Source organism: Zingiber officinale, chromosome 10B (genome assembly GCF_018446385.1).
Source record: "Zingiber officinale cultivar Zhangliang chromosome 10B, Zo_v1.1, whole genome shotgun sequence".
Lineage (NCBI taxonomy): Eukaryota > Viridiplantae > Streptophyta > Magnoliopsida > Zingiberales > Zingiberaceae > Zingiber > Zingiber officinale.
In genome coordinates this window covers 82,857,341-82,929,429 of record NC_056005.1, presented here as the reverse complement: position 1 = coordinate 82,929,429, position 72,089 = coordinate 82,857,341, and the positions used below count along the sequence as shown (strand labels likewise).

General features: G+C 35.2%; 3 protein-coding genes across 4 annotated transcripts; all 3 read right to left on the bottom strand.

Moving 5' to 3' along the window:
• Window positions 1-16,867: 16,867 nt before the first annotated feature.
• LOC122028902 (IMPACT family member in pol 5'region-like) lies at window positions 16,868-22,615 on the bottom strand. 2 transcript variants are annotated; one of them, XM_042587873.1, is made up of 6 exons: window positions 22,307-22,615; window positions 21,823-21,864; window positions 21,626-21,741; window positions 21,278-21,383; window positions 21,055-21,108; window positions 16,868-17,301 (listed from the first exon to the last, which is right to left on the bottom strand). In XM_042587873.1, exons 1-6 carry the CDS (start codon window positions 22,565-22,567, stop codon window positions 17,134-17,136), a joined length of 747 nt encoding a protein of 248 aa, XP_042443807.1. In that variant the 5' UTR covers window positions 22,568-22,615; the 3' UTR covers window positions 16,868-17,133. The 2 variants fall into 2 exon arrangements, with proteins under 2 accessions (XP_042443807.1, XP_042443808.1); XM_042587874.1 differs by lacking the exon at window positions 21,823-21,864.
• Window positions 22,616-23,800: 1,185 nt separating this feature from the next.
• LOC122029231 lies at window positions 23,801-38,769 on the bottom strand. Its single transcript, XM_042588170.1, has 8 exons — window positions 38,690-38,769; window positions 38,508-38,613; window positions 25,826-25,963; window positions 25,557-25,721; window positions 25,269-25,469; window positions 24,583-24,777; window positions 24,429-24,500; window positions 23,801-24,317 (listed from the first exon to the last, which is right to left on the bottom strand). Exons 1-8 carry the CDS (start codon window positions 38,767-38,769, stop codon window positions 24,165-24,167), a joined length of 1,110 nt encoding a protein of 369 aa, XP_042444104.1. The 3' UTR covers window positions 23,801-24,164.
• Window positions 38,770-42,605: 3,836 nt separating this feature from the next.
• On the bottom strand, window positions 42,606-68,770 carry LOC122029230. Its single transcript, XM_042588169.1, has 18 exons — window positions 68,605-68,770; window positions 68,336-68,404; window positions 67,472-68,251; window positions 65,702-65,883; window positions 65,534-65,617; window positions 65,253-65,387; window positions 57,057-57,175; window positions 56,644-56,949; window positions 56,477-56,564; window positions 56,240-56,345; window positions 56,048-56,161; window positions 47,423-47,586; window positions 47,088-47,208; window positions 46,143-46,367; window positions 45,876-46,066; window positions 43,654-43,821; window positions 43,472-43,577; window positions 42,606-42,695 (listed from the first exon to the last, which is right to left on the bottom strand). The coding sequence occupies exons 2-18, from the start codon at window positions 68,381-68,383 to the stop codon at window positions 42,606-42,608; spliced, it is 3,027 nt and encodes a 1,008-aa protein (XP_042444103.1). The 5' UTR covers window positions 68,384-68,404; window positions 68,605-68,770.
• Between the last annotated feature and the right edge of the window lie 3,319 nt (window positions 68,771-72,089).

The window sequence follows — 72,089 nt, the reverse complement described above, 5'->3', positions numbered from 1 at the left end:
TAAGAGGCTACTCCGCCTAGAGGAGAATCAGATAGTGCGTCATCTTTGTGTTGGATTAGTAATCCTCTGATTGCAAACCAAGTAAACCCTCTGTGTCTGAGTTTGTTTCTAATTAGTCTCTTTTATTTATTATTACAAGTTCTTTTAAATTAGTTGAATATCCGAGAAAGGTTTGTATTTTTTTTGTAAGTCAATTCACCCCTCCCCTCTTGTCGGTCTCCAAAGGGACCAACAAGTGGTATCAGAGCAAGGCACTTCAGAAGGATTAACCACCGATCGAAGCAACGAGATGGTCGGACCAAGCATCGTTCCACCAAAATTTGAGGGGCACTTCGCAGACTGGAAGCGTCGTATGGAGATATTTTTAAAAATTGATTTCGAAATTCGATTTATTATGAAGTATGGTTTTGTAGCTCCGATGAATCAAGATGGAGAAGAAAAAGAAGAGAGCCATTGGACAATGGAGCAGAATGAGTCTGTAGCGAACAGCCGTGCGGAATATCACTTACTGAGCATGTTGCCGCCTCAAGAGGTCAACCGTATCGGAAGCTATTCATCTTCTAAAGAACTCTGGGAGAAGTTCCTGGAACTCCACGAAGGCACATTCGAAGCAAAGCTCGCTACAAGAGACATCCTCCAGAACAAGCTGATGAACATCCGTCTGGAAAAAGGTGAGAAGGTAGCCAATCTACACGCAAAGATAAAAGAATTAATTACTGGTCTCGAGAACCTCGAAGAAACGGTAACAAATCGGGACACAATACGCTACGCACTCAACGCATTTCCAAGAACTTCAAAATGGACATCAATCGTCGACGCCTACTACATTTCGAAAGACCTGGAGGTAAGTACTTTAGAAGAACTATTCTCCACTCTTGAATTGGATGAAACTAGGTGTGTAGGAACAAAGGAATCAAGCCAGATGATCGCACTAAACGCAACCAAAAGGGATGAACCCAAGTCAGACTCAGAAGATGATCAGGAAGTATACATGGTAAGAAACTTTAAAAAGTTTTTTAGATCTAATAAATTTAAAGAAATGCAGAATAAAAAGAATCCAAGAAATAGAAGAAGGATGCGTTGCTACCAGTGTCAAAAGGAAGGACACCTAAAAGAAGATTGCCCAGAACTAAAGAAGGACAAAGGCAAGATTCCCAAGAAGCACAAGAACCTAAAAGCTACTTGGGATGACACTTCTTCATCTGAGTCCGAGATTCAAGAATATGTCGGGCTAGCGCTGATGGCAAGCTACGAAGGACAAAGCACATCAGAACCCAACATCAATGAAGGGGGAGCGACCTCAGATGAAAGCAGCGAAGCAGGGGGAGATTCAGGCTTCAAGTCTGATATGGTAAGTGAGGTATGCCTCTTACCCCCTGATCAACTTTACATTGGTATTAAGGCAATGGTTAAATCCATGTATAAATTAGAAAATAAAAATATCAAATTAGAAAATGAAATTTTAGAAACAAAAAGAATTTTGGCAAAATCATGTCTAATAGAGGATTTTGATAAATTGAAACTTGAAAATGAAAAGTTAAAAGAAGAAATAGCAAGGTTGAAAAAGTTTAACGGTTCAAATGTTTCTGCTTTTAAAAATTATAGAAGACTAAACTGGTATTATAGGTTTCACCAAAATCAAATTAGAAAAATATCAAAGGCCTATGTACCTAGAAAATATTTAATTAACCCGGTAAGAAAGAACCTCTATTGGGTTCCAAAAACTTGTTTAATTTAAAATTAAAATTAGAATTAGCATTTTTCAGCAAGGAAATTAAACAACTAATTTCTTTATGCGGCTTTGTCAAGAAAGTGATTATTGCTCCAATAACCAAGAAGGCCTAGTGCCTCGCCATTGCCTGGAAGCCAAGTATCGAAATGAAAAGTTTAATTGACTAACTGAAAAAGCATTAATTTACTTAATGCTTTAAACGAGTTATTCAATGTGTTTTAGAAATTTTTTTTTAAAAAAAAAAGGCCTTAGAAAATTTTAAAATTAACTTAGAAATTTTTTAAACTTGACTTAGAATTTTTTTTAAAAAAAAAACATTGCCTTAGAAAATTTTTCTTTATGAAAATTACCTTAAAATTTTTTCTTATGATTTTTTTTAGGAAATGTTGACTAAGTTTCAAACTTAAAGTTTAGAAATTTTCCATGTTTTTAACTTAGAAATTTTTTTTTTCTCTTAGGTTAGAAAATCAGGTTTTGTTAAAGAAATTTTTTTTTAAGGCATCTATTCTATTTTACTTAGAAAATTTTGCAAACACTTATATTTCTAACACTTAAGATTTGTTTTGAGAATTTACCTTAGACTTGTTTAGAAACCCCATTTTATTTATATGATCAAAGGGAGAGAAGTATGTTAAGTCTAGGGGGAGGTATATAATTTTTCAATTGAAAAATATTTGGACTTATTTGCATATTAACTATTTTTTACTGCATCTGTTTTACCCTAACTTAACTTGGGTTGCTCACATCAAAAAGGGGGAGATTGTTGGAACCCCAAGGTGTTTTGATGTGATCAAACAAGTTAAGTTAGGTCCTACTTTGTCTAACCCTTGTGTCTAAGTGTGCAGGAGCTTAGGAACATAGGAAGTCGAGCGGAAGACGTGGCTAGCGAGAAGGACGACATGGGAGAGAGCCGACGAGCTCGGTGCGTCTGAGGGACGAGGTGACCGGGGAAGAGTACACCGGTGGATGAGAAGAACATGCGCGACGTTCGAGGGACGAGAAATCGGGAAGGAAGACTGCTCGAGGAAAAGGGCGGAACTTGGGTTCGGGTGAGCCCTATTCCGGATAGTCGAGATCACCCAAGCTAGCGGAGCCGGAGTTGAAGACACGGACCGAGACGTGCTAAACTAGAGCAGAGGAACCGGATCACAAAAAGTCAACAGAGTTGACTTAAGTAGGTCCGGGCGCCCGGAATGATTCTGAGCGCCCTGGGCACCTTTTGAGGGTTCGGGCGCCCGAAACCCAAATCTCATCCACGATGATGTGGATATTGACTAAACGTTGGGGGATAAAATTTTATCCCCTCAGGGCGCCCGGAACCCTTCGGGGTGCCCCGACCAATGCTATAAATATAGAACTGGTTTGTACAGATCATTCAATCAACTTGTAATCCATTTTCTCTGTGCTTTCTATTCTTTTGTACTGTCAACGCTGTAAGAGGCTACTCCGCCCAAAGGAGAATTAGATAGTGAGTCATCTTTGTCTTGGATTAGTAATCCTCTGAAGTAAACCCTCTGTGTTTGAGTTTGTTTCTAATTAGTCTCTTTTATTTATTATTACAAGTTCTTTTAAATTAGTTGAATATCCGAGAAAGGTTTGTGTTTTTTTTGCAGGGCAATTCACCCCTCCCCTCTTGCTGACCTCCAAAGGGACCAACAATAGTGACTGCTCACTCTGCTATGGAATTAGCTGAGGTTGAAGGTTCTGAATTTGATGATCTCCCCAGTCATAGACATAAGTATCAGGAACTTACTCATATATATCTTGATATTGAGGTTGAACCAAATACTGAAGTTCTAGAGTATTAGCAGCTTTTTAGAAGAAGTGGCAATAGCAGCTGGATGAGATGTATTGCCACACACTAGACAATGGAACTCAAATTGATCATCATTTGAATCATAATTTTCATCAATGGGAGATCTTGCTTTTGCACTCATGGGTGTGAAAAAGTCTCTCAAAGGCTTACATGACATGTTAGTGCTCATGGTATATAAAAAAAATTATAAGGAAAATGAAAATTTTAAAATTTAAAACAGGAAGAAAAATGCATAATGAAAACAGGAAAAAAATACAAAAATATTAAAGAAAAAGAAAAATATCTAGAGTAACTCATATGTTAATCAACTAATGTTAATCGGAAACAGTCCCCGACGATGGTGCTAAAAACTTATTAGGAACCGCAAGTGCACGGTTACGTCATCAATAATACAAAAGATATCGAACCCACAAGAACTGTTGATCAAGACTAGTTAACTTCACACGATGAATTATCTAGACAATTGAAAGATGGTAGGAAAAGAGAGAGTAAGAGAAAGACTAAGGAGAAAGAGAGAGAGAGGAGTAAGAGATGATCTTGGAATGAGATGGATGATAGATTTTATGATTTCAATTTCGTTATGATGTTAGTTAATGTACCTATGTATTGTTCATCTGTCTAACTCTATGCTTATACTTGTGTAGGGATTCTAACTAAAGTCTAGTACAACCCTGCGAAAGTTACACCGGAGAGTCTACCCAAGTTCTAAGGCCATTAAGTAAAGAAGTAGCTCTAGAAAGTCTGGTTAAAGGGTTATCCTCTGTCATAGGGCCCTCTAGTTATACATTCCTAGAGTTGTCTAATGTACTTCCTAACGATAGCACTAGAGTATCAACTCTAATTAGAATGCTCTAACAAGGATTAGTCCCTATGTTAAGATCTCTTTGACTCTAGAAAGTGGGTACTTATCGATGTCCTCTGTCACTAAGGGCATATATGTCTAGTTAAATGGGTATCCTCTATCACTAAGGATTCCTCGGTTATCTAGTCTAGTAGCAACCTTAACATAGAGACAAATCCCTTACATCTACATGAATTGATCTCACACATATTTCGTCAAACACATACAAGACACAACACACATAGAACATGATATAAATACATCATTACATAAAAAAATATCCAAATACATAGTTCAAATATCACATCACATCACATCATAGTTACTTCCTACATCCTAGATCTAGAGAATCTACTCTATTACAAGAGAATTTACAACCAAATATGATAAGTAAAGCAAACTACAACTCAATACATGGAGATAGAGAGAAGAGATGCTTATCTTTGAAGCGTAGCATTCTTGGAAGCGCTCCCTTGCTCCAGAGATGGATGGATCAGTGAAGAAGATGGAAGATCTAGGGTTCCCCCAAGGGGGAGAACTCTTCTCCAAGCAATGGGGGCAAGCCCCAAGCCAAAGATTCCCCAAAAAGAGAGAAAAGGCCCATTGAATAGGGTTGGGCATAGGCTTCACACAACCCGTGCCATGGTCGTGTGGAATCCACACGACTAAGGTATGCCTCGATGACACGACCGTGTGGAGTCACACGACCATATCTGGGTTGACCTCTGGATAGGTTGCATGGCCGTGTGGAGTCACACAGTCGTGTTCTTCTTTTCCTCTGTTAGGCCACATGGACATGTGCTGTTCTGCTCTAGAAAGTCCACACGCCCGTATGAATTCACACGGCTATGGTCTTCTTCTCTTCTAGAGTTTCACGTGGTTGTATGGATTCACACGGCTGGAGCTTACTTTGTTATGGGAGAGGACACACGACTGTATGGTTTCACACGGCCTGAGTTGATCTTCTCTATGTTTGCTCCAATGTGCATATTTTACTCCATTTTCACTCAAAATCGCATCCTATCAATCAAAACAAGCAAAGAGCATATCTCCAAGCAAAATAAAATGGAAGTATGATATTATAATGAAATAGAATACAATGAATATAGATTATACTAATGAAATATAAGTATATGTACGTTAAAGTATGCATAAAAGTGTATATAATATACGTACATCACGCCTTCTCCGTTTCCTTGGGTGATCTCAGTCATCCATAATTGGGCTCACTCGAACCCATCTTCCGACTTTCTTCTCGAGCAATCTTCTGCTCTGGTTTCTCATCCCTTGAAAATACCACACACTCCCTTCTCATCCGCCAGCATACTCTTCCACAACATCTCGTCCCTCAGACGTACTGAGCACGTTGACTCTTTTCTGTGTCATCCTTCTCGCTAGCTGCGTCTCTCGCTCGACTTATTATGCTCCTAAGTTCTTGCACACTTAGACACAAGGATCAAAATACTACAGGATCTAACTTGACTTAATTGATCATATCAAAACTACCACAGGGTACTTATGATCTCTCCCTTTTTTATATGAGCAATCCAAGTTAAATTAGGGTAAAACAAAACAAAAAAAGGGAAACAACAAGTACATATTTTATAATTAATAACATGTAATGCAAAATCAAAAATGAATCCTCCCCTAGACTTAATCTCTAATTCTCTTCCTTTAATCACATTAAAAATAGGGGAAATAACTCCAAATTAAATCTAGAATGATTTCTAAGGAAAAAATGACTAACTTAAAAAAAAAACTATAAACTTTAGATTTTAAAAATCTAAATTTTTGTGATTTATAAAGTAGTTTTAGAAAAATAATTTTAAAACTATTTATAATTGTTGAAAAATTCTAAAAAATTTCATTCTGGTTAAACAGACATATCCAAAGTAGTGATAAAATTTTCATAAAAAAATAAAATTAATTTAAGTAGTAATAAATTATTTTCTACAGTAAGATGTAGTTTCTTTAAAAAAAATGCTTAAAATAGTTTTTAAAATGGAAAAATCTTTAAAAATTTCTAACAATGTAATAGAGCAAGTATTTTTTTTACAAAAAAAATAATAAATTTTTAAAGATTGAATGTTCAAGAAATTTTAATATTAAAAATTAGTATTTTTTATAAGAAATTCACATAAAATTCAATAACAGTTAAAAAATTTAGAAAATATTTTCTTTGATAGAGAAAATAGTATTTTATTACAAAAAATAAAATTTTCAAAAATAACTCTATGAATAATTTTAAATGGAAATAAATTCTTGAAAAAATTAATATCTAATTAATTTCGAACAAAAATTATACGAAACAATTTATTTGAAAATGTTAGACAATTTTAAAAATATATTAAAAATTAAACATTGCATAAAGATTTTTAATCAAAGCATGATTTTGTAACCTAATATTGGTTCCTTCCTACTTGATTAATCAGATACTATTTAGGAATCGAATTTCCTGATAATTTTCTAATTTGACCTTTATAATATCTAAAATATTAATTTAGTCCTTGATAATTTCTAAGATTTGAAGTAACAAAATTCGAACATGTAGAATTCTTCAAATTGTCTATTTGTTCTTTCAATTTTTCAATTTCAAATTTTATTTTGTCATAAACTTCTATCCGACAAGATTTTGCTAAAGTTCCTTTTAGCTCTTTGTTTTCCTTTAATAATTTATTATTATCATTTTTTAATTGACAAAAATTTTTAGATAACATTTTAACAAACTTATATAACTGGTCAGGAGGTAGAGACTATACCTGACTTATCTTGTCGATTTCATTATCTAATGTTCCTCCTATAGTGCTGCTTCCCTATGATGTTGCTTCCTCTTTATTGATACTTTTGATGCTCATTTCAGATGAGCTTGCTTCATCATTTTCTTGGTGACTTGACATCAGCACAAGTCTGGTCAGGGCTTCAATCTCTGACTCTAACGACGTTTCATCCCACGTCGTCTTTAGATTTTTGTATTATTTCTGGGTAGGTCTTTTATCCTTGTCTTTGTTCTTCAATTTTGGACAGTTTTCTTTGGCGTTCCCTTCTTCATTAAAGTGATAGCATCTCACTTTCCTTTTTCTTTCCTTGTCTTGCACTTGATTGAATTTATTAGATTTATTTTTAAAAAAAAAAATCTTACCATAAATGTTGTTTCGTCATCATTGAGATGTTTCTAAATCTGGTTCGTCCATTTTTGCCTTTAAAGTTATGCTCTGCTTTGGCTCCTTCTTTAGATCTGCACATCTAAATTCATGAATTTCAAAGATAGAAAATAATTCTTCTAAATTACTTATCTTTAAGTCCCTAGAGATGTAATATGCATCTACTAGAATTGACTATTCAGGTGTTCTTGAAAAAGTGTTAAGCGTATACCTTAGCGCGAATCTTGGTTAGTTACCTTTTCTCTAAGATTCATGAATTCGATGATTAGCTCCTTTAGCTTGGCGTACAGTTGAGGGATCGTTTCACCTTCCTTTAGTCTAAGATTTGTCAGTTGGTTTTGAAGTAGATCTCTTCTTGGAGCTTGGCTTCGAAGGACCCTTCGTGAAGCTCCAGAAATTTTTCCCAGAGGTCTTTTGCAGACTTATAGACTCCAATTCTGTTGACCTCTTGTGGTAGCAGCGCACTTAGCAAATAAAATTCTACTTTTCCATTGGCCACAAACTTGGCTTGTTCCTTCTTCATCTAGTTTTCTTCTTTCTTTAGCTCGCCGAGTTGGTAGGTACTGTAAAACAAATTTTCAAAATTAGAAATACATCAAAATTGATTTTGAAATATACCTCCATTTTCTTCTTCCAGTGGGCAAAGTCTCTCTCGAACATCGGCGGGTGGATGCTTGTTCCGGCCATCGTCTTTTGTGCTTTGGTCGACACTTAGTCCTTCTAAAGCAGTTGGGCTCTAATACCAATTGTAGGTCCCTTATGATCGACAAGAGGGGGTGAATTATCCTACACAATATAAAATAATAAATAACTTTCTCAAACTATCGGGCTTTAAACGATTACACACTTAATCAAGAGAGTAATAGAATTAAAAGAGTATGAGACAAACAATTTTTACTTGGTTTAAAATCAAAGGATTACTACTCTAAGGGAAGTAAGCTCACTATAAAGATCTCCTTCTCGAACAAAACATTGGAGGCAGAGAAGCCTTATACACGAAAATGAAGTTTGAAAATTAAGAACATAATGAATTTTGAAGTACAAAAGTGTGTTGCTTGAAATGAAGAAGACTAAGACTCTATTTATAGCCTACTGGTCGAAATTAACTGTTTGCTGACTTGGCATGGTATAGGTGCCCGGGCACCCCCAGCATGTACTTTTTCTATCCAATTTACAACCCGCATAATCTGAGTCAAAAATCCTATAAGTTCAAAGTTTGTTGTCCTAGGGTATCACATTCCTATATTAATTGTGTCTTTTAGATATCTAAAGATTCTTTTAACATTAGTTAAGCGGGATTCCTTAACACAGATTTAGTATCTTGCACACATACTAAATGCATATATAATATTGGATCGACTTGCAATTAAGTATAAGAACCTACTTATGACACTTCTATAGTATTTAAGGTCAACTGATTTTTCATTTGGATCCATATCTAATATTATATTAGTTACCATTGATATTTTTATATTAGTTACCATTGATATTTTTATTTTCTTAGTATTTTTCATTCCAAATCTTTTAAGTAATTCTTTTGTGTATTTTTGTTGATATGCATAATTACCTTCTTTATTTTGTTTGATTTATAAACTAAGAAAAATGTTAGTTCACCTACTAGACTCACTTCAAATGCTTGTTCCATTAAAGTTAAGAATTCTTGTAAAAAATTTAAGTTTGTTGATCCAAAAACTATGTCATCTACATATACTTTGGTTATAAAAATATCTAACTCAAGGTTTTTTACGAAAAGGGTTGAGTCGACTCATCCTTGATTGAATCCTTTGAATATAAGATACGTAGATAATCTTTTATACCAGGCTTTAGGTGTTTGTTTTAGATCGTATAATGTTTTCCTTAATTTGAATACATGGTCAAGATGATTTATACTTTCAAACCCAAGTGGTTGATCTACATAAACTTCTTCCTTAAATTAGTCTATTTAAGAAGGTGGATTTAACATCCATTTGGTAGAATTTGAATCTTTTATGGGTTGCATAACTCAATAACATTCTAATAAATTCAAGTCTAACTACTGGTATATAAGTTTCATCATAGCCAAGTTTCTCTACTTGACAAAACTCTTTAGCTATTAATCTTGCTTTATTTCTTACAATTTCAACTTTTTCATTTAGTTTATTTCTAAATATTTATTTTGTTTCTATGAATTTTTTTTGGGCAAAGGTACTAAGTCTCGGACCACAATTCGTTCAAATTGAGTTAATTTTCTTGCATGTCTATAATCCAATCTGGGTCAAGTAGAGATTCTTTTACTTTTTTGGGTTCAATTTGAAATATTAATACAATTTGACTTAGATTTTTAAATGTTAACCTAGTTTAAACCCTTAGGTCTGGGTCACCTAATATTTCTTCAATTGGATGGTCGTAACTAACCTTTATTGTTCTTGAATCAGTTTGTTCTTGTTGATTCTCTTGTGGTTGATAGGGATGGCAATGGGGTCGGGCAGGTGGAGGAAGTTCTGAATTCGAAAAAAAATTCGGACTCGCCCCCATTTTAGGTTTTCTCCACGGGACCCCGAATTCATAGGGAAAATTGTCATCCTTGGTGGTTGATATTGCTCATCTTCTTGATATTCTATTTGGTTTAGGTTTTCACTAGCTCTCCCTTAATCAATGCTAGACCTAACAAAGTCTATTGGTTGGTATTGAGTCTGATTTTGATTAGGTTCTTTTGAGTTAGAATTTTCATCAAATTTTCTATTTTTTGTTTCTTCAATCCTTAGTTTACTCTTATTATAAACTTGTAGGCTTTACTTTTAAATGGATATCCTATACAAATTTTATTTTCAATTTTTGGGATAAATTTTCCTAAGTGTTCTCTTGTATTTAATAAAAAAATTGAACATCCAAATACTTTAAAATATTTAATGTTAGGCATTTTATTATAATAAATTTTATAAGAGATTTTATTATATTTTTTATTTATTGTTGTTCTCTTTTGGATGTAGCAAGCTGTACTAACAACTTCAGCCCAAAAGTACTTAGGTAGTTGATATATATTAAGTATTGTCCTAGTGACTTCTTGTAGAGTTCTATTTTTCATTTCCACTATTCTATTTTGTTGAGATTTTTTAGGACATGAGAATTCATGATGGTAACTATTTTCTAAGCAGAATTTATTAAACCTATGGTTTTTAAATTCACCACCATTATCACTCCTAATTCTTTTAATTTTAAATCATTTTTATTTTATGTTTGTTTACAAAAATTACTAAAATTTCAAAAGTTTCATCTCTATTTCTTAATAATTTGACCCAAGTAAATCTCGAATAATCATCGATTATTACTAAGCAGTATATGTAAGTACCCTAGATTGATTTTGATGTGATCAAGCAAGTTAAGTTAGGTCCTATTTTATTTTTGATGTCTTGTGTCTAAGTGTGCAGGAGCTTAGGAATACAAGAAGTTGAGCAAAAGGCACAGTAGATGAGAAGCATGGCATGGGAAGCGAGTCAACGGACTCAGTGCATCCAAGGGACGAGAAGCTATGGAAGAGTACACCGGTAGACGAGAAGGAGGCGTGCGACGCACCCGAGGAATGAGAAGCAGGGGAGAAAGCCTGCTCGATGAGAAGATCAAAGTTGGATTTGGGTGAGCTCAACTCCAAAAGACCGGAGCATCACCCAAAGAAGAGCGAGGAAGAGTTAACCATTTTTGGAGGTTAACTGGTCAAGCTGGCTGGTAGAAGGCGCTCTCAAGGTACTTGAAGGTGCCCTCGCACCTCTTGGTGGAAGGTGCCTCCAGCATGGTTGGAGGTGCCCTTGCACCTCCCTTTGAGTCACCTCCAATAGCTGTTAAGCTACCATTAGGAGAAGATAAAACTCTATCTACAAGGATAAACAATATCCTCTTGGAGGCGCCCTGGACCTCTTTGGAGGCACCTTCAACCGACGAAAACTAATAATAACTTCCTTCCAAAAGACTATAAAAAGCTCCCTAGAGTTAGAACTTAATCAGCAATCATTGTATTCATCCTTTTAGTAATTCCTAAGCTTTCAAAGTGTGTAAGAGTCTTCTCCACCTTCAACGAATGAGTTTTCAGTAAGCTTTAAATTGTCTTGCATTAACAATCATCTAAGTTATAATTAAGTAAACTCTTGCCTTCTTACTTTCTAATTTTATGTTATTTTTTAATTAATATTTTATCCTTGATAAGATCGAAAGCGAGAGATGTGTATAACTTCTTTTTCAGGGATATTCCCCCCCCCCCCCCCCCCCCCCCCTTCTAGTTGGCCTAGCGTGGACCTATAGTATAGACTTCTGTTAATTGATTTAATTTCATGTGAGTCAAATAAGTGTAAGTGTAATAGTTAAAGTATTGAGTTGATTTGACTTTGATTAGTTGGTTTGACCTTGATTAGTTGGTTTGTAAGTTGATTTAGTTTGTTTTTCTTATTGGCAAGCATTACAAATAGTTGATTCTAGGTTACGTAATTTTGATAAACCTCTAACAAAGTCAATTAATTTAGTGATATTCCTAAAGTTGGTGGAGGACGGTCTTCTATATCATAGCCAAGTTTTCTCTTTTTATGTCAAGTGACACTTAAGTGAGGAGCTAGCAAGGTTAATTGCATAGATATTATTTTACCTAAATTCTTTGTCTTATATTAGAGTTGTCTGTGTGCTTGATCAAGCGTTCAAATGATATAAACTTAATCTTATAACTAGAGTCATACAATTGACAGATGCTAAGTAAATTAAATTTAAAATTTTTGATAAGGAATACTTTTTTAATAGTGAAATCAGATTCGAGTTCAATATTATCTATTTCAATTACCTTGAGTTTGACGTTTCTTCCAAAGGTAACCGTTCCTAAACTCCTGAGTCTTAGTTTGGTAAATTTGATGTGATCCCCAGTCATATGTGTAGAGCAACCACTATCTAGTATCTACTTAGATTTCTATAAAAAGTAGGAGTTATTATTATTAATTAAGTTTGAAACATTAATTTAGTTTAATTCATGCTCAATTTAAGTCTTAACTTAAGTTTAGATTTAAGTCTAATTTAGACTAGATTTAAATTTAAGTTTAGATTAGGTTTAAGTTAAGTTCAGATTTTGAATTTAAGTTAAGTTTAGATTAGGTCTAATTTTGAATTTAAGTTTAGTTTAGGTTTAATTTTTATTAAGTTTAGTTTAGTTTAATTTTGAATTTAAGTTAAGTTTGGATTAGGTTTAATTTTGAATTTAAGTTAAGTTTAGATTAGGTCTAATTTTGAATTTTTGTTAAGTTTAGTTTAGGTTTAATTTTGAATTAAGTTTAGTTTAGTTTAATTTTGAATTTAAGTTAAATTTGGATTAAGTTTAATTTTGAATTTAAGTTAAGTTTGGATTAGGTCTAATTTTGAATTTAAGTTTAGTTTAGTTTAATTTTGAATTTAAGTTAAGTTTGGATTAGGTCTAATTTTGAATTTAAGTTAAGTTTAGTTTATATTAAATTCTGAATTTAAGTTTAAATTGGGTTTAATTTTGAATTTGAGTTTAATTATTCATCTCACTCGGTCATCGAACATCCCCATCTCCACAGTGGTGCCCACGTAGCCTCTGGTAGCCACTAAAGTCGCCTGAAGCATGGTAAAGTTTTCATTTTCCTGGTCGAATGGAGGGAGCATCGTTGCTGCAAGGACGCAGTCATCGTAGCCCACTTTTGATGCCCCCACAATAAACCCTAATCAAGGATGCCCCACTCGTCCTCCATAACCTCTTCTTGAACCAAATCCCTGACTCCACCAGCACCTATAACACCATGCTCTGATATCAATTGTTAAGATAAAAGGAATTTAGATATTTCTACAATGGTATGATATTTTTCACTTTTGGCATAAACCCTCGTGGTTTTATTTTTTAGCTTTATTGAAAAACCTCATACTAATGGAGATATTTTTATCTTATAAGCACATGATCTTTCTCATGTGTTTTCAATATGGAACATTGTTTGTAATTTTACAACCCCAACAGAATCAAATCTACCGAGGGATCACATTTGAAAGGACGTTAGTTACAAGAGAGGTGTTGATTACATGAGTGATAGAATACACATCTGTTGTGCCATTAATGATAATGACGCCATAAGAGAAAAATGTGTCAGTTACAAGAGCAGGTAAGAACACTGCCACTAATAATAATGAGGCATGATAGTTAGGGGTGCAATCGAACCGAGCCGAGCTAAAAAGTAAGAGGCTCGAGCTCAAGCTTGATTCGTTTTACCTAAGCTCGAGATCATCTCAATGATTCAAGCTTTAATTCTTAAACTCGAGCTCGGCTCATAATAGAATTAAATAGTTCATGAATAGCTCTAGCTCGATTCGAAAATGTCTCGTTTAAAAGTTAAATGAGCTTAGTTCGAACTTAGCTCATTAATATATAAAAGTTATAATTCATGTTTTATTATAAATGAGTATTTTAATAATCATGTTCGCAAGCTTCTTAACAAACACGTTCATGAGCCTCTAAATGAACATGTTCATGAGCTTACTAATCAAATACTGTTAAACTCGAGCTCAACCTGATAATGTTTTTGAGCTCAAAATCAAACTTGAGCTCGTCTTGTTAATTTAATTGAATGAACTGGGACAATTTTTTTTTCAAATTAATACCTAAATAGCTCACGAACGACTTGACTCGTTTATACCCTTAGTGGCAGTTATAGGAAAAAGAAATGTGGTTGTTACAAAGTGGTGCCAGTTGAGATTTTTGTGCACTCCCTCTTTCCTACTCTATATAAGGCAATGACACAGCAAGGAAAGGGTGTCTTATGATTTTTTTCACTATTTATTTCATTTCCTTTAGTTTTCCTATTTCTCTATCACTAACTTGAGAATCAAACCAAAGCGTACTTAGGCCTCCCTTCTAGACTCCTATTAATCTCTCTTAGATAGGTTAACCTTACCAAAAGATAACCCACATAAAGCAAATTCAACAAAAAGCCACATAAAGCAAATTCAACAAAAAGCCAGTCAAAGTCCACACCAACACCTACTTTTTAGCCTTGATCAATCTATCCCTTGATCTCGATCAAAGATCTTATTATACTTTTTTCATTGTATTATTATTGATCCAATGGACCTCTGATAAAGATTGATCAGATTTGGTTGACTAGGTTCTAGTTGACTCGAGTTGAATTTTGATGTTTAATCAATATGTTATTTAGTTGGGTGATACATCAAGTAAATCAAGATTAATCAGATACTTGATGATGGTGAAGTTTAAATGGATCATGATTGACCGGATATTTGACAATCGAAAGTTCAATGGAAAATTGATAAAAGAAAAGTTTAAATGAATCATGGTTAATTGAACACTTGACAGTTTAAAGTCTAACAGGAAGTTGGTAAGGGTGAAGTCCAATTGGGTCAAGATTGATCGAATTTTTGGTAATGAGGTAAGTCCTAACAGATTATAAAAAAACCAAAATGTTAGGCACGAGGCGGGAAGTCTTGCTACATTAAGATTGGTCAGATGCTAAGCAATGATAAAGTTTTGATAAATCATGGTTGACCAAATGTAATGCAACGATGAAGTCCCAACAAGTCAAAGGTGATTGAATACTGACAAAGAAAGTCTCAACAAGTTAAGGTCGATCGAATGTTGAGCAATAAGAAGGCTCAAACTCTCGACACATCAAGGTTAATCAAATGATGGACAAAGAAAGTCCTAGTAAGTTAAAGTAAACATGATACTAGGCAAGTCGATAATTCATCTTTGGTAAGATTGAAACAAAAGTATTAGTCAAATTTATATGATGTATCAATCGACTAACCTAAATCCCAAAATTAGGGTTTGAGAGGTTTTCAGTATTGTAAATAGTATATCAATCGACTATCAATGGTGTTAATTGATTATGAACCCTAATAGTGTTATAGTAATTTTGCTATACTAACAATCAATTAGTGAATAGTAGACTATTACCATACCAAATAGAATGTTGTAGGAATTCAATTGATCAACTCAACTATTTATGCTACAATAACAATCGATTGTTACTTTAGCAAATAGAAAGTTAAGGAATCGATTGGTCAACTCCACTAATCCCGATCAATCGAATTGATTGGTCGATTGATGTCAATATTCAAGTGAACATAAAATTCAAAACTTGACTGAGGACTCAACTGGTTGCCCATCAATCAATTAATGAGTTTGAGCAATCAAGTGATAACACTAAGCAACGAACAAAAGGTTTCTAAGTCGCTTGTGGCGCTCGACTGATAAATACTAACAGTCGACTATTCTTGGTTAAACCAGAATCAATAAGAATCATTGTAAATACAATTGTCAAATTCCATAGAGCAATCGATCGATAGTGAAAAATAGTTGAGGAGATGTTGAGGAGATTTTACTGTTAATTTTTTAGGATTTTAGAAGAGAATATTGCCACATTTCTAAGTCATCAAAAAGCAATCTATAACAACAAAAAATGATTAAAATAAGATTCTGGTAAACTAATTTACTTTCGTATTTGTTTTTGTATATTTGTAAGTTTATTATATTATTTGTAAAAATATGGATGATAAGAGATTTCTTTACTTTTAGAATATATTAAAAAAAGGAGAAAATTTAATGATAGTAGAACGTTAGTTAGGACAAAGCCTGGGAGTAACAATCTCGAGATGTTGTAAATCAAATAAAATTTTGATGTCATATTTGTATGGTTGATTTCACTTCAAATTTCTTAATGGAAGAATCAAAATTATTTATCATTGGCATCGCATCGGTCCTAATATTTATCTCTTTAAATTTTATGTATTCATTAAAATATTAATTTGGTCACATAATGCATATTGTGTGTAGGACTAATAGAGTGACATAATTATTATATAAGCTATACATTTTAAAGATATATAGAAATAATGTATTTAAAATTTATTATATGAATTTTATAAATTTTTTAAAATATAAAAATTAATATATATATATATATATATATATATATATATAATAAAAAATAATATAATAAAATGTAAAAGTTTTTAATAAGTTACTAATAAGAAGGAAATGATATAAGTTTTATTTTAAATTTTTACAAGTTAATAGGTAATTCATAATTTTCTAAAGAAATTATAAACATTAAAAATTATAAATTTAAATATAGATTTTAAAAACAAATTTAAAATTATTAAAATTAAATTTTAATATTATATTTAAAAAATAATAATAGAGAACCAATGTGATGATAAAATAAAAAAATCTAAATAAATAACATTATAAAAGACTATTGTAGTTACTTTTGTAGTGACTAAACAATTCAAAATTATCAAAATATTAAATATCTATTTTCTTTTGAAAAGATAAATGTGCTTTATTTATACTTTCAAAATGATCAATTAGTAGACTATTGTAGTTATTTATACTTCATACATAAAGTTTCATATGATTTTATGTTCTTTCTGACCCTCTTTTGACATCAGATCCATCCATCAACAGAAGGAAGCAAAAAATTTTACTCTTGTAACAAAGACTACCCTCTTCCTTCTGCAAAATCTTTATTGCACTGCTTAGCCCAGCTTGATGAATTAACTGCTGAGTGTATGCCAAAAGAGAACCCACATTCGACGAATTAGTTGGGGTTCAAGCTAACGTTTGTTTGTAGAGGTGAATCTTCCTGCTGCAGGTGGAATTGATTGCATCCTCTAAGGCGTCGATATTGCCATACTCTACTTTGAAGGTAACCATGGTTGTGCCATCATTGCCAGTTTCGTAGTCTTGTTTGATGTCCTCTGCTTGAAAATGTTGCAGCTGTAACAGACAATTCGATCAACAAAGAGAAGGATTAGAGAGAGAAGAGAGGGGAAGAAAAATATGTCACAATGGCAGGGTGCAATGCCATGCTACACAATGGCATGATCATTGTAAACTCCATTTTCATGGAGGGAAAGGGACTATCTAGTATGAAATTGATTGACCAAATAACTACTCTAATAGTTCAAACTGTTCGAATTTAGGAAGTAAGCAAAGAAAAAGGCAAGCCCATGTCCATGGGTTTGTACAAATAGCCTAAGTGAATCTCCACACTACATGTGATGTGGCAAAACAAGAAGAAGAAAAAAATAAATCCAAGGATGCCCATGCTAATCCTCCATATGGTCAGTTTAAAGTCTTTAATATGGATTGATTTTCCCCTCTCTGCTGTTGATAGGTTTTTATGTTATTATTGTTTTATTTTCACATCATCCCGGGTTAATCAAATTGGAACAGGTTTAGGGATCCAGTTTCCCCTCTCTCCCTTATGGAAGTTGCAACCCTTCCGCTGGGTTGTGAACACCAATAAGCGGACCGTTGGGTGAGGCGTGAGGGTGTTTGTGTGCTGAAGGAGTTGTCACTGGCAGCTAGAAAGCCTATGGCAGTGCCAGGTTACAAGCGAGTGGATGGTGCTGCTCAAAGGAGGAAATTCATTGGGCTCGATACCTATTCTCAAACAGAGAACATTGGAGAGGAGACATTGTGGCCTACAGCGTCCAGAGGCCAGAGCACAGCAGGAGGTTGGGCTGGCGGTGTTTGTTACTGGTCAAGTGGTGATGATAGAGTGAATGAGAGAATCACCTACTTCTTGGCGAATTGCGGTGGTGAGGAGTTGCTAGAGGAAGATCTATTGGTTCTTACTGCAGTGGTGAAGATTGGTAACACTGAGCAGTTTTCTTGCCTCATGGGGTCGAGGGAGGTAAGTTCTACTTGGAGTCCTTGTGCAGACGACACAAGACCCTTATATGGGAACCAAAGGGAGTCAAGCATGCACAGACCAACAACACAATAAAACAATTATGAGGGGCGACGCGACACTGTTGTTTGGGTAAGCAAGATGTCCTTCCATGAGTCTCCGAGCGGAGGGTGAGGCAATCAGATCAGTGCGGCAAGGATGAAGTGGTTGATGGCATAGGCTTGACAATAGCTCTTGGAAGTAGAAGGTAATGGAGTGGTGCGGGCCCATGGCAGTGCTGCTTGGATATTGTGCAGTTAGGGAATATGAGCAGTAGCCAAGAAACTTGGGTTCTGCAGCCACAAGACATCGGAGGAGGAAGTGTGCGGCGAGGAGGAGGAGAACAAAAGATCTTTCTTGTTTTTTTATATAATGGTGTCAAAGAATTTGATAGAGTTAGTGGTAGCAAAGGATGCTAGATGGTTATGATGACCAAATGCCGAATCAAAAAATCTGCTTTGATACCAATTGATGCAACACCAAATCTAAACTCTCAAATCGGACAAAATTTGGGGCGAAATTAATGAAGCAAAAGGATAACTATCTCGCACACAAAAAAAAAAGCCCACTACAAAATCGAAATATAATGCAGAAAATTAAAAGAGAATTTTATCAATCAAAACTTTCATAATTACATAGAGATGACAACTCTGTAAACACCACTAATTAAGAATAATAATAAAATCAATAAACCTTTAGCAAATAAAAAGATACTCATTAAATATCATTAAATTAGAAAATACCAACATCTAAAATTGGACAATTACTAAATCAATTACAAATTCAAAATTTAAATTTTATGTTTCTTTCATTCCTTATTTGCATTACTTGGACAAAAGAATTTTGGGCTACGGTTGCCTGGACAAGAAAAGAAAAGCTTAAACCTTTTAGAATATGCTAAGTCTAAACAGTTCAATGATCACCTTTAGCTAAATTGTTGTTTATTTAGAGGGAATGTTGATAATAATTGTGATTTCTTGGTCTGAAAGTTGTATTTATGATATTTTGATGATTTAATTAGTATTTGGTAATAGCATTAGTTGTGTTTGTGTTTCATTATATTTGTTATTTGATGTTTCATTCCATAATTTAATTATAAAAAAAAGGACAACCCAGTACACAAAGCTCCCGCCAATGCAGGGTCCGAGGAAGGGTCTATTGTACACAGTCTTATCATATTTTGCAAGAGACTATTTCCGAGACTTGAACCATTGACCTCTAAGTCACACGGCAGCAACTTTACCATTGCACCAAGGCTCCCTTTCTCATTCCATAATTTAATTGTTGTGAGAAATTCAAGTACCTATCATTGTGTATCCATGAACTAACCAGCCTAATTATGGCAGGTTTGGCTACGCATTGAGATCCAGTTTAGTTAAACGGATGGGTACAAGTATTAATGATTAAACATATGTGAGTATTGAGTATGTTAGATACGTATTTAATTAAGTGGATGAGGTCTAAGGTAGTATGGTAAATTGCAAGTACTTATCATCCTTCAACAAAAAGATGGCTGCAAAAAATTTCCTATGTATGTCTAGCCCATTTCAAACAAGAAGTTCAACTAGTGTGATTTATTCAAACAATTTTAGGCATATATGAACTAAGTCATTTCAAATTGCTAACTGCCTCAACAATTAAATCAAGTTAGAAGACTTTAGTTTGTGATATCTACTTCTAAAACTTGTCAAAGTTCTAGTGCTCATTGAGAGTCTAACCATTAATCTAAAGGCCTCATACTAGTCTTTAATTGAAAGTCTTTAGGTCTCCTCACCTAGAAAAGGATGGTAACCTGAGTCTAAAATGGTGCACTTGGGAGTACATTCAGCAGTCTCTTGCAAACAGGATTCTTACAATTATCAGGCCATCAATATATAACTAGAATACAGAATTTTTTATTGGTATCACAAATTCGTAAGCAGGATTGCAGAAAATCAAACTTATGCAATTGCAAACTTTTGCATCCTATGACTTCATGGAGACTCCAAGAATAGTAAAGTTTAGTCCATGTTACTCAGATAATGTAAAAAAATATTAATTCTATGATTCCCTTTCTCTCAAAAGAGATAAGCAGCACCTGTCAGATTGCTATATGTGAGCAAATTCAGAATAAATCTGTCACAAGAACAAGTCTACAACACTTGGCAGAAAAGTGAGAAACCTTATCATTTAGACTAGGTAACTTTACTAGATTAGTGGGATCATGCTTAATACCATCAAGCATAAACAAACAACTAATTATGTGCCTAAATTATTTGAGGTCATGAACTTTATCCCACTAGTGAGCTCTATGTAAGATTATTAGTATCCTCAAATATCTGAGGCTATTAAACTAGTATGGAATTGAATCATTAACTATTTGAGGTCATTAATTGCATTCCACACCATTATGAGGCAAAGTAGGGTCAAAGTGAGACAACATAAATGTAAACATACGAAAAATTTAGATATAAACTAATAAAAAAAACTTATGTATTTTTTGTTGGATAATTGAGAAAAAACTAAGGCAAGGAAGGGTGCCGCTACTGGAGTCAATGGGACCGAATTAATGTGAATTTCCATCAAATAATTCGAAGTTGCATCCTAATGTATCCTGCAATCCTAGATTATGTTCTTGCAACCATGGAAAACTCAGGAAAACTGCAAGAGAGGAGCAAGATCAAGCCAAAGTATTATAACAATAGGATATAAGCCCTTTCAAAATCTGCATTGCTTTTCCTATAGTTAGAATATGCATATATTTACATTTAAGAAAAAAAAGCCACTGTTAAACAGAATAAAGAAACAGGTAGAACCTGATGGTACACTACTCCCAACAATTCAAATGGCACCTCCATACCAATTCGAGCCTGAACATGAGGCAACAACTTGTTCAACAATCGTGTTCAGAGTATAAGGTTATGTATATAAGATGTTAAAATATAATTTCTCCATTGATTGTAGGAAACATATGGTCAACAAAATATTCAAAAAAAGGAAAAAAAAAAATCAAAAGAATTATAAGGGTATAGAAACTACTTTTGGTTTCACAAGACATGTTGCAGCACCCTTGAGACACTCTGAAGCAACTCCTCCATAGGCCCTAACCAATCCTCCAGTTCCCAACTTTATACCACCAAAATGTCTAGAAGTAGTTCAATAAACATTGTTAAAGCCACACATACTCTGAGATAGACTGTATAAAATGTTTGGTTGAAAGTTAAATGCCCTTTTCGAAAAATTACAAGTATCCAATGAAAATGCTCCCATTTTCTGTTGACACTCCAAATGAATGCCAAGGTCTCAGTGCCATCAATCAATTCAGCCAAACTTTGTACTGGAAGGAGCAGTCACTAGAATATGAAGAGAGCCTCACAGAAAAATTACCTAATAACTACCACCATCACCCTATCAAGCCCAGAGGATTCTATGGCAGAATATATTGGTTTTCCAGCTGTTCCAGATGGCTCTCCATCATCATTGCTTCGATATTGGTCTCCAAGCTACGCTACATGTCCGCTCAATAAGAAAGTCACTAAGAATATAAAAGCTTTACTAGGGGGGAAAGGGTGTGGAGTAGTCACCTTGTACGCCCAGCAGTTGTGTGTAGCTCTTGGATCTCGGACCTATTTTGATACCAATAACTTATGAATAATAAAAAAAAAAAAGACCAAAAATAAAGACAGATAGTCTATAATGAAAATCCCAACACAATCATTTCGTGATTTACGTTGTTCATACCCTACCCAACAACACAATGGAATATAGGCACCGCTCCACAAAAGAAATTGTGTAGTATGATGTTCCCTACCAATCTTCTCACTCAATTCCCGATGAACATATTACAATTGAGAAGGGTTGCATCCAAACGATAGCACAGCAAAGGTCGAATTTTTCTCGACATATTAATGGAAAAAGGAAAAAACAGAAATAATAATTGCCTAGTTCGCCACAAAACATAGAGAAATAAACGAACCCTAATCGCCAGGCAAATATGAAACTAAGCCTTTATCAAAGAGATTCTACTAAGGAAATGCGCACGGAAGCAAGGAATCGAGTTAAGGGAACCTCGGAAAGAAAGGATTGGGCAGAGCGGTCGTCGGAGATGCGGGTAGCAATGGCGATGAACTTGCTCTTCTTGATCTCCCGCTCGCAGCTCACGCGCGCGCTCAAAGTGGTATACGGAGATGGCGCCGAAGACATGAATCGGGCGGTGGACACTCCTCCGCCTACTCCGCCGTGGATAGGCGTCGCAACTCCCTGCGATTTCGACGAGTTTACGAGCGACGAGGCGAAGCGAAGGCAAGGCGGATGGACTCTCACTGCCATATTACGATCCAGCCACACCAAAAAGGAGACACTATACAAATTCGGAAAATTATCAAAATAACCCGCCCAAATGTTCATTTTTATACAAAACTCCAGCCATGTTATTCAAATTGCTCCTCAATAATTTTTATTTTTATAATTAAAATATTTTTTTTCAATTACCACCTGAATCAATCAAATTAATTATGAATAAAAAATATTTTAACAAGAATATATATATATATATATATATATATATATATATATATATATATATATATATATATATATAATTTTAAAAAATCTTAAAACTTGAATAGTACTATGGAGAGGTTTGGTGTAACTATTAAATTATTGCGGTGTAACTTAATAATCAAAGGACTTTCTTATCGACTTGTCGGATTGGTACGCCCTGTCAAATAATTTAAACGGATTATGTTAAAATTTTATCAACTCAAGTCCGCTGCAGGTCAATCCGCTCGTGATCCACACAGGTCAACTTGCGATAGGCTTGGCCATTTTGTGTAAGTTAAATTTTATACTAATTTATTATCTTTTTTATAATTTTAAAATAAAAATAATATTTTTCATCAAATACGTGTACCTGGTCATTTATATTTAAAATATATATTTCTAAATATATAATTGATAAAATCTTTTCGAAATAAAACATTAAAAATATAAAAAAAATAATTTTTATGGATCCGTGGGCCTGTCTAATCCGCAGTCCGCTTTCGATTGGGTTAGAAATTCCTCAACCCATCAAGATGACAAGTTAGCCCATCCCGCCCTACCAAATAGTTTATTCGCCATGAGCGACCCACCCCCACCACGGGTCAACCATCTAACACTTCTACTTGAACTGTGAAAACCTCATACAATGCGGTACAACATAATCCAATTCTTCTTCAAAATCTTATATTGACTAAAACTTCATAAACCAAATTACGCTTTATTCCACCATGGCATAATGACTCTCTAAACGAAATACTAATTTGATACCCTTTATCAATTGAATTCATATAGATTTAACTGGTTGTATTATGAATTCTCTGTGCTTGTAAGAGTGATAATTAGATAACAGCCTTTTCATATGCAAAATAATACAACATCAAATAAGCACATGAACATTTAGAATGATGTTTTTTCTTTCATTTTAAACTTTTAATGCATATATAAATTGTTCATTGAATGAACCAGGCTTCCATTGCTGCCTGTAGTTTGAACTTGATGGTGAAAGCTTGAACAAATGAGTTTGCTAGACGAATAAAAGGATGATCCACGATATGCACTATAATTACGAATGAATAAGATGGAATACTCGAGCGGATTGTAGGACCGTTAGAGAACTAGAAAACAATCATGGCGACTTAGCCGCCTATTGATACAATCTACTAGAATCTCTTCGTTTCTTTTCTCCCTACGAAACCTGATACAGAATTCGAAGTAGATCATAGCCTCCTTGGAGCTTTCTTGATGTGTTTGTGCTATGTATGTATAAACATTCTAACTGTAAGGCTTTAAGTTATTCAAAACTCGGTGCTTTTCTGCTGACATTTGCTTGAGAATACTCGGAAAAGTTACAACTTGCTCGCTATAGTTGCCGGATATATACAGCCTAATAGTAAAAGCTTGAATCCTTCTGAACTGGTGCATCCTTGCAGAGCACGGAACGCACCTCCATAATGGATCTGGGAGGCTCCAATTCCTTCTCTTGGAGAACATTGCCCAGTAATTGTTGCATCTGTGATGCAAACGTATCATCCAGAACCTGCACAAGTGGAATCATCAAAATCATAAGCTAAAGAATTAGAGAAAGATTTTAATGCTCAGTGATGCAAACTATGAAGGTGCTGAAAATTTTTAGAGCCAAGTTACTTACTGCAATTGTTACTCGTGCACCTTTATATAATGCCCTATTTTCCCTTCGGTTCTCCAGGAATTTGAGAACGTCCTGTCCCCCCAAAGACCATATTTACAGTTACCAATCAGTAAGCAAATGTCAAAAAAAAAAAATGGGATGCGTAATGTTGTACCTGGCCCATCCTATTCCAAAAGCCTCGGCACACTGCTACAAAAACGTGCACCTCAAATACTTTATGGAGCTCATTAATAGTCTGAATCAGAAGGTCCCTCAAGGGTTGCATTCTACTACGGATATCGGATTCCATTGCAGAATCTTTTGAATCTTGAATGATCTTCTTGAGTTTTGTGGTGCTTTGTGCCCGAGTCTGAACATTACCGAATAAGTAACATAAATGGAGACAAGGTATTCTCTATTATTTCAGAATCAGAGAACAAAAGACTAATGATGATGACCAACTTTTTAAAAAAGAAAAATGATTCCTAGATGTCACCTGGAGATGAAAAATTACCGATTCCATTTTACAAACTAAAATTACCTGGGCCATAAGAAATGGTTCTCTCTCTTGGGTACAAGTATTATTGGCATTTGGAAACACTTTCACCGATGTTCTGCCTTAAAGATTATTAATTATTAAATTTTCATTAAGCTTTTCCTGGTTGATACAATCTCCAGCCCTGTAATTTCTATCAAGTAGCTCCAACCATCAATTTTAACATAGGTCAAATTTTAGATAATGTAGTAACATGATTTTGTCCAAGTTCACAGCAAGGAAAAATTATAAGCACCAACATCTCGCAATGATTATGAAAAAAATGGGATATAAATAAAAAGGAGAGAGAGAGAGAGAGAGCTTACATTCTCCACAAGTTTTTCAACTACTGCCTGTTGATAATTTCTAAACTTGGCTCTCAACGTCACAGTTACTTCACTAAGCCGTTCACCAGGAGCTGCATTCCCACCATCAGGTATACAAGAACCCCAAGATTTCAACTGCAGTTCTATCTTGGGTCGCAAGACTTCAAGTAATCTTTTCATGGTATTTAACAGAATTCCTAACTGTAATGTAATGTATAAGAAAACAGAAAACATTCAATAAAGTAGACTCTTTTAAGGAGCTTTTTGATGCATCTCCAGAGAACTCACATCATCAGGGACAGAATATGGGAGGCCTGAATTTCTTTTAGCAAATTTCTGAACATATTTCAGGCCAAATTTCATTGGGGTCAAACTCTCCTTCAATGGAGCCAAAACATCTGCATACTGCTTTTCCAAAGCTTCAATTACTGCCTTCTCAATATCTGCAATAGCCTTTGTAATTGGAGAGACAAAAAAAAAATCAGATTGCAACAGAATTTTTAAAGTAGCAATTCAGAATAACACAAGTTAAAAATTGAAAATTTGTTGAGACCTACATTTTCAAGAACAAAAGTATACTCTGGCCAGCGACAAATAATAACATCATACTCAATCAGTGTGTCTTTCAATCGATCATACATGTCATCCACAAAAGGAGTGGTCATATGCTGCGTCCGAACACCGGACCATTTTACCTGGCAATCAATAAGATGAATAAACAAAAAAATTTAAACAGAAGAAGAACAATACAGATTGGAGATGTAGGAATCTGTTACATTATGATTCTTTGATTCATAGTAGAAAGTATCTGCTACATGCAATTAATTTGTTAGCCACAGCCAAGTGTTTCAATTTACACCAATAGCAAACCTTATTAAATTTCTAAACAGGTGAACTACTTTGTACAACATAGAAATTTCATCTTTAGTTTATATTGTTTTCCTTTGGTTTCCATGATTCAAACACTAATTTTCAGTTAGCTTTACTAGGGAACATGTTAGGCTACACACATAATTAGTCACCCAATCAAATCTTTGATGCATTCCAAAAATCAAAATGGAACATGCAGGATGAAAATGTCTTAATCTCTTCAAGATAGACAAGGTCATTATTCACTAACATGGCATGACATCCAACTCGCAGTGACCCCTACAAAGTTAGGCATTTGTATCAGCTTCCAACACAACAAATGGCCAACGACAATCACCTTTATCTTTCCTCTACTACAAGACATCAACATTTCCTTATAAAAGCTCAACCATTGACCCTTATGAGATTCTTCCCTGCTAATGCAGTAATGGCATATCCTGTTCAGTCACAAACTCCACGGATGATTTAAATCTCCTCACTTGCTTTAGCCATTTATCCTTTAAACCATCTGACTGTTAGGAGTTAATACTGGTGGATAGAATCACCCTTGATGGTCTAATTTCACTCAATTCCATTTATAAATTATCTGGTGCAGAGGGACTTGCAACACTTGACCAAATTCACTGGCAATGACCTTTATATTCCTAAGCGTAGCATCTACCAAAGTAGGATGCTTCAAAGTTCCCATTCTTTAGCTGTTCATCCTTTTAAATCCTTTATAACTTTCATGACTCTATTAACGAAACACTAGATGGTCTTATATTCTCACAAGGATTCAGTCTGTTGGCAAACTAACATCCGCATTTACCTTTCCCCTACAAAAAAATAAAATAAAATAAAAAATAAAAATAAAAAAATAAATCTGCTACCTTAACGATCCCCCTAATGTTAGGCTCCATGGATATGGAGGAAGGTAAATACAGGTACACAGGCGTTAGGCGTATGATGGATAAACCACAGGTCGTCAGTTCTTAAGAATTGACCCATGGCCATTACGCAAGAGATGTCATGCGCCCACCGTCTGCGCTACGCCCTAGGCGCTATCTTTCCCCTATAAACAATGACTAACGATATCTTTGAAAGAGTCCACTTATAACCATATGTCACAGATCTCCTTCACATGGCACATTCATCAAGATACATCTAATTCACCAACTCAACGGATGTGTCAAATCTCCCCGCTCTATTTTGATCTTCGTCCTTTTCAAAGTATTTATGGGTTGAAGTCAAATCAGTGTTTTATTCACCTTACTACTTAAATTTCAGATCTGATGCCCTCAATTCATCTGTTCTTCGTCTATTAAAACTTCTGAATTCAAACCTTAGATTGTTCTAATCTCTTTCCCACTATTCTAATCTAAAAGTGGTACACGCAGTAGTTCACTTCTAACGAAATTTACAACAACAATAAAGTCTTTATCCCACAAAGTGTGAGGTTGAATATATGGATCCTCCTACATCATTGGACTCAATCCACTACTATATCCTCATCTAAATCTTATCTTATTTTATCGTTGCTAATCAAGCCTTCTTTGATCTCCCTTTTCCTTGACAAATGTCCATATTTGTCATGCTCTCACATGATTGGGATATTTATTAATCGCCTAAGAACATGTTCATATCATATTAAACACGTCTTTTAGAATTTTTCCTCAATAAGTGTAATCTTCACTCTCTCTAATATTTTCATTTCTTATCATGTCAATCCTTGTATGCCCACAAATTCACCTTAACATCCTCATCTCTGCAACTCTCATCTTTTGCTTGTGTGCTCACTTCATAACTCAACATTTAGCTCTACATAATATAGCAATTCTAATTGTCATTTTATAAATGTTGAATGATTATAACATCTTATCTTTGACCATGTAATTAGCTTAATTGTAGGGATTGCATCTTATCTTGCAATTAGCTTAATTGTAGAGATTGATTTTGGACCGTGTAATTAGTTTAATTGTAGGGATTATAATTGATAGGCATAATTATAGGGTGATGTATATAAATACTTACACATAAGTGAATAAAGATGAAAATTTATTTCATCTCTTTCTCTTCTACATAGTAACCTCATTATTTATCTCTACCGAAAGTTGATCCTTGTCTGACCTAACCTTCTGTCATTTTTTTTATGCTTCTACTACTGATGATCCTCGTGCCGCCACTACCCGAAACCTGCCACCACCACCGCTCTAATCTACTACTCGAGTTTCTACCTCCGACCTTCTCCTACAATGATGTCTTCATATTCTAAACCTAATTTGACTATCACTATTAAATTGAATGGGACCAACTATCTCTTATGGTCACGTTCATTTGAACTATTCTCGAGGTCCCACCAGAAGGAACATATTGAGTTTCGAATGATTGTTTTGTCATGGCTTGGCTCCTCAACAGTATGGAGGAATCTATATGCACTAATGTTATGTTCATGGAAACTACCAAAGAGATGTGGGATGTCGAATGATAATAATGTTTCTCGTGTTTTCGAATTATATAAAAAACTCTTCTCTTCGCCAAAACGGTTAGTCTATTAGTAACTATTTTGCTACTCTAAAGGGGGTTGCCGATGAAATTCTACTATACAATCCTCTCTCGTGTGACGCTCAGACTTGAAAGAATCATTGGGAGGAATTCTTTGTCGCAAAGTTCGTATCTGATTTAGATTCCACTCTACGACCGATTCGGGATAATCTACAGGTGATAGCATTCCCACGTTATCGAATGCTCTATCTCAGGTTCTTCGTGTGACCACGGGCCGTCCTGATATTAGTTTTTCCTCATCTTCTGACACTTCGGCTATGGTTGCTCGTGGTCGGGGGGTTTTCACGGGGTCGTAATAACGGTCGTGGTCGTGGAACTGATACCACCAGAGGGTGGTCGTTCGTGTGTTCATTGTGCTTGGTCCAAACATGCCTCCGAGAACTGTTGGACGATGTTTGGTAAGCCTGATTAGATTAACAGTGCATCTATCGAACCATCGACACCATCACTTGACGATAATATGGTCTTTATTTCTCAAACTGATTATGAAAAATTGCTTCACTCTTCTGCTAGCATTCCTTCTGCCACTACTGCATCGTCCTCTACAAGTGTGTTTGTGGTATCTCATGATAAGTCTTGGATGCTAGATTCCGATGCTTATGCCCATATTAACAAGTTTGTTTTCTCTTCCTCTTTTGTTTCCTCATCTTTATCCCCTGTACGTCTAGCCAATGACACATACTCTCCAATTATGGGATTAGGTGTTGTCGGACCCACTACAAATATCACTCTTGATAATGTTTTCTTCGCACCAAAATTTCCTGTTAGTTTAGGGTCCATAAGCACTCACAAAAGCTCACAATTGTTCTCTATCGTTTTATCCATCCTATTGTATCTTTCAAGACCTACAAACGAAGAGTATGATTAGTGGAGGACACGAGCATGATAGCCTATACTCTCTCGATTATGTTACACCTACATGTTCTCGTGCACTCTCAGCAATAATGTCGCCTAATTAGTGGCATTGTCGTCTAGATCAGCCATCTCCTTTCTCTCTTAAAAATTTAGTTAATGTTCAGTATACAGATTTCCAATGTGAGTCCAGTAAACACGATCGCACATCTTATCCTTCTAGAGTTGATAAACGTAGTTCTTTTGCTTTTAAATTTGTTCATTGTGATGTTTGGGGACCTAGTTGAGTCTAGAGGGGGCTTTCAGTATTTTATAATTTTTGTCAATGATTATTCCCGCATGATGTGGTTATATTTATTCAAAAATAGAAGTGAGGTTCCAATGTTCTACAATCATTTTATAATGAAATAAAAAACCAATATTCTGTTCACTTGTGCACTCTTCATACTGATAATGCACTTGAATTCACTCTGTTTGGCATAATTCATCAAACATCTTGATCATACACTTCCCAACAAAATGAGGTTGTTGAACGCAAACACCGTCATATTTAAACGTTACACTTCTATGTCACATGCATGTCCCTAAGTATTTGTGGGGTATAGGATGTCATCTACTATGTTACATGGGGATATCCCATTCTCATATCTTCATCCTAACAAACCTATTTTCTCTCCTCACATATTTGGTTGTGTTAGTTGTGTACATAATTTTACTCCTGACTTAGATAAATTGTCTCCTCGCTCTATTACATGCATCCTGATTGGATATTCTTAAACAAAACAAGATATCGTTGCCTTGACCCGCTCACAAAATGCAGTTACACATGTGCTGATGTTATGTTTTTTTTACTCACAACCTTTTTCCCCATCTGGTTCAGTTAGCATCTTCTCCACCATTACCTATCCTACCATCCATGTCTCCCACTACAGATGCTTAGTCTCCTAAACCATTGCAGGTGTATGCAAGGTGTTCTCGACCAGAACCTATCTCAGCTCCTGATGCTCCTCGCCCCTCCAATATTCATCTGCCCATTGCTCTTCGTAAAATTATTCGTTCTTGCACTACTCATCCTGTCTAACCATATCTCATTTGATTACCATGGTCTTGCTTTCCGCACTTTTATTGTCTCTCTCTCTCATTTACTGAGGCTCCAACTTCCTACTCCGAGGCTTATCAACACTTTGCTTGGCGAACTGCAATGGATGAAGAAACGTCCACCCTTATCTCTCGTGGTACTTGGGAGTTTGTGTTTACACCACCTTCCGCTGATATTGTTGTACATCGTTGGGTGTTTACTTTGAAGTATAAAGCTAACAGTACTATTGATTGATACAAAACTCGCCTGGTAACCAAATGATTTACCCAAACTTATGATGTTGACTATTTTGAGACGTTCTCTCCTACTACCTGCCTGAATTCTATTAGCACTATGTTCTCCTTAGTTATCAATCAATCTTGGCCAATCAACTAGATGTGAAAAATACCTTCCTTTATAGCGATTTGCACGAGACTGTTTTTATAGAGCAACCTCCAGGATATGTTGCTTAGGGGGAGAATGCTACTATGGTTTACAGACTTAAAAAGACTATCTATGATCTTAAACAAAGCCTCGGAGCTTGGTTTGATAAATTCAGTAATATAATCGGAGTCGCTGGAAGCAATGTAAATTTAATCATTCTGTGTTTGTACAACATAGCACGAATGGGATTATCATTCTTATTGTTTAACATCCTAATATCCGACAGTGATACAAGTGGGATTGACACAACTAAGAAGTATTTCCGACAACTTACTAAGGATATGGGACGTCCTAAGTATTTCTTGAGAATTGAATTGCTCACCACAAATCTGGAGTTTTATTATGTCAACGGAAGTATACTACAAATTTACTCAAATAAACTAGATTGTTTGGAACGAAGCCGGTTTATACTCTTATAGATATCAATCCAAATGTTTGGATGATAATGGAGAATTCTTTGAGCATAAGACAAAATATAGGCAGCTTGTTCAGAAACTCATCTATTTTAACAGTAGCAACTCCTTTGTAGTTGGAATAGTCAGACGTTTATGGATAAATCGAAGCAAGTTCACTAGGATGATCGAACCGAAGCAAGTTCACTAGGATGTTGCGAACAGGATTATTAAGTACATCGAGAAATTTCTAGGGAAAGGGTTATCTTTTAAGAGAAATAGGTCACCTACCGATCGAAGACTATTCTAATACCGACTATGCTAGATCAAAGAAGGATAGACGGTCCACTTCTAGGTATTCCATTTATGTAGGAGAAAATCTAGTAACATGGCGAAGTAAGAAACAAACTGTGCAAGGTCAACTACCAAAATTGAGTACAGAGTCATGGTTCATACTGTGATTGAGATGTTATGGCTGAAGAATATGCCTGAAGAATTAGGATTTACCTACAATGAACCATTGAGCGGCTATTCACATGGCAAGTAACATGTTTTTTCATGAGAGGACTAAGCATATTGAAGTTGACTATCACTTTATTCGTGAGTGCGTAATGAGTCAGAAAATTGTCACTCCATTCACATCATCATCCAATCAAGTTGTTGATATCTTCACTAAAGCATTAGGAGGAAAACGATTCTTAGAACTTTATGACAAGCTGGATATGATTAACATATATGCTTTAACTTGAGGGGGGGGAGTGTTGAATGATTATAGCATCTTATCATTGACCATGTAATTAACTTAATTGTAGAGATTGTAATTGATAGGCATAATTATAGGGTGATGTATATAAATACCTACACATAAGTGAATAAAGATACTGAAAATTATTTCATCTCTCTCTTCTATAGTAAAATTTCTTTTTAAACTTTAGAGGTACCTTACAATTACAAAGAACACTCTTACACCTCATTTCAATAATCGTACTTGTATCTATGTTAAATATCTCTATCAACCCCTCTATCCTTTTCTAAAAAGATCCTCGTTACTTAGAACTCATCATCTCTGATCATAACAATTGTCTTATTATGTCTATTATTATAACTTAAATTTTATATATTTTACATTTATGATACTAACTCTAAAATCTTTGACTTCCAACATCTCCGGTCAAAATTAAAGTTTATCATTTACTCCACATGTCACATCAACCAATACAATGTCATCTATAGAAAAACATGCACCATAGTAATATGTTTGGGATGAATCTAGTGAGTTTATCCATAACCAGTGTAAAAAACATGGACTAAGAGTTGATCCTTGATATAATACTATTTTTATAGGAAACACTTTGGTTAATCTATTGGGAATCTTCACTCTTGTCATTATATTCTCGTACATATTCTTTATTTTTTTTAATATGTATTATATAATACTTTTCTTTTCTAGAATTCTCCATATAATTTTTCTTAAAACTTTGTGCTTTTTCTAGATTGATATGAATAATCTTGCCTAAGCACAAAATAAAATGTTTCTATTTGTTGGAGTTTATTTAGTTTCTTTTTTTCTTGTTTTGTTGTCCATCCTCTACTTTTATGTATCTCACTCATTATACAAGGGTGTTTGCCTTTCGAATCTCACCTATGGTAAAGCAATAGTTATGAATAAAGTCAAAGATAATTTTCACCCCGCTTAGTTAGTTGGATACCAGGAATAATCCATTGGTTTAATGAGAATTATTAACAAGATATACATAGAACTCTAGATATAATCCAGAAACCTCAAGTACCAATGTCAGACTAAATAGTACATAATAACCTATTAACCATAATACTTTTAACCTTACCCTTTTAAGTTAGAGCATAGATAGTATCTATGTCTAGCTTGTTACATGAACTAGAGAAACCCTCGAAAGTTAAACATATATTACACAATAATAATAATAATAATAACAACAACATTATATTCGCACACAAGCAAATAAAATTTAAGTAATTACATAATAACCTATTAACCATAGTACTTTTAACCCTACCCTTTAAGTTAGAGCATAGATAGTATCTATGTCTAGCTTGTTACATGAACTAGAGAAACCCTCATAAGTAAAACATATATTACACAACAATAATAATAATAACATTATATTCACACACAAGCAAACAAAACATATATTACACAATAATAATAATAATAATAACAACAACATTATATTCGCACACAAGCAAATAAAATTTAAGTAATTACATAATAACCTATTAACCATAGTACTTTTAACCCTACCCTTTAAGTTAGAGCATAGATAGTATCTATGTCTAGCTTGTTACATGAACTAGAGAAACCCTCATAAGTAAAACATATATTACACAACAATAATAATAATAACATTATATTCACACACAAGCAAACAAAACTTATGTAATTAATGGAGTACATAGCCAATGATCACTTTGATCTCAATCAATAAGGCTTTGGGGATAGTTGGAGCACGCATGCGTAAATCCTTCCTTGTCAGACCAGTAGACAATCAATAAATTACATTAACATGAAATACAATAACAACCACCAAGGTTTCTCCCACCAGGTGGGGTCGGCTATATGGATCCTTTTACGCTATTGAGTTTTATCTTCTAATATATCATCATTATACTTAAATAAATTTTATCTTATTTTATTATTGTTAACCAACTCTTTTTTGGTCTTCCTCTTTCTAATGTGATATGCGTGTTTGTCATAATTTAACGTCGCCTAACTAGAACATATTGGTCGGTACATGTCCATATCATCTTAAACGTCTCTCAGAGTTTTCCCTCAATAGATGCAACTCCAACTTTCTCTCTAATGCTCTCATTTCTTATTCTATCCATCCTCGTATGTCCACACATCCACCTTAACATCCTCATATATGCAACTCTCATCTTCTGCTCATGTGCTCGAGTCATAGCCCGACATTTAACTCCATATAACAAAATAAGTCTAAGGTTTTGTAGAACTTTCCTTTAAGTTTTACAAATATTTTACGCACATATAAAAAACCTGACGCTCTTCTTCATTTCAATCATCTTGCTTGTATTTTATGTGAGACATCTCTCGTAATCCCTTCATCGTTTTGCAAAAAAAATCTTAAATATTTAAACCTCTCAGTTCCGGACAACTCGTCATCTCATATCGTAACAATTGTCTCATTACGTCTAATATTGCTAAACTTAAATTCCATATATTAAGTCTTTATTCTACTAAACGTAAAATCTTTCCCTTCTAGTGTTTTCCGTCAAATTCTAGTTTAACATTTACTCCTTTACGTGTTCCATCTACCAAAACATCATCTGCAAATAACGTGCACCACGGTATTGTGTCTTGAATGTGTGCGGTGAATTCGTCCATAATTAGGGTAAAAAGATAGGGGCTTAGAGTTGATCCTTGATGTAACCCTATCTTTATTGGAAATGTTACTTCGACTGAAGTCGTTACTCTAGTCGTTACATCCTTGTATATATTCTTGATTAGTTCAATATATGTTATGCTAACACCTCTCTTTTCTAAAATTCTTTATGTAATTTCTCTTGGGACTCTATCATAAGTTTTTATTAAGTCAATGAATATCATATGTAGATCTTGTTTTAGCTCTAAGATATATGAACACAAATTGATTTTCAGTTACCGTGGTCTCCTTAATCTTTTTCTATTATTTTTTCCTAAAGTTTCATAGTATGACTCAGTTTAATACCCCTTTACACAATTTTGTACGTCTCCCTTATGCTTATATAAGGGAACTAAAGTACTTACCCTCTATTGATCAAGTATTTTTTTCATTTTCAATATCATGTTAAATAATTTTATAAGTCATTCAATACCTTATTTCCCTAGGCACTTTATACCTCTATCGGAATATCATCTGGTACAACGGTTTCTCCATTGCATCTCATTTAAAGCTTATTCTACTTCTGAAATTTGAATTCTATGATAAAAATTTAAATTTCTATACTCATTTAACCTACTTACATTACCTAAAAGTTAAGTTGGTCACTTAAACATTTATTAAAAAGTTGATAAAAATACCTCTTCCACCGTTCTTTTATTTCTTCATTGTTTACTAGTACCCAATTACATTCATCTTTAATACATTTTATCTAGATAAGATCTCTTGTCTTTCTTTCTCACACTTTAGCTATTCTATAAATGTCTTTTTTCCCCATCTTTTATATCCAATTTTTGATATAATCGTTCAAAAGTTTCATTCATTGCTTCATTCACTACTTTCTTAGCCTCTTTCTTGGTTATTGTATATTTTTTAAAGTTTTCCTTATTCTTACAAATATATAATTTCTAATAAGTTGTTCGTTTTTCCTTCACTTTCTCTTATACTTTCTCATTCCACCATCAAGATTCCTTACTTAGTGGTGCATGTCCCTTTGACAGTACACTCTTAGCTACTATTTTCAACTTTGATATCATCTTATCTCATGTCGTATTAGAGTCACCGTATATTTCACATAATGCTCCTTAAATATATTTTGCTTCTCATCCTTTAACTTTCACCACTTAATTTAAGAATCGTATATATTTTCTTTCTATTGATACTATGCTCGAGACGTTACAATTGGACCCTGCAACGCATTCCTTCCAGGGAAGGACCTAGCATTAGCATAATAGTTTAATAGATTCATTCATTGAACATTTGTCATAGTTTAAACACTGGCGGACAACCTAACGCAACCCCCCTCCTTTATCCGAGCTTAGGACTAATTATGACCGGTTCGTCATGGGCAGAGTTTACATCAACATGAAATAGCTAAAGGAAAATAAAAGCATTCAAGAGGAGCATAGATATTGAGCCTTGGAGCAAAGCATAGTTCATTGATTTAAGCAACATAAGGATAGGATATTTTTTGAGTTCCAATCTTCATTGGCTTTTAGGTGATGCAATGTGTGTACATGCAAATACGATGAAATAAAATGAGATCCCACATATAATTAGATTAAAGATAGAAGGAGAGGAAATGACTCAACGAGATCCCTAGAAAGTATATTTTGACTCTATTAAATGTTAGAAACATGAGAATAGGATAGTGCATATACAAGTAAATAGGATAGAATAAAATGAGATCCTATGTTACAAATCTCACAGTAGGCTTCTTCCATAGCACATCAGCACAACATGCAATAGATTGAAGAAAGGAGAAGAAATCACTGAATGGGAACCTAAGAATCTACACGAGCATCAGTAGCACACGATCATACAACAACAACAACCAAATCTTATCTCACTAGGATTTTTGCTGGAAAGAAGAAACAAAAGGAAATTATAATATGAATTGGATCAAGAATCAAAAAGGTTGTTCTGCTTTACTAGATTAGAACCAAAAGAGAGCATCGGCTAAAGAATGAGGCATTGTCATAAGATTTGTAAATAGAGGACGAAATTTTCATGTCACTAAAGTAGCGGTGCTGCTCTCACATGAGACAGTTGCTGCATTGACCACACTTGAGGCTGCCCGGCAGACACAAAAAAAGTAACTAAATGCAATGCCCGTAGTGCTTGTAGTGGCATGGTTGCAACACGACAGAGATGTAATGGACAACAATGTATGTTACTTGATTCGGTTGGAAGATCTAGCAGAGCCACATGATAGACACGATCACTGCTTGAGTAGGGTAGAGACTAGGAGAAGCCATTGGTGAAAATGATATACTATGTACCAGCAAGATTGACATGAATTGAGTAGTTGAGAGGGCTCAGAAGGTGGAATTGGCATGAGAGCAACAGTATAAACTGGTTCTTCCAGTGGCTAGATCTTGAATTGGGAGGAGTCACTAGCAAAGGGTCAAGGAAATAGTTGCAGTCGGGCCAAAGGAGGGGAGGAACTACTGTCAATGCATGTCTTCTTAAAGGAAGTAGCAATTTCTCACCAGAATCACAACTTGCCCAGCAATGCTAACAGGAGAATCAAAGATGCAAATGAATCAACAAGCCTCCAAAGACATCCTCAAAGTGGGCTGACTCCAACTGCAATGCATTCCATGACTGAAATTGCCGAGGAATTAGATCACTTAAGGGAGGGATGTCCTAGGAATTCAAATTGCTCTAGGAGGATCTCTCAGCGGCCAATCAGGAGGCAAAATTCACAAGAATGGAACATCCATAGGGAGTGAACTTGTCCTATTGACTGCAAACCGAAATCTGAAGCAAGGATGGACACTATCAGATCCATGGATCCATAGACAAAGCTGAAGGTTGATTCTTTTCTGTCTCGTCAGCTAGAGCTTGTAGCTTGATTGGTTTTGTCAAAATCTACAAGGGAAACACGAAATGCATATCTTTGTGGATAAAGCAAACTTCGGCTTCGGCTTCGGCTTCGGCCTCGGCCTCGGCTTCGGCAATGGCAGTGAAAGAGAAGCGATCATACGTCAGTTTCTAGAGCTTTCAAGGCTATGTGGCATGATGCAAAAATAGGGTTCGTGGTGAATTGGGAAATCCCAATCGCCACAAAGAGAGAGAATTGGATGAGGGGAGGCTGACGGCCTTAGAAGAATACTATTGAAACCATAATTCTAAAATGACAACTCAAATACCATGTACACTTTGGAGAAATGGAATAATCTATTTCCTTAATGAAATAACCAGGTATATAGAATTCCAGATATAACCGTAAACCTAAAATACTGATGTTTAATTGGAACCACTACATACTAACAAAATTAACCCCAATACTCTTACTAGTTTTTATCAATTGAAATATGAAATAAACCAAAAAAAAACAGTCAACAATTGCAAATATCAAATGCAGATGCAGCGCAATAGGTTTAGATATATAGGCATTAGACAATAAGTATCCACTAACTATGAAATATCCACTAACCAAGTAATTTTGGGCCTTTTTTTGTTGTTATGTGCTCCATAAATCATCAAAGGAACAGATAATGTAAATGAAATTTAAGGTGAACTTCTCACAATTACTTTAGCAAGGAAAAAATGCAATATGAACAGGGCATACTTTTAGGAGAAAAAGAAAGAAAAAAAAAAGGATAAAAAATGTGACAGAAGCTTCAAATATACTAGGCACCTTATCTAATTTGCAGGACTCAAGTAATGCAAGGCGCTTATCCTGAATCCATAAGATAATATACAAGTGGAATAACTCCTTTGCATCAACACCTCCTTTGACAGGACTAAGTAGCAAGAAATAATTAAAAGGTATCAAGAAGGGAAGAATATAAAGAATGAATAGCTCAGCACACTGTTTACCAGATATTCCAGCTTGTTAAGTCTTTCTCGAAGTCTGCAGTAGCAATTACAACGTCTGCCACGGGTTGTGAAGTTAACATCCTAATATCCGACAGTGATACAAGTGGGATTGACACAACTAAGAAGTATTTCCGACAACTTACTAAGGATATGGGACGTCCTAAGTATTTCTTGAGAATTGAATTGCTCACCACAAATCTGGAGTTTTATTATGTCAACGGAAGTATACTACAAATTTACTCAAATAAACTAGATTGTTTGGAACGAAGCCGGTTTAAACTCTTATAGATATCAATCCAAATGTTTGGATGATAATGGAGAATTCTTTGAGCATAAGATAAAATATAGGCAGCTTGTTCAGAAACTCATCTATTTTAATAGTAGCAACTTCTTTGTAGTTGGAATAGTTAGACGTTTATGGATAAACCGAAGCAAGTTCACTAGGATGATCGAACCGAAGCAAGTTCACTAGGATGTTGCGATCAGGATTCTTAAGTACATCGAGAAATTTCTAGGGAAAGGGTTATCTTTTAAGAGAAATAGGGCACCTACAGATCGAAGACTATTCTAATGCCAACTATGCTGGATCTAAGATCGACAGACGGTCCACTTCTAGGTATTGCACTTATGAGGGAGAAAATCTAGTAACATGGCGAAGTAAGAAACAAATTGTGCAAGGTCAACTACCAAAATTGAGCACAGAGTAATGGTTCCTCCTGTGATTGAGATGTTATGGCTGAAGAATATGCCCGAAGAATTAAGCTTTACCTACAATGAACCATTAAGCGGCTATTCACATGGCAAGTAACATGTTTTTTCATGAGAGGACTAAGCATATTGAAGTTGATTATCACTTTATTCGTGAGTGTGTAATGAGTCGGAAAATTGTCACTCCATTCACATCATCATCCAATCAAGTTGTTGATATATTCACTAAAGCATTAGAAGGAAAATGATTCTTAGAACTTTATGACAAGCTGGATATGATTAACATATATGCTTTAACTTGAGGGGGAGTGTTGAATGATTATAGCATCTTATCTTTGACCATGTAATTAACTTAATTGTAGAGATTGTAATTGATAGGCATAATTATAAGGTGATGTATATAAATACCTACACATAAGTGAATATTATGTTCTTGATTAGTTCAAGGATGTTCTTGTTAGCATTACTAAGGTGATGTTACTTCGATTGAAGTCTTTACTCTAGTCGTTACATCATTGTATATATTCTTGATTAGTTCAATATATGTTATGCTAACACATCTCTTTTCTAAAATTCTTTATGTAATTTCTCTTGGAACTCTATCATAAGCTTTTATTAAGTCAATGAATATATCTTGTTTTAGCTCTAAGATATATGAACACAAATTGATTTTCAGTTACCGTGGTCTTCTTAATCTTTTTCTATTATTTTTTCCCAAAGTTTCATAGTATGACTCAGTTTAATACCCCTTTGCACAATTTTGTATGTCTCCCTTATTCTTATATAAGGGAACTAAAGTACTTACCCTCTATTGATCAAGTATTTTTTTCATTTTCAATATCACGTTAAATAATTTTGTAAGTCATTCAATACCTTATTTCCCTAGGCACTTCATACCTCTATCGGAATATCATCTGGTACAACGGTTTCTCCATTGCATCTCATTTAAAGCTTATTCTACTTCTGAAGTTTGAATTCTATGATAAAAATTTAAATTTCTATACTCATTTAACCTACTTACATTACCTAAAAGTTAAGTTGATCACCTAAACATTTATTAAAAAGTTGATGAAAATACCTCTTCCACCGCTCTTTTATTTCTCCATTGTTTACTAGTATCCTATTACATTCATCTTTAATACATTGTATCTGGATAAAATCTCTTGCCTTTCTTTCTCACACTTTAGCTATTCTATAAATGTCTCTTTTCCCCATCTTTTATATCCAATTTTTGATATAATCATTCAAAAGTTTCATTCATTGCTTCATTCACTACTTTCTTAGTCTCTTTCTTGGTTATTGTATATTTTTAAAAAATTTCCTTATTCTTACAAATATATAATTTCTAATAAGCTATTCGTTTTCCTTTACTTTCTCTTGTACTTTCTCATTCCATCAAGATTCTTTACTTAGTGGTGCATGTCCCTTTGACAGTACACTTTTAGCTACTATTTTCAACTTTAATATCATCTTATCTCATGTCGTATTAGAGTCACCGTATATTTCACATAATGCTCCTTAAATATATTTTGCTTCTCATCCTTTAACTTTCACCACTTAATTTAAGAGTCGTATATATTTTCTTTCTATTGATACTATGCTCGAGGCGTTACAATTGGACCCTGCAACGCATTCCTTCCGGGGAAGGACCTAGCATTAGCATAATAGTTTAATAGATTCATTCATTGAACATTTGTCATAGTTTAAACACTAACTGACAACCTAACGCAACCCTCCTCCTTTATCCAGGCTTAGGACCAATTATGACTGGTTCGTCATGGGCAGAGTTTACATCAACATGAAATAGCTAAAGGAAAATAAAAGCATTCAAGAGGAGCATAGATATTGAGCCTTGGAGCAAAGCATAGTTCATTGATTTAAGCAACATAAGGATAGGATAGTTTTTGAGTTCCAATCTTCATTGGCTTTTAGGTGATGCAATGTGTGTATATGCAAATACGATGAAATAAAATGAGATCCCACATATAATTAGATTAAAGATAGAAGGAGAGGAAATGACTCAACGAGATCCCTAGAAAGTATATTTTGACTCTATTAAATGTTAGATACATGAGAATAGGATAGTGCATATACAAGTAAATAGGATAGAAAAAAATGAGATCCTATGTTACAAATCTCACAGTAGGCTTCTTCCATAGCACATCAGCACAACATGCAATAGATTGAAGAAAGGAGAAGAAATCACTGAATGGGAGCCTAAGAATCTACTCGAGCATCAGTAGCACACGATCATACAACAACAACCAAGTCTTATCTCACTAGGATTTTTGCTGAAAAGAAGAAACAAAAGGAAATTATAATATGAATTGGATCAAGAATCAAAAAGGTTGTTCTGCTTTACTAGATTAGAACCAAAAGAGAGCATCCGCTAAAGAATGAGGCATTGTCATAAGATTATTTAGAAGAAATTTTCATGTCACTAAAGTAGCGGTGCTGCTCTCACATGAGACAGTTGCTGCATTGACCACACTTGAGGCTGCCTGGCAGACACAAAAAAAGTAACTAGATGCAATGCCCGTAGTGCCCGTAGTGGCATGGTTGCAACACAACAGAGATGTACTGGACAACAATGTATGTTACATGATTCGGTTGGAAGATCTAGCAGAGCCACATGATAGACACGATCACTGCTTGAGTAGGGTAGAGACTAGGAGAAGCCATTGGTGAAAATGATATACTATGTACCAGCAAGATTGACATGAATTGAGTAGTTGAGAGGGCTCAGAAGGTGGAATTGGCATGAGAGCAACAGTATAAACTGGTTCTTCCAGTGGCTAGATCTTGAATTGGGAGGAGTCACTAGCAAAGGGTCAAGGAAATAGTTGCAGTCGGGCCAAAGGAGGGGAGGAACTACTGTCAATGCATGTCTTCTTAAAGGAAGTAGCAATTTCTCACCAGAATCACAACTTGCCCAGCAATGCTAACAGGAGAATCAAAGATGCAAATGAATCAACAAGCCTCCAAAGACATCCTCAAAGTGGGCTGACTCCAACTGCAATGCATTCCATGACTGAAATTGCCGAGGAATTAGATCACTTAAGGGAGGGATGTCCTAGGAATTCAAATTGCTCTAGGAGGATCTCTCAGCGGCCAATCAGGAGGCAAAATTCACAAGAATGGAACATCCATAGGGAGTGAACTTGTCCTATTGACTGCAAACCGAAATCTGAAGCAAGGATGGACACTATCAGATCCATGGATCCATAGACAAAGCTGAAGGTTGATTCTTTTCTGTCTCGTCAGCTAGAGCTTGTAGCTTGATTGGTTTTGTCAAAATCTACAAGGGAAACACGAAATGCATATCTTTGTGGATAAAGCAAACTTCGGCTTCGGCTTCGGCTTCGGCCTCGGCCTCGGCTTCGGCAATGGCAGTGAAAGAGAAGCGATCATACGTCAGTTTCTAGAGCTTTCAAGGCTATGTGGCATGATGCAAAAATAGGGTTCGTGGTGAATTGGGAAATCCCAATCGCCACAAAGAGAGAGAATTGGATGAGGGGAGGCTGACGGCCTTAGAAGAATACTATTGAAACCATAATTCTAAAATGACAACTCAAATACCATGTACACTTTGGAGAAATGGAATTATCTATTTCCTTAATGAGATAACCAGGTATATAGAATTCCAGATATAACCGTAAACCTAAAATACTGATGTTTAATTGGAACACTACATACTAACAAAATTAGCCCCAATACTCTTACTAGTTTTTATCAATTGAAATATGAAATAAACCAAAAAAAAAAAACAGTCAACAATTACAAATATAGGGATCTGCAGATGCAGCGCAATAGGTTTAGATATATAGGCATTAGACAATAAGTATCCACTAACTATGAAATATCCACTAACCAAGTAATTTTGGGCCTTTTTTGTTGCTATGTGCTCTATAAATCATCAAAGGAACAGATAATGTAAATGAAATTTAAGGTGAACTTCTCACAATTACTTTAGCAAGGAAAAAATGCAATATGAACAGGGCATACTTTTAGGAGAAAAAGAAAGAAAAAAAAAAGGATAAAAAATGTGACAGAAGCTTCAAATATACTAGGCACCTTATCTAATTTGCAGGACTCAAGTAATGCAAGGCGCTTATCCTGAATCCATAAGATAATATACAAGTGGAATAACTCCTTTGCATCAACACCTCCTTTGACAGGACTAAGTAGCAAGAAATAATTAAAAGGTATCAAGAAGGGAAGAATATAAAGAATGAATAGCTCAGCACACTGTTTACCAGATATTCCAGCTTGTTAAGTCTTTCTCGAAGTCTGCAGTAGCAATTACAACGTCTGCCACGGGTTGTGAAGGGCCACCGGGTGGACAAGTAACAAGCAACGACCGCAGTCTAGTAGAGAGCTCAACCGAATAAATGGATGCAGATAGATTTGGTAGATCTAAAAAGCTGCAATAAGGAGGTATACTATTAGCATCAATGTAAAGAAAAGCAAATGAGAAAGATCCCGCAAACTATATGCCAAGAGGCATTCATTTCAGGAATTGTCAGTTAAAATATCTTGTGGATGCCATTAGATATTAAAACTTCTGAACTGTTAAACTATCCTGATGTCCTGTGTGATCATAAATATACCAACTGGATAAGTTATTAAAAGTATAATCTATTAAAAGTAGAACAATTAAAGTCTTATCTCTTATTTTATTTTCTTATTATTTATTTACTTGATTCTTTCTCTTGAGTTTATACAAATAGAGTTTTTTTTCCCAACAGTTTGAGCTTTTGGTGCTACGATACCCCAGCCAATCAAAGCAAAAAAAAAAAAAAAAAAAGAATAGTACGAGTTAATAAAATTTTGACAATAGTGAAGTTTAAACTAATCTGATGCTCAGTTTCCATTTCTTGGTGACTTTTCTCAGAAAACCAAAAATGAACTTGTTACACTGTGACAGTTAATTTGTTGTGTTAAAAAAAATAAAAATAAAAAAGACGTCTTTTCTCCTTATTTCTCTGCACTAGTAGCATGGTTGAACTTGACAATTTTACAATATTTATATGGAAGAAGAAACCTTTAGACTTCACCAACCAATTCGAGTATGTAAATTGTAAAATAGCATTGGCAAGATGAACATGAGTGTGAAACTCCCAATAAGTTTGATGAATAAGATAAAAATCAAAATCTGGGGTAGCATAGAGGGAGGATATGCATGAAGCACAGAAACTGGAAAGAGACAGATTCTGGAAGGATGCTGGCTAAATAGTACACTGGAGAAGCTTAGTGAATGATGATGGAACATGTAAATGGGAAGTTTCTGCTGCAAGTTCAGTTTTGATGGAGATTGCTGTAAACAAAATTAGGAATGACTCTGAACAGGAATTTTCAAGATATGAATTCATCCATCAAAAGGGAGGTGCAGCACCATCGCAGCATAAAATTACTTGTTGAAGAAGGGACCATATCATCCAAGAGAAGCAGAGCAGATCTGGAAGTATGGAGATGAGAAGGACTGCAAAGAATATGAGCTTTTCCTATGGAAGGCAACAAACAAAGGCTTACTAACTCCAAAAGACGATAGGAAACACATTTGCATTCTGGCGAGCTGTAAAGGTGCCCTGAACTAGAGGAAACCATGATGCATGTACAAAGGGACTGTAAGGCTGCAAAGATGATAAGGATCGAACTACTTAAGAGATGGACAAAAGAATTACTTGAGTGTCAATGAGAGGACAAAGGAAAACTTGTCCAGGAAGGTAGCAAGAATACTGGAGGTGGATTTGAGTACTCTGTTAGGAACAACATGTTGGAACCTAGAGTACGAAATGTCATGGTTTTCGGACAAAAGCGGAAATGGCAAACACTTAACCCAATACTAAACATGAGCATACCTGGAAATTGCAAGTTGGTGTGGCACTTAACCCACCCTATGGAACTGCAGTGTTCTGCATAGGAATTTGCTTGAGAATCATCAAACCAACCATCGTGCACGATGCTAAGATGGGATGGACATTTGTATAGGACTGGAGAAGGCAAGGAAATGGTGGGGCAATCAGACTGAGAGGAGATAGTAAAGATGTGTATGAAATATACGAGGGAAAGAAAGCTTATCCAACAACATGCAGAAGAATTTTAGAAGAGTTCAAACAATTGAAGGACCAAAATGGGAAGTCAAGGTAAGATTCCATCCTAGAGGAGAAAGTAAGGATGCACATTGGTTGTCCAGGATAGCATGGAGGACAAATGCAAGGATAAAAAACTCCAAGAGCGGAAACACAGAGAGACATGTAATCATTTGATATTTAATAAGAAACAAATAGGCTTGAGGGCCTCTTTTGACATAAGAAAAGACATGAGAGTGAACTTTTGGCACAAGTATTTTACATGATTTATTGTAGGTATTGTATGTTAAACTACATTTAAAAAAAAAACCTTCACAACTAAGATAATCAAGTCACAGATGTTAAAGGGGCAAATATATGAGTACAAGAATGGGAAAGATACCCACCTTGGAAGCACATGCTCATTATGAATTTCAATGTCAGTAAAAATTTCATTCCGTATGTTGAAGCACAGTGTCCTCATTTTCTGATAAGCATTAGCAAAACCAACAGCATCCATCCTATTTGCTTCACTATTGTTTGCTACATACTCATCAGTCTCAAGCAAGTGTCTTCTTGAGCGCTTCTTAGCAGCAATCTAGAAATTATCATAAAAGATCATTACAATTAATATAGCTGAAGAAGTATCAACTGAAAAAATCTATATCACAGACCTGAAAATGACTGCATAGTTTCAGCTGAGCCTCTGGAGTTAGGATATCATGAAGAAGAGTGAATAGTTTCATTGCAGGTACCAATGCAAGTGCAGGAGATCCAGTGGTGTGCCTAAAAACTTCTGATATTCCAGAGGGTAAGGATTCATCAAGGGACTTGTAATTCTCAAATACAATGGCAAGAATTTGTTCAATCTGCTCCTCAATTTCACCTAGAATGCGATTCTGACACAATTCCAAAGATACTAAGTCAGGAAACATGCGTAGCATTGATGATCGTTGCTCTGAAAACTACTGATCAGAAAAAAGATGCCACCTATACAACACGGCAAACATTGTACCATGACAGTAAATTTAAGCAAACTAATATCACACTTGTAGTCTGAAGAAGAAAAAGAAGGAAGATACCAATACAACACAGAAAGCATTGCCATAAAACCCTTATTCTTAAAAACAAACCTAATATTTCACTTGTAATCTTGTCAAGAGAACGTTCTTATATCTAGCAACTACAACTTGTGCCTTTTCAGCTCACATAGGAAACAAAGTTGACAAAAATTAATTATGTTTCAGTTACTATAAGTGATGTGAAAACCATAGCAGACCATTTGATCTTACTATTTTGACGAAATATCATAAGATCCCATAGTGAAAATTACCAAAGCATTATTAGAACCCATATTTAATAGCACATCTTAAAATGTTTTTAAAAAAAAAACCCTAGTATATCCATATGAAGTTGGAGTCTTTAACAGTATAGAAAAGAAAATCATTTTGCATTTGGTAAATGCATCTATATGATCAATATATTTCTGAATGGCTCCTGCATCTATCCTTTTTTGAAGGAAAAGTCCTGCTATGGAATTAGAGATACTATAATAGGAAACAATGAAATCTCAAGGCAAAAATAAATAAATTGATTGATTACAAAACAAAATAAAGTACCTCTTGATGGCTTAGTGAGTTCTTATTGCGACTCTTCAAAATTACAGGTAGCAGAAGATCATGAACCAAAGTGAGACAGTCAGCTGTAGGAGTTGCTACATCCATAATATAAGAAAGGTACCTAACACAATTCAATCCCAGTTAAACAATGGTTAGTCATAATGGGCCACCACATGGAATCCTAAATAATAATAATACCTTCAACCAATTAAAATTTTCATAAGAACTATGTAGCTTTCCTCAAGAGAAACAAGCAATAAATGTGCCAACATGAAACACTAATAATGCAAAGTCAAGATGCATGTTTTTTTCTACAAGAGCTTTCTATCAAGTACCTTAATTTTGTGTAAGAATCTGAAACCCCATAGTAGGAGGCAAATTCTGTCAGTAACCATTTCCACGATCCATGCAACAGCAAACTCCTTTGCTGGAAATGTTGGACTTTCATTGCAACTTCAAGGACAACATCATATGCAACTGTTTCTGCAACAGAACCACACTGCAAAATACATGTCAAATCCATCACAATTGGTAACTGAAGGGAATAAACACATGGAAATAAGAATTGCAATTGAACTAATGTGGTGATGTGGATAACTCAAAGCCTAATTATTTAGCACTCTGCAGACTCAACAAAATAGACATAAGCACAGTAAATTATATTTATACATCTAGTACCAAAATATATATATGCAATGATGCAAATCATCACTTTGTATCTTATTATCTACTAACTGAAACATTAGCCTTTGGCCGTATGCATGGCCTTCCAAGTATCTCCCTCTATTTTAAATGATCAGCAAAAGTTCCATTGTTAAAAGGTTTTTATTGTCCCCTTCCAAGGCAAGCAAGCAGTTAAAAATGCGACATGAGAAGATCATTTCATCATCATCCCTCTATTATCTTTGATGTATTACCCAAGGTTTGAAATCTCGACAAGTACCGAGGTAGGTTTTGGTCCTAGACCGAACCAATACGATACCGTATCGTGGTGCCGATATGGTTTTGATATTTTTAAAATATAAAATATATAAACTAAAAATAAAAATTAATCTAAATTTTTAAAAAATAAAAAATTTAATATATATATATATATATATTAAATTAATATGATAATTTTATTAGGATTTAATTAAGGTTATTTAAATTATCCCAACTATAACTAGAAGCCGATTGAAATTATTAACTAAGTTTTTTAAATTAATAGCTAAGTTGATTGTTCCGCCTTCTTCTTCCACTACTCCACGCCGTGTTCTGCATCCCTAGCTAAAGCGAGGCCCACGCGTGGCATCTACGGCCCACGCGAGCCCTCTGCGGAGGCCACTTGGCCATCGTGAGCCCTCCGCAAATGCCACGAGGCCATCACGAGCCCTACATCGAGGCCACGAGGCCATTGTGAGCCCTCCGTGGAGACCGCAAGGCCATCGCAAGGCCTCTACGTGGCCTCCACGGCGGACGTGAGGCCTCCTCGACGGCTGTGAGGCATGCACATGGCCTCTCCAACGGCCACAAGGCCTCTGCGAGGCGTGTGTGATGCCTCTGCAGTGGCGGTACTCGGGCGTGCCGGTGCCAGTTTCGGTCTACGAACGGAACGAAATATTTCGCCCATAGTGGGCAATAAGGCGTGATATTTTAAACCTTGGTATTATCATCACCTCTCAATCACATGGGTGGTATGTATCAAAATTTTCAAAAACACAAGTGGGATTGGTAAAATCAGAATCGATATTAAAAATCAAAAATAATAATAATATTATTTACTGAATGATACAACAAAAGGTATTTTTAACAATCTAAAAAACATGAATCCTATATTTGATTAGATAATCATATTACAGGTCACAAAGTCTTTGTTTAGATCAATTTAATTAATTTAGTTCTGTTCAATTAAATCAATTTTGTATAAGTCAATTAAAGTAATTTATTTATATTAGATATAAAATCCAATTTAAATTGATTCAATGGTAGTTAGATTAATTAATTTAAAATCTTATTTAATTTAGCTAGTTTAATAAAATCCATAAACTTAATAAACTTAATTTATTAATTCAAAATCTATAATTTAATTCAATTAATAAATTATTTAAACTTAAAATTAAACCAAATTTAAATAATTTTAATTATTTAAATTAAATGATATTAGTTAAGCTATTTATTAAATTAATTAACTAATAGCAAACTATTAAATATTAAAAATTAATAAAATTTTAAATTATTAATTATAATTAAAATTCATAACTAATTACATTAATTGTTAATTAAAAAATTTTGGTAATGTGAAACTGTTGGTGCAATCGACTTCCAAGGTTTTAATGTCCGACAAATATATTTAAGTATGTTTAATGGAGCTTAGTCTTGGAAAGTCCTAGTTGTAGGCTAGGCAAGGGAAATCTCGGTAGATCATGGAAGCCAGGTAGATTCGATGGTCTGGAGGACCTGATCCCTGGTAGCCGAATATTGAGTCCTAGTTGTAGGCTAGGGAAGGGAAATCTCGGTAGATCGTGGAAACCAAGTGGATAGGTTTGAAGGACATGATCCCTGGATAGCCGAATACTGAGTCTTGGTGAGTCAGGTCAGGTGGAGAAAACCTTAGAGGGTGATAACTTTAGGTTCTGGTGAGTGAAGTCAGATGGAGAAAATCGGGAGATAACCTTAGGTAACAAGAAGTCTTGGAGGATTGAACTCCAAGCGAGGTTGATCGGATGGTTTCCGATCTACCGCGCACGGTCGATCGGACCAGCGGATCTTGGTGATTCTAAGTTTAGTTTTACCATAGCATTCTGTATTACTATTATTGTTGTTGGCTAATGTAGTATTGCAGGAAAGGCCTTAGTGGATCAGGTGATCAAACACTGAGCAGAGAAAGTCCAAACAAGTCTGGAGGACCAATGTTTGGCAGGTAAGTTGAGGTAAGCAACTGGAGGAGCAACAGTGAGGTCGTGTTCTTGAATGGAACAACCTAAGGTCGTTGATCCAACTGAAAAAACTGGGAAGGTTTCCAAGTTGAGATCAAGACAGTTGAACTGTCTATTATTATTACTCATGCATTTATTATTACTGTGCTAATATCTGTTTTGCAAGATTATTGTCTAACACTGTTTTGCAAGTTCGGCCTGATCGGTCGACCGAACCAGATGATCGATCAACCGAACAAGGCCAACTCAGAGTAGATATTTGTTCAGACCAAAACAGACCAGGGTCCAATCAAAGCTTGATCGGTCGACCGAACAAGATGATCGATCGACCGAACCCTGATGACTCTACACAGTTCACATCGAGCAGAAACAAAGAAGGAAAGCTTGTCGATCGGTCGACCGAATACATGGATCGGTCAACCGAACGACCATCACATTAAAGGCGCAGTAAGTGAGAAACTCGGCAAATCTCGACGAACAGGAAAGGATCCTGTTCGGTCGACCAAAAAGAAGGATCGATCGACCAAACTCTTAATGGTCATTAAATGCCGAAGATCGAATCAGCATCAGATTTCAGCGAAGATGGAAGGGAGTTGGTTCAGTCGATCGAACGTAAGGATCGGTCGACCAAACGTCGACGATTCTTATAAAAGTGAGCTCGAGGTCCGAGGCTGTGTAACGAAGCAACGAAGCAAGAAATCTATTCGAAGTTCATCTCTGTGCAAGCTGTGATTCGTGTTACGACTACTCATCTACTGCTCCAAGAAGTACCGACCAAGCCTCAACTTTTATATACTGTCGGTATAACTTTCTTTTGCTTGCATTGTACTTAATTCAATTCAAGTAAGATAGTAGGTTGTTACTATCTTACTCATCTTCTTGTACGCACTGCTTCTTTCTGAGGTTTTCATAAAGAAGAGTTTTAGTGAATTATCCAACGCTGCGATCAAGGATCGCGAATCTTAGAGTAGGAGTCGACCTAGGCTCCGAACCAAGTAACCAAACGAGTCATTTACTTTCCGCTGCATATTCTGATTGTCTTTAAAATGCTAAAAAGAAAAGTTTTCAGAGTACGATATTCACCTCCCCCTCTATCGCACTCTTTCGATCCTACAGAAACCACCATAGTCCATTCGTTCTCTAATCATGTAGGTGTGCTAGATAAAGAAGACAAACTCCTCTCCTGCAACAACGCACATCTTCCTCCTAGAACATGCTCAAGAACAAGCAAACATAGTCACCTTCTCTCAAACATGGTTGTACAATACACATTGTTGGCTAGTCTACCTCCATACAACACCGATCTTCCTCAGAGCAAATTATTGGTCTTATGCACTCTCTCTCTAAATCACTAGTGATACTCATCCAAATATACCCCAAACATTCCCACTTTAATTGGCGCCAAGTGGGAATCAGAGATATTGACCCAAATAAAGCAATTAATCAATTTCTCCAATATCTCAATGGATTATCACCAATTTGGATCAACATTCTTTGATCTGAATCCAACTCAACCAATCATATATTGGCTGTGTTTGCCAACCATGCTCAATCATCTTCATGTCAGTATTTGTTCATATTTGCTATCAAGTGCTGAGCACCAACATAAGGAAATCTCATTTGCATCAAAACATTCCAGATTGCATCACTTTGTTATATAAGAGCCATCAGGTAGCAATTATTTCAATTGGATTTACTTGGCTGAAAGATGCTACTTGAAGTGCAGAAAAAAACTGATTTTTATGTTATTTAATTGATTTTTAAGGTCATAATATATATATATAAGGGTAGCCCAATGCATGAAGCTCCCGCTATGCGGGGTCCCGGGGAAGGATCCATTGTACATAACCTTACCCTGCTTTTTGCAAGAGACCATTTCCAGGATTCGAACCCGTGGTCTTTTGGTCATGGCAACAACTTTACTGTTGCGCCAAGACTCCCTTTATATGAATAACTAATATGTTAAGTAATGAATTAATGGACCCGACCAAATTAGCTAGCCAACTAACCTTCCCTACCCTTTTAAATATATATTTCATTGAGAGAGGATTTTTTTTATTTTTATTTCCCCCTTGTATTGTTGCCTCCGCCCCTCCCTCTTCCCCCTACCCTTAGCAGCCCAAAGGAAAATTGAGGAAGAATGATGTTGGATCGTCTCACGTCATTCTCCTACGTCACGCTCGATATCTTTTCGCCCACAAAATACTAAGGCAAGATTTCTAACATCGTTTTCTACACTATATGGATCATATTATGCATGTTTTGATGTTTGATGCATGTTTTATTGTTAACGAATACGTTTTTCAATTGTTACGACGATTTGACGAAATTCTAACTTTTTATTGGAAAATGTTGATGCTGGAATTTTTGAGATTTGCTGCTGCCATGGGGACTTTGGAAGGGGGTTTGAGGGGCTGAGGAGATGTAGTTATGTCGAGGGAAAAGGTTGGTGTCAAGGAAGGAAGGTTGTGCTATTTTTGACGGAAGTTCTATTGACTTTTGGCTGGAATTTTGATGCTGGAAATTTCGGAAATCTGTTGCTGACTTGGGAATGCTGGAAGGGGTTGAGGGCTGAGAGGGGGTGCTGCTATGTCGAGAAAAAAGAGGCTGGTGTCAATGGAGGAGGGTTGCGTTGTTTTAACTGAAATTCTATCGACTTTTTGCTGAAATTTTAATGCTGAAAATTTCGGATATCTACTGCTACCTTGGGGATCCGGGAAGGGATTGAGAGGCTGAGAGTCAAGGGGAGGAAGGAGGGTGGATGGCTACTTCGGAGGGGGGATTGTGCGAAGAAGAGTTCAATGAAGAGGGTTCAGCAGCCGGGGGTGTAGGGGCTAGGAAGGTGCATGAGGGCATGTGGCAGTGGTCCCTAAAACAACATTCGTATTTGTAGTATTTTTGTTTAATATTCATGTATAAGCACCTTTAATTCTTTTATCATAACTTTTAGTAAGGTTTTCGGTGCATGAAAAATTAACGATATGTTTTAGCATGCAAAGTAAAATTATCTTCTTTTTTTTATGATTGTCAATGCATGAAAGGTAAGCTATTTTTATTGTTGATGAAGGTGGCAATGTGACGGATAAAGGAATTGGGCTTAGAGGATACCGGAATTCTTTATCAAATCAGAGGAAAAGAGATTGTGGGATCCGACTTAGAGGATACCAGAATCCTTACCCAAGGCAAGTGGAACCAGCTTAGAAGATACCGGGAAACCCAACCAAACCTAGTACTACGGTAAGGATCCAACTTAGAGGAAACCGGAAACCTGCTTGTGGAACCCGACTTAGAGGATACGGAGGAACACTACCAAACCTAGTACTAGGGTAAAAGTTTGGTCAACCAAACAGAGGTTGGGGAAAAGAAAAAGGGACCACATTCAATGATATGAACTCACTTAAATATTTTGATATTAAAAGTTAAGGTTTGATATTATTTTATTAAAGTTTGAAGGTTCGTGGTACTATGAGGTTTAAATTTAAAATGTTCAAGATATTTTCTATATATATATATATATATATAGCATGTGATTGTATGTTTAATTCTTGCTATAAAATGTTTGAACTTGCTAAGTCTTAAATCCATATGGTGCAGGTAATGAGGCGACGATGGGTCTTGATGGATGAGCTAGCTCGCACTAGGCGCTGCAACACCTGAGGGTCTTGCGCTTTCTTCTATTTGTTTATGTTATTGTTTTTTTGTAGTTGGGATGTTGAGATTCCTTTTCTGAGTCGATGATGTAATTGCTGGTAGATATGTGGGATTCCTTATTTTTGTTGGTTGAACATTCAGGTCTTTAGTTTCCTTTTATTCACATTGTTGATTCTGATGTCCAGACAGTTTTAACTGCTTTCTAGTTGAACCTATTTGAGATGCACCACATCGGCGTGGATTTATTTAAATAAGTCTTAGGAGAAAAGTTCTGTACAACGTGTTTTGAAAGCTACAAGGGGATAAAGTTTTAGATCGTTTCACTACTCGTATGTATTAGTTTTACTGTACGAGATTCCAGGTATCACTTCCATCATGGAAAAAATGGAATCAGCATAAAACCGTAGTTATCATTTAGAATGTAGTTTAGAATCAATTTGCTGATGGTCAAGTGAAGTGTCACCAAACTAGCCATGATTGTTAATGATGCTGACAATCAATATCCACATTCCCTTTTAAAACCTTCAACCGATTCTGTTTCACATCTATCACCGGTATCCATCAAGAACCTGTAGAGATTATTTTCCTCAAAAATACACCTCTTGTTTTGTGTACAATAGTTTGCTAACCATGGTACTATGTACAATAAGTTGTACTTCAATACTATTTCTATAGTCTCTTTCAGGCTTTTTTTAAAGATCACTCTTTCAAATGTGTTCTTTAATCTCCTAGTCTCCTAAATGAGTTCCTCTTGCATCTCTATCCCAACTGCTGTTGTTCCCTGACTGCTAGCATAATTTAGCAGGACAAATACATCACTTGTTCACTGACTGAAGCTCATGTGCTAAGCAGCACAATCGAAATGTATCCTTCTAGCAAATTACTATAATTCAATACTAATCAAGACAGTTAATTTGCTAATTTCTCATGCTCTACAAGTGTCGATCAGTCGCATTGTGCCAACACTTAGCAAATTTTGGCACACGTCAAATTATGTTTCTTATCTTGCTCCTTCAATTGATTATCTAACTATTAGTATATTTTTAGAATTAAACAAATGGAAGAAGATGATGGGAGTAAAATTTACATGAATTCATCTCCACTCATATAGAAGTAAAATTGAGTAAAAATTATTCTTAATTCAACTATCTAATTAAAATAATCTTCTTAAAAGTAAAAAAAATGTGAAAAAGAATATTAAATAAGTTAAATTCATCACAACGTGCTTTAACAACTACCAAAGTATGTTGAGTAAGTGTATGATATAATATAATAAAATTTTAATTTTATTGTACGTCTAATTGCTACTGTTTTATTTATAAAAAAAATAAGTGAAAGACTATTAAAAGTGTGTAACAAATATAAATTCAGCTTGGCTCGGCATGCTTTGATGCAAATTTATACTATTCTGGCCAAGGATCAAAATTCTGGAACAGGATGAATTTTAGAGCTTGGTCAGAATATCTTAACACAGTTGTGTTTGTTCTTTCCAAGCATTGTCAGCAACTTATCCAATAGTAACAGCAGGTAACTCCGTAAAACAGATAGCTCCCGCCATGGCAAACAGCACAGATATAAAAGTAGGGACTGATAGATTATAATCTCAGCTAGGGTGGACAGCGTGATCTTAAAATGAATGAGTAGAATATTAAATTCATACATTCAGTTGAAGCGATAATGGAGCAACATGAGAAATATGCCATTCTGTAAAGTGGAAAAAAAAAACTACAAGGCCAGACATCCATGAACTCCTTTCATATATAAGACAGGGAAGAGCTGTATTAGATTTGTAATATAGAGTGTAAGCTAATATATTGCCTTAATAAGATATTGGTGTAGCACAGAGAAATATTGTTATCACAACAAGGATAAAAATGATTTAACTCCTAAAGTACTACATTCAATAATTGATATGTCAGAAAAAAAAATTAAAAAAGTTGCGCGATTAGTATTGCCTACAATGCATGAAAATAAAAGTTTAAGGAAGGAAAGAATATGAAAGCAGTGAAATTATATAACGCACAATTTACACACAAGCAAACGAAAATTCAAAGAATATCAACAAGGAACCAAGAGTCAGCATTGGAGTAGTATTTTTCAATCTTGTTGAGTGAATACAGTTCAAGCTCTCAGGCGTTATGCTATTCTCTTACATTAGAATGGTTTGGCAATCCGAAGAGCACCAAATTAAAAAGTTGAAGAAGTAATTATGCAGCATAGAATTAAGAAATAATAGATAAGATATTTTCTGAGTAACATATAAGAATGCATCTAGACATGGATGTTTGATCCTTATAATTCAAGTAAATTGAAGAGGATGTTGTTAATTAATGATCATTTGACAGTAAAAAGGATGATCATCACGGAGCACAAAAGATGATCTAGCCTTCATACCTTCAAGCCATTGTTTTCATCAGGATTAGTTGCGTAACTTATGTATAGTTGTACTCGTCCAACAAGCTCATGCTCTGGTTCATGATAGATAGGCCACCATCGAAGTTTATCATTCTGCATGAAACAAAATTCAAGGTTCAGTATGACAATCATGTTAAAACTGATAAAATGAACAAGAACAGTATCATGTACAGGATCATCTGCAATACAGGCCACTTGTACTACTACTCGACCACAAGATTTGGCTTTGGAATCATAGACATCAATGATCAAATCATCGCCTAAGCTATCAGGAAAGCTGTACATAAGCAGGAAAAAAAACTTAGGACATCCACGCAATCTTTTAGTGTAGTGTGAATAAATTCCATGCATGTGCTCATCAGTTATCTTTTGGTACAAAATATAGTTTGATCAGAAAAGAGTACATACAAGACATGTGTTTCACCGGATCCAGGCTGCATCCTAATATGATCATCTTCAGGTGAACTTTTTATTTTTAACTGACAAGCGTATGTCTCTGAGGATAGTAACACCTGATGAGTTGATATTATTTTTATTTCACCTGTTAACTTTTAATTTAAACTTAAAACACAAACCTTGCGTTACTTCATATGATGAACTACTACTACGCAGAGTACCAACTCCAATTTTAAGCAATCCAGATACTTGTTTGATATACTGAGCACTAGCATGCATGTAAGCCAAACTGTGCCTTGAGAAAGAACTAGTTGCTGGTAGATTGGGCATAACACGAACTTTGCGAAGTGATTCCCATCCTGATGAGAGAGTTGATTGCAGATTCAACATACGGAGCCGAAGTGACTCCAGATTTACCATTGGTTGTCTCAATGATGAAAAACTGCATCCAGAGGGAATATCTAGCGCCATTCTGACCTTGCGAACTGCAAAAAAAACATAGAATGAATATGTACAAACACAATAAAAAAAATTACATGAGATAGAAAGGAATAAAAACTTAAAGTAGCATATGAAGCGTAAAAAACAACACCTTGGACCTTCATCTTGCCTACGATCTTTTTAGGCTTTGGACCAGCACCTTCACAAACAAGCTCCGATGATCTTTTTGCTAGAAGTTCCTCCTCCGATTGTAATAAAACTTTGCGCACACTGTACAAATGTGTAAAAAGAAGCATAAACTACATTTAGTGAAAACCGAATTTATTCTGCTGGATCATCAGAAAGTTTTATGTAAACCTTTTTTCAACTTACAATTTAAAATTTGTGTTATCCAAATGAGTAATTTTCTATAACATATTGTTTTATGATTCAGATAATAGCTAAAAATTAAGCATTCCTGCATGATTAAAATGTCAATTAAAGTGATTTGTGTAGGCCTGATCATCATCATCATTGAATCGTGTTAGTCCCAAGATTTTGGAATTGGCTTCATGATCTTATCATCCAATGAACTCTATGTGAGGCTATATGCCAAAGTTTAAATTTTCAATTTTTGAACCATTTAAGGTGTCAAACCGGAACTATATTATTTATGTATTGGCACATGAAAGCACTGCAAAAATCAGCACAAGCAAGACTGCGTTTAGCTTGTTTTGGGTCGAATTGAGTGAACGTAGGCCATAATTTGGACCTGTTGACGTCAATTAAGGACTAAATGGGTCCCTAACAAATGAAATCAGAAACATGGGGTGCGCAGGGTAAATTGTAGTTTAGTCACTTTTCACTTAATATACATTGAACTAGACCCAAAACTAAGTTCCATCAAGTTATTAGAACAAATTACCGGTAAGCTTACATACCTATTAAGTAATACCCATTTCATTAAGGATTATTAAGCTTCCCATGCCTGTTCTGCTGTGAGTGATCATTCATTCCTGACCTTTGTCACTGAATCTCAAGAAAGCAATTGGACTCACCGCCTTGAAAACCTCAAGCAAAGATTCCATGTGTCCTAGCTCTTGCCATTTGTAAGAAAAAAAAAACTCATCTTAAGCTCATTCATCCAGCTCCACATTTGTTCATGGAGTTTATTTTCACATAATATGGTCAATGAACGTATATATCACCAGCAAGACCATGATATTCACTTGAACCTTAGAATATTACGATCCAAAATAGTCTGAACTGATCCTAAGTAGGAAATGAATTGACCTAGAAACTTACAAACCTACAATTTGATTCTATGTTTGATTACCATTCTTCCATAGAATCTCAATCCCATACACCATGACCACATAGAATGTATACATATTCAACTAGAAATTTTAGAGATTAAAATTAAAAAATGCTACTTGCTACATAATATAGAACATGAATTTCCATTGTATTTTCAGATATTTTCTATCAAAATAATTTTATTTATGCTTCATATTATTGGAATGCTACCATTTAAAATGTTCATAATAATCCATTTAGTGAATATAATGAATTATAAATGTCAAATATAATTCTAGAATATTATAAATTATAAATGATGGATCTTATGATCCTACACTTTAAACCTATGATCATAAACTTTAAAATCTTCTCCTAAGTAGGATCTCAATCTTCACATTATTATCTCATATTTCTTATCAGAAGACCCTAAACCCAAAATCACGAGTGTTTTCTGTCTGTTTGATATTTGATTAGAAATGGCTACAATTTGGTTTGTCATCATAGAATCCATTTCTAGCTGTTTCTCCGTGTATCTTTAATGGTTGAGTTTCCTATCCATTTGATATTTGAGTAGACATGACCTCAATTTGGATTTGTCATCACGAGATGTTCTTTGTTAGAATACTATCGTTTGGGGATGCAGGTTATTTGTTGGTTGTCCTTTGCCAAAGTCAGTAGATCTAACTTAGCATCATGCAAAAGGCAACCAACAATTTATAAGTTATAATTCCCATTAAAGGATGGTTTTTATTTTAAAAATGTATATATATGATGTCCTAAATTATTTGAAGCGCCATGACAATACCTTTTTTCAGACTGGAACTCTATTTTCTGTAGATGACAGAGAGAACTACCAGAAGATAGAGTTAACATTTTTTGACACCGATAGAAAGTGCAAGATTCTTTTCTTCACTTTGGAGCACCCCTTTTCCCCTTGCAAATTCCCTCAGAAGAAATAGGTAAAAACCATTCCCTCCTCAAACACCCCGATTTCCATTTTCCCAATCCATATCCCCCTCTAACTAGCTTCAACTGACCTTGCAACATCAACGTCAACCAACCTCCAGCAAATGGAACTGCCCTTACCTTGCTACGATTCAACACTAACCAGCCCTCCAAATGTTCTCCTCATACAAGGAAGGAGCATTTCAGGCTTCACCAACTCTCCAAAAGAATTATGGATCACCAGTTTGGGGAAAGTGTTACCAAATTTTGGTTTTTCTCACTTCATCAGAAGCATTTGAATTTTTTTTCCAAAGTAAACCTTTTCCTTCGACAGGAGATACGCGAAAGAGAATATTTTCAGTGGTTTTCCAAGATTTTATTCCCAGTTACTGTATTTCTTTCCACCTTATTTTCTCTCCCCTTAGAAAACTGAGCCTAAGTTTTTCCCACTATCTGACAAATGCATGGAAGCAATTACATCTTGCATCTTCCTACTTTAGACTTTTCCCTCAGATGTCATCATATACAGTTCAGCCATCAATTTTTGGTGTTCAAAGAGTTGCATCCTGCAATTTTATGAATGCTGAAGAGTCCTATGAGAGGAATTTGCTTAAGATTTTCAGAAGTGATTTTCACAAGTTCAGAGGAAAAAAATACTTCTGTTTCATGAGTAGGTTTTTTTTTTTTTGCAGGCAGCTATATTGAATACCAAATTTTATAATTTTTCCACGCCTTAAATTTGATTTTTTTTCTAAAAATTATAAACAATAAAATAAATTGAACCAGCCTGTCAAAATAAAATTTGGCCATCGAGTTGAAGTCAAATTGGATTTGAACTGAACACATCGGGTAGGACCGGTAGGTGTGGTGATTAGAATTAAGAGGGTTTGAACTATAGTCGATTTAGAATTCTTTTGGCCAATTTATGGCTGAACAAAGAACAAATTAGGAAATTTTTTAGGAGTTCGAAATTACTTGCTCTCTCTTCTCCCTCACGTATGTGGCTCTCGTTCTCACTTACACATCAGCCGTTCCTCTTCTTCCCATTCACAACATTTTCCCAACCTGACATGCGCTCTTTCTCTCCTGTCGCCATCTCCTTCTCCTCCTTTTATTCTTTTTCTACTTCCAGCATCAACATCTCCTCTATCCTACTTTCTTTTTCCGTCCTGATTGCCCACTTTTTCTTTTCTTCCTGTTTGTTTTACCATGCGACACCACACCAGCGATTTGGCTCATCTCCTTTGTGCATTGTCACTGATGTGTCTCTGCCATGCACACATGCTGGCAATTGTTGGGACACTTCGGAGCTAAGGGGGGTGAATGGCTCGTCTTGCTCGCTTCGTAGATGTTATTGCAGCGGATAAACTCGAAGCGACAAACTTCCCAATGCTAACACTAAGATTTACTTTGTATCCACCTCAAAAAGAGGTGACTAGTCCAAGGATCCACGCCAAGCACACACTCCACTATGAAATACAATTCGAAACAAGAAGTAAATACACAAATACAAATAAAAAACCTTCTTGCTTGATCTCTTGTTGCTTGTGAATACCTCTTGTAAGCTTGGAAGTGCAGCAACACTTCAACCCTAAGCTTCCAAGAACTGGCGGAGAAGATGGAGTGAAGCGGAGAGAATTTGTGTCGGGAGCTCTGATGAAACAGTGCATGAAAAACCCTTTTCTAGGATTACCGTTGGCGCCTTAATCGATTACCACATCAGCAATCTGCATAACGGCTACTTTTCTGAAGCATAATCGATTAGGAAGCTTTCTGTTTGCGCCGGAATTAGCCGTATGCGATTAAGCCTCCCTGCTTAATCGCTTACCGTAGCTTTTGTTTCTTACAAAAACAACCTTAATCGATTACCCTAATCGATTAAGGATTGCTGAATCGATTCAGCTTCATTCTGTTTCTCACCAACTTTAAGCTTAAGCGATTACCCTTTTATCTTAATCGCTTAACACGGATTAACCTAATCGATTATCAAACCCTAACTTCCAAACCTAAGTCTAGGGTTCCCTTCACCCAACATCCGATCAATCGTGACCTGTTGGGACTTCTCATTGCCTAACATCTGGTCAACCTTAACCTACTGGGACTTCTCCACCAAGTGTCTGGTCAATGCCCCACTTGGACTTTTCTCCTTGTGCCAAATGTCCGATCAACCTTGACCCACTTGGACTTACCATCTCGTGCCAAGTGTCCAGTCAGTCTCACCAGGACTTCCTCACTGTCTAACTTCACTGACTAGGGCTTATCACGTAACTTCACTCGCCAGGACTTTTCATCACCTAGCTTCACTCACTAAGATTTTCATCTGTCTAGCTTCACTCACTAAGACTTTTCATCTGTCTAGCTTCACTCACTAAGACTTTTCACCTGGCTTCACTCATCAAGATTTTCACACCAAGTGTCTAGTCAACATCGACCTACTTGGATTTTCTTTTTCTGCAAACCTTCCCGTTGGTCTTGACCTTGCCTAACCTCCAATTAGGACTTCCTAGTTAAGTATCCAGTCAACCTTGACCTACTTGACTCTTCTTCACATCAAACTGATCAAATCTTGACCAGAGAAAAATTGCACCAACAATCTCCCCAAACGGACCACTGTACCTGCAATCTCCATATATTGTCAAACATCAAAACTCAAACATCAAGACTCAAGCTTGAGCCAACTCAAGTTTAGTCAAATGGGTCAATTTTGACCTAAGAAAATTGCACCAACAGCAATAACTGTCGACAACCCTCCACTCCCAATCCCTTTTCTCCCTTGTTGTCTCTCTAGTGTTTCTCCTTCTTGGTCATGCCTGTCATCTAGAATGATGAGCAACTATATAGTTGCAATTGGGAAGATTTATTATTTCGAGCTAACTACGACATATTGTTTAGGGTTAATTGGCTCATGTGTTTCATTGCCTACCTTGTTTCATTGATTGAGGAAAAAGGTAAATATTTTATTTATTATATTTCTAATTTAGGTTAGGTATCTAGTTTAGGATGGAAATATAAATTATTATTTGTTAGTGATTAGGAGTGATGGAGACAAGTGGGGAACTCCATTAAAAGTCTATAAGCGCAGAAATTAAGATTCTAACACTCTATTATTAATTTGGCATGTCTTAGAAGATGATAAATCTGCATGGGAAATGATATAAAGCTCATCAATTCCTAAGGGTTGAAGTCAAAAGTCAGCATTAAATGACCAGCAATTCCAATATGCTTTAATTTCCTATGTTTGGAAAATTATAGCATATTTATGAGTCTTTTAAGTTTCCTATGTGTGTTTATCAATCCTTTGTGTTTTCAATAAGTCTATCTACTAGCATTTATGCTACTTGAGTCCTTTGTGAGTCCTAGTATAAATACGTGTACGCTCTAATGTTGGAATATGGAATAGATATCAGAGTTTTGAGAGTTCTCTTTGGTTGTGTTATACAATCTCCCTATGGTGTGATGCCTAGGAACCCTTAGGTGTGATACCTAAGTTTCAACATTTCTTTATACAACCGCCCTATGGTGTGATGCCTAGGAACCCTTAAATACCTAAGTTTCCACATTTCTTTATACAATTTCCTTATGGTCTGATGCTTAGGAACCCTTAGGTGTGATAGCTAAGTTTCTACATTTCTTTATACAATCTCCCTATGATGTGATGCCTAAGTTTCTACAAGCCCTTTACCACTTCATTCCAAATTTCTACTTCCCAGACCACCCAACCCTCAATCTCTGCATCAAGGAGTCTTGTTTAGGAATTGAGATTAAATCAAGGCAACAGGATCAAGATTTAATCCATCGACTTGGAATTTTAGATAATTTTAGATTTTAAAACATTATTATTATTAGAGATTTATTTTATGTTTTTTGAGTTATTTTAATATTATATTTGTATATACATATTCGAGTGAAGCACATACGCTCAGAGTTTTTTTGTTGTAAATAGAAGTGTGTAAATTTATCCTTTGACTTATACAACACATTTTATTGTGAATGAATAAATAGAAAAATGATTATATATGCTGTTATAATTGTTTTTGAAGAAAAGATTAAATACACTTAAAAATAGTGAAATAATTTTTTAAAATAAAATAAACTATTGGGTGTTAAATAATGATATTCTTTCATGTTAACATGTAGGGTTTCCTATGGCAATCGACATCAAAATAATTGCTTTAAATTAATTTTTAATTGATACCTATCATTATATATGTTTTACCTTTTATGATATTTGTTAACTTAGATGTTAATATCCTCATACCTAGAGATCATATGCTAATATATAGTAAATTTGCGCAACTTATAATAAAAAGTGAATTTATATTAATCGTTTAGACTAATCGATTCAACCCCATTAAGTAGGATAAAGGCTTGGTTGTTGTTGTTTAGACTGACCGATAAGATATAAACTTTGAATAAAACATGTGGTATAAAAAATTAAAATGAAACTAAAAATTTTAAATGAAGAAAAAAAACTAAAAAGTGAGAACTCTAAGTTTAACCTTAAAACAAAGTACCTAACCGTCCAAATGAGGTTGAGGTAGAAAAGGGTCACCAACAGTCAGTACTTATTTACACAAGGATTGTTATTGTATATCCCTAATGAGGGCTCTAGCCCATATACATACACTTGAGAATATTAGCTCTAGTGTTCACTTCTTAGAGGATTTATTGGTATGAATTCACAGAAGTTGTATTATTGGTGCTAGATTTATACTTAGTGACTAAATGATGATGAGTAAAATTATATTAACTTGTGATAAAAAAAAATGATAGTTTAGAGTAACAAAGGTGACTCTAAATGTTGTCAATAATTAGAAAAATAAAATAAAAATAGTTGATTATATATATATAATCATAATATGAAATTACGGCTTACCTTATTTTATTGACATATTAATCAATGCACATAATCTTTCTTGATTATCAACTAAGTGCAAATTTGTGCTTGCTTCTTTTTTTTATCTCCGGTATACAAGCAAAGATACCCTTTTAACATTATAATTGATTTCGCTAATACATAGAATTGATCTTGACCTATTGATTCCTTTTGATTTTTATTTCATTGTATTCTTTTAAATATGATATTTTTGCACTGTATACAATTTAGTTGTATTTCTACAAAAATATATATACATATAAAGTTTACTTAATTTCTTGATTATCTAAAGTTAGTAATTGGTTACATGGCTCTTGGTTCCTTTTTACCAACTGTCACTAAATGGGGTACCTTCCTCATAAATAAAAATTATACCTGGAGCATGACAGGCTAAATGAATCAATTTAGTCCCTATCAAAAAGCAATGATTCTCACAATAATTATTAAAAGTAGGTCATATAATGGATGGCATGAGTTGTTATTAAGTCGAATGTTGTATTAAGTGTGACAATGAGCATAGTTAGTTCCCTTTTATCTAGAGTTAGTAATTAGTTACATGGCTCTTGGTTCTCTTTTATCACATTGCCACCAAATGGGGTATATGCCTACTAAGTGGAAATTATAGCCCAAAATGTGACAAGCTAAATGAATTCATTTAGTCCCTATCAAACAATAACTATTAAAAGTAGGTCATAAAATGGATTACATTTGTTATTAAGTAGAACATTGCTTTAAGTATGATATGGTGAACCTAGTTGCCCTTCTGTCTCATTTTGTTGTTAATATTGGCTTGCCCTCCGAAATGCAAATTACTTCTAACATGTAAATGACCATTTGTCTAATCCTAAGTTAGTATCTTCTGCTAATACCAATCTGTTGTACTACAGCCTTACCCTTCTTATAACAAACTGCACTAAAAATGTAACCAATGATCCAAAATATGGTTTTTAAAATAATCAAATCAGGTACAAACCAATATACTTCACAATCAATCAAGATGCTCATGGTGAAAAATAGTTCAACCCAATAAAATATTCTGAAGGAAGTGCAAAAACAAGATTACTTAAAGCAGAACCGGAAAAGTCCGTTATAATTCAAAATTAATCAAGCTCACTGAATAGTTCAACCCATATTAATTGGATTTGTCTAATATATCTAATTGTCCAAATAACAAGAACTTCATTTCAGCACCTTTTACATAATCAGAACAGAATATCTTCAGATGACTAAAAATTGCAGAAGACTCACCTAAATGCATCTCGTAGAAGAGCACATTCATTGTCCAAGAAAATGGGAGCTTCCATGCAACCTCTAGCCCATGAGTGAAGGCATAGCCGAACACAAGCATCATAAGCAATTACAGAAAACCAGGGACCTTGAGCACTAACATCAGTTTCAAGAAGGTCAAACAATCATCCAAGAATTCAGTTTTGATGTATTGTCGATTTAAATAATTTGTCAGTTGCAAAAATATCATTAAATATGAAACACCAAAAAAATCAATAGTGATAGTATTGAAACAGATAAACCTTGCATGAAAAGTTGGAAGACGAGCTGGCAACAAACTAGAGGATCTAGCAGCTTCAGTATTGGGGCAGTTCCTTTGTGGTAAGCTGGTTGTTAGAATACATAACATAGGTAGCAAATTAGATATGCTTTATTATGTAAAAACATTTCAACAGTTAAGATAATTTAACCTGGTGGTTGTCTCAGACTGATTGGTTCTAGCATTGGCAGGGAACATTGACTCTCGCATGAAAATTGAGCCATTTGATTTAGCAGGAGATCTCACACCAGCAATTTGCTCTGAAGCATCATCAGTTATATCCTTGTCATATCCATGAATAGGAGGAGCACTTGGATAGTCAGAAAGACCAGCCTGCATGCATATTCATTGACAAACAAATCAATAGATGTCACACCTGTTGTGAATGATGCTTGAATAGATCATGAAAGGAAAAAAAAATGACCTCATAATGCATAGAACTTTGAACCTATATTGTCATACACTAGAATGAGAACCATCAATCAGTACCACCAGTATTTTAAGAACTTAGTATGATTATTCATATTTTTGGAATTGACCAGACGGAGCACTTGGATGGTCAGAGACCAGCCTGCATGAACATGCATTGATAAGCAAATCAATAGAAGTCACAGTTGAAGTGTGAACGGTGCATGCAATAGATGACGAGGGGGGAAATGACTTCATCATGCATAGGACTTTGATCCTAAATTGTCATATCACACCAGAATGAGGACCATCAATCAGTACCGTCATTATTTTTGAAATTGGAGCATAATCCAGAAACAAGAAACTTTCATTCCACAATAGTAATGATATCACAACTTAAACTCCAATTCCTGTTTTGAGAGAGATGATTGGAAACTTTATGCAACACTATGTTTCTTAGAATTCAACCGGATAATAAACTGGTAAGGTTACTGGTTTGGTGCTTCCTTTTTCAATTTCCTTAGAAGGATGGAAAGAGGACGGGAAACTTAAATTTCAAAATTTTATTGATTTAAAAATAAATCAAAAATAGACCTAAAAAATATTTTTTTAGAACCAGATTTGAGCTCCATTCCATGTTACATGGTGTGCCCAAAGAAAACAAAAGCAAAATTGAGAAAAACTGAAACATGATTTCCTATTCCTCTTCTCCCTCTACTCCCTCTATTTCCTCTAAAGAGAACGGGCATAAAGTGTCACCAAGATCATCTTTATGTCATCTTATTTCCTTCAGATGCAACGCCCAGACCCAATCTACATAGCATTGGAAAAGGATGGATAAAAGCTCGTTGGAAAAGGATTTGAGAATAATTTCCAAAAAAATGATTTCCTTGGAGGGAAGAGAAGCCTTGAAGCAGCAGCACCCCACATTGACAGGAGCTTCATACACTGTAGTGCCCTTTATATATTAGAAAACACTATTTTATATATAACATAAAATAACATGTCAGTTGGTCTATATGACAAAGAAGCGCAGATAATGTTAAATGGAAATGAATGCCAAAGCTTTTGTTAGAGCAAATTACTTCACGACCACATATATGGATTGTGAGAATTTGTAGTGATTGCTTTTAAGTGAGAGATGAAATTAGGTGCAAAAGTTCAAATTTTATCAAACTAATTTAGGTTTACTAGGGAATAAGAACTTCTGATACAATACCTAATTGTCATCTTGTACTGAAGATTTTGGCACCCATTTTGATTATTTATTCAATGTTTCTTTAAGTTGGATTTTCTTGCCAATGTAATAAAATCATAGGCATAATGTAAATAACCTGCAGCAGTTCATATGACCAAGAGTTTTAATCTACCATAGCATCTCCCATAATGGCATATGAGATAATTGAGTATATGAAGCCTTTGTTAACAAATCAGGGAAGTCGAATGAGGACAACATCACTGATTCGAATATCATAACTAAAATACATAAAAGCACTAAGATAGAGTCTGAAACCTTTTCTGTAGGATCCACCACCAATGGAACGTGTTTTGAATAGCCCTTTGAATGATAAACAGTCCGTGGGGATGGATCAAGCTTATCAGAAGACACACTAACACTAACCCCCTCAATGGAGGGAGCATTGTGAGTGTAGTTGAATTTTGAATGCCTACCTACTTTCCCAGCATTAGCATTTTCAATTGCAATTGGTCTCTGGGGCACATTGCAGGAATAGCTCTCAGAAACATAGCCACTTCTCAAAGGAGCAGTAGCGCCAGTATTGTGCCTTTCTACCTGACTGGAAAACTCTGAGCTCCGACCAGAGTCTGAAAGTCCGTCTTCCTCATCCTCCTCTTTCATGTACTCTGACTGAACCAGCTTCCTTGTCTGCTGTGGCTGCTTCCTAGTGGTGTCTACTGACGAGCTGATGTCTGAGTACCCATCACTAGAGTAGTAATTCTGTGTAGAACCAAGACCTGTAGACCGGTTGCTAAAGGCAGAAGGACGGAATGTTCCGATGGGGACTCTCCTACCAGAGACCTCATCCACTGGAGACGAATCAACAGAATGGCGCATCCCATAGATCTCTGCTTCAGCATCGGAGGTTTCATCCATGTCAGAACCCGACTGACTATCTACCCTAGTCGGGATAGCGTGAGACATAGGAATGCTGCCGAGCGGAAGGTGACCACTCCGAAATTTCTCCGGTGGGGGTATCCCAAGCCCTCTTCCACCGTCTCGGAAGTTTCCGAACTGATCCATCCGCGGATGCACACTTGTCGCCGAAGCATGGCCCTACAAGCAGCATCAGAACGAGCAAAAAAAATCCAGCAAAGATGAGAAAATCACAGGGAAAGAAAGACCATAGTCAATCCCGACCTCGTGAACCCATCGGAGAGCGTGCGGGTCGAGCCCTTCGGTGAACATAGCTACCACGGCCGCCGATCACTGTAGAAACAAGATGAACTCGTTACAACTCAGGAAAAGTAAAGAACGGAATAAGCAAATCAGTCGGTGCCGTGGACACCAAGAAATTTTCGAACGTTTATTCCTAAAAATCATATATTTCGAAGTAAAGCGGGACTTTTTAGCAAGAACAAACCGATAAATCAAGAAAACAGCAAAAATGCATGGAAGAGAAACGGCACCAGACAAAGTTCGAGATCGCAGAGTACGTGAACACGAAACTCTCCCAATTCGGCGAGAAAGTAGAAAGTAAAGACAAATGGCCGAAGGCGAGGATTTCGGACGCGGAGCGACGGGAAATAGGGCAGGCGGAAGGAAGAAGACGAAGAAGAGAGCGCAGTGAATCTTCTTCTACGATTTATCTGACATTTTCAATTTTGTTACCATTCCTTTTTTCTTTTTACTAATTTGGATTTTTTTAATAAGAAAATTACCCGCCCACCGCTCATCACGCTCCTCGTGCTGTTAAGCTGATTCCACTCGCAGTGGGCCCCAATTCTCGCTAATTACCAGCAGTGGGTGGGTCTTGTGGGTGCAAGACAGGGAGTAGACTAACGGCTGTGTTTTTGAACCGGTGACAGAATTGATTTTTTTTTCCTGACCGTTTGTAGTAGACCCGACGCTGTACCTAACTTGTGGTTGATGAGGCGGTGCGTCCCGTACGGAAAGTGGAAGAAGCGGTGAATCGGGCTTTTGCGGCCGTGATGGAAGATTTTAAAATCCGAACGTTAGTCGCTATTTATCCAGACACGTGGATGCTGATGATAGGGACTGCAAGATCTGTGTTCGGAAGGGAGAGTGCAGCGAATTCTTATTCTCCGCTCACGTGGTCGAGGAGTTCGGCGTAGCCCACCGCCCCACCTCCTCCGCTGTCTTCCCGACTTTCGAATTGTTTATAAAATGACGAAACTGCCCACAGGATTTTAACTAATTATGAGATTGGCATCACGGACCATTATTTTTTTAATTACCAACATTATTTTTTTAATTACCAACATTGTAGCGCTTAAGCTGATTAATTAATTTATCAAAATTGAGAATTGATCCTGATATTCAAGAAAAATTATGAAGACGTCCCTAGTGCTGGCCCATGGATATGGAAAGAGATTTATATAAATACACAGGTCATAGGTGCATGGCGGGATAAACCCTCAGTTCCTAAGAATCAACCTCTGACCAAGCGCCCACGACCCACCGTTTATGCTACGCCCTGAGAGCGACGCCGTGCCATAAGAGTTTTGAAGTAAGGATGACAATTCGAGTGAATCGGATTGAATTGGATCGGATTGAATTTTTTTTTAATCCAACTCAAATTTAGCTCAAATCTAAGTTTAACTTAAAACTTTTAAATCTGAATCCAACTAACCTGATCAATCCGAATCTAACCCGGATAACTTGAAAATCTAATTCAAAATGATATTTTTTTTACTATTTTTCCTATAATTCTTCACTTTTATCTAATACTTCATCCTTATCATACAAACATAATGTTAATATACATAAAAACATCTTAACTTTCAAAATAAAATTTAATTTAATTCAAAAAAAATCACTAAATCTTATATTTAGATCAACCCGAATCCGACTAGGGCTGCAAACGAATCGAGCTGGCTTGCGAGCTTTTCGAGCCGGCTCGAAAAATATTCGATTCGTATTCGAATATATCGAATTCGAGCCGAATTCGAACATGTTCGAACTTTTTTTCGAGCCGAACTCGAGCCCAAATTATATTGTTCGAGCCGCTCGCGAGCTGCTCACGAGCCTTAATATTAATTAATACAAGTTAAATGTATATTAAATAAAAAAATTTCGAGCCTTTCGAACTTATTTTCGAGTAATAATTCGAATAGTTCGCGAACATATTCGAATATTTCGAGCCGAACTCGAATCCGAATCCTAATTCGAACCGAACTCAAACCAAACATTTTAATTTTTTCGAGCTTCGAATCGAGCTCGAACTCGAATATACCTATTTTGAACCGAATTCGAGCCTTAAGTTTTTTAGCATATTCGGCTCGATTCGATTCATTTACACCCCTAAATCCGACCCAACCTGAAAATTTTTAACCCTCCAATTCGAACTCGAAAATATCTAACCCGAACTTAATTTTGTTCTGATAGACTTAAATTGATTTGTCGGATCGGATTCATTTTTAACCCTCCTAATTTAAAGGGTCTCGTACAAATTAAAATAGATTTTATATTCAAATAAAAAATAATATAATCAATATAAATTCATAATAGAACACACAAACTAAATTTATATATAAATTAAATTTATATTTAGAGATTTTAAAATTTAAAAAGATAAAAATAAAATTAAAATTAAAAAACGAGGAAGAGGAAGAAAGGGTCTCCTTGCTTATTTTTTAAACACTTTAAAAAAACCACAAGTTTTAGTATTTATTTTAAAATATATAAATAAAATAAAATAAAATAAAGGCAGGATAAAATTTACGGACCAGAGGATGATCTACTATTATAGATTTTTAATTTGGATGGACCCTACCAATTTAAAAATATGTTACATCTAAATCAATGATTATCATACAATGAATCATAGAGGACCCCTACTAAAATATATGCTTACCTTTTTAATTTAATTTATTTCGCATTTTGTTAGCTTAAAAAATATTAAAAAAAAAAAAAAAAAAAAAATAGATCCTGCCGAAGTGGGGCCTTATGTGTCAGCCCCACCTTAAACATCTCATGGCCGACTCTACATTACACCATTGCTCGAAACTATTCGTAAAATCATCACTTCGATTATCCCTCTAAGATAGTCCCATACTATCTTAAAGGAAAGATAAACCACGAGGAGCTTCACTTAACCAGAATAATAATACATGTAAAAAATAATTGAGATAATTAATCAGGTATTTTATATTAACTAAAAAAAATCTCAGATCTATTAATCCTAACCCTCTTAATTAAATCAATGGTACGATTATAATGGAAAGGGTTTGTTTTGAATTTTCTACTCAATTAATTCTCATTTTCTCTTTGATTAACCTTATATCACAATAGTTTAAATCTAAAAAATCGATATCTTTATTATCATTTTTGTCAAAAGTAGATTCTTTTTTAAAAAATATTAAATTAATATTTTATCATATTTTACTTTTAAAGAACTCTCATAGGAAAACCTCTCTAGATTATTACTATGTCAAAAGTAAAAAAAAAAAAAAAACATCCTTCTTTTCACTATAAAAAAATTTCTATAAGTCTCATACTCAATAATTCACATATCTTTAAAAAAAAAAATTCAATTATTTATTAATAGGTCATTCTTATATCATCGAATTTGTTAAAAAATAATATTATAAATTTATAAATAAAAAATACAACATTAAATAATAAATTATTACAAATAATTTATAAAAATTAATCTTTTACTTATCGCACTCGTAGTGTGTCCAAATATGCTCAACCAAGTCGGCTTGAAGCTGATAATGTACTTATCACGTAGTTCATAGTTTCTCCGAAGGTATTCATAAAAACTCTTGGGTAGAACCCTGAAATATCTGTGTCGAAGAATCTTCTTCATCATTCGTCCAAATGAGTCATCCCCTCATCCTTAATAATCATATTGTGCAAAATAATACACGTATACATCATATTTTTCAAATTATTCTTGTACTAAAATTATCCTGGACCTCTAATCATT

Bases quoted from the DNA above. Each gene is read 5' to 3' on its own strand.
- LOC122028902 (XM_042587873.1), bottom strand. From the start codon at position 22,567: ATGGCAGTGAGAGTCCATCCGCCTTGCCTTCGCTTCGCCTCGTCGCTC. The intron at 21,865-22,306 runs GTTCCCTTAACT...GTATCAAAATAG, and splicing joins CCCAATCCTTTCTTTCCGAG to GTCCGAGATCCAAGAGCTAC. The intron at 21,109-21,277 runs GTAGTTTCTATA...CCTCATGTTCAG, and splicing joins CATGTCTTGTGAAACCAAAA to GCTCGAATTGGTATGGAGGT.
- LOC122029231 (XM_042588170.1), bottom strand. From the start codon at position 38,769: ATGTTAACTTCACAACCCGTGGCAGACGTTGTAATTGCTACTGCAGAC. The intron at 24,778-25,268 runs GTAAGCTCTCTC...GGTAATGTTCAG, and splicing joins TTGAAAAACTTGTGGAGAAT to ACTCGGGCACAAAGCACCAC. The intron at 24,318-24,428 runs GTAAGTAACTTG...CCACTTGTGCAG, and splicing joins GTGCACGAGTAACAATTGCA to GTTCTGGATGATACGTTTGC.
- LOC122029230 (XM_042588169.1), bottom strand. From the start codon at position 68,383: ATGTTCACCGAAGGGCTCGACCCGCACGCTCTCCGATGGGTTCACGAG. The intron at 65,388-65,533 runs GTTTATCTGTTT...AACTGATGTTAG, and splicing joins CTTCCAACTTTTCATGCAAG to TGCTCAAGGTCCCTGGTTTT. The intron at 43,578-43,653 runs GTAAACAGTGTG...CTTGCTACTTAG, and splicing joins TTAACAAGCTGGAATATCTG to TCCTGTCAAAGGAGGTGTTG.